The following is a 60,948-nucleotide window of genomic DNA, read 5'->3' as shown; positions in this document are numbered from 1 at the left end:
AAAATCAAATGAAGCATTACCTTTTCTATAAGTAAATTGATTTGTTAAGATACCATATGATCAGGATCTTTCAAGTCTTAAATGATATGTTAAGAATATGATCATATTTTCTCTATCTTCGCATTTTCATATATACTATTTTTTTTTTCTTTACATGCGTTACATGTTAATTTAATATTTATTTAATAAAAGATAAAATAACTAAGAAAATATGAATTAGTATCTAGATATTTATAATACTCCTAACTATTTGTTAATTATAAATTTCATTTAGATATAACTTCCTAATCTCATAAAAAATATATTTAATAAGTTTCTTTTATATACCACTGGAAGGCCCACCAGTCTTGGTGGAAAGACTTCAAAAAAGTTATCATTCAAGACTAGAAATACCACCAATTCTAAAACTCTTAGAAAATGAAACTTTAGAAAAGAATAAAAAAATTAAAAATTTATCTACTACCAAAAGAAATTGAGATTAAAATACCATCTAAGGAGACAAATTAAAATTAATTATTTTCAATTTGTTTCTATTTTTCTAATATATCACGATTTAAAAAAAATTATTACTTCGTTATAAAATCAATTTTCGAAATAATTTTATGGACCACTTTCGAAAATTTATATGTTATAATTGATAAATCTATAAACAATACTTAATAATTTTGTTGCTTGTACCTATATTTAACAATGAATTTACTAATAAATTTGCAGTTATATATATATATATACATATATATATAAATCTATTGATGAATTTACAGTTCACAAATTATAAATTTATATTTTATATTTGTTATAGTAATGTTTAATAATATTGTTGTTTCTATCTATATTTAATAGTAAATTTTTAATGAATTTACATCGTACTACAAATGAATTTATAATGTACGTTTAATGAACTTACAATTTATCATATAAAATATATGACAACAAAAATTCAATATCGTATAAAAAATAAATACAATATCTTATAAAATATAAAATTATCTTTAAAAGCCATTTTACAAAATTAACCATAAAAAATATTTTTAAATAATTAAATAATTAACTTAAAAATAAATATTAAATTTTTAAATTTTTTAAATTTAATATTTAATAAAATTATTAAGTTATCAAATATCAAATATAAATAATATATCATAAAATTTAATCAACTTAGTGAAGCATCACAATTTCGTATCCAAAAAACTAAAAAAAATGAATAAAGAAAATTAAAAACAGTCAAGATAGCAACCAAGATAAAAGAAAAAAGTATCCAAAAGACAAATTATATAAATGAACCAGTTGCATGGTGCCCTTTCCTTCTGGGTTTCAGAATTTGATATTCCAACTACTTTATTTTTGGAAATTAGCCAAAGGTCATCTAATGTTCCATCGCTTGCCAATTTGATAACTGCACATCACCTTCTTCTCTACTCTTTTAATTTCTTATGGACACTAGTCAATTCATTTCATTTCCTTCTACCATAGTGTATATTTCAAAGCAATCCAATTCATCATCCATAGTCTTCCTTCTCTAAATTTTCACTTCCAAATGGCTACTGTTTTGATGTTGCTTATTTTCTCTCTGATTAAATCTCCTTCAGTTTCTTCTTCAACATTTCATAGTACTTTAATGGAAGGCTCCTCTATCTCTGTAGAGAACCCAGACCATGTTTTGGTTTCCCCTGATGCCACTTTTGCTGCTGGCTTTTACCCAGTTGGCGATAATGCTTTTTCCTTTGCTATATGGTTCAATGATCCTTCTTGTTTTAATAGTTGCACGGTAGTATGGATGGCGAACCGGGATGTACCTGTCAATGGAAGAAGCTCGAAACTATCTCTGCATAGAAATGGGAATCTTATACTGACTGATGCTTGCCAACCCGATATTATTTGGTCTACCAAAACTTTCCCGCTCTCTCCATCTTTTTTGCAGCTTCATGATAGTGGTAATCTTCGTCTGATTACTACAAGAGGGGGCACCATTTTATGGCAAAGCTTTGATTCACCTACAGATACCCTTCTTCCTCATCAACCACTTACAAGAGACTCACTTCTTGTTTCTTCAAGAAGCTTGACAAACTTTTTTTCTGGTTTTTATAAGTTGTCTTTCGATGATGATAATGTTCTCCGTCTTGTTTATGATGGTGTTAAAGTTTCAAGTTCCTTCTGGCCAGATCATTGGCTTCTCAGCCGAGAAGCTGGGAGAACCTCGTACAATAGCAGTAGAACTGCTGTACTTGATTCATTTGGAAACTTTACTTCATCAGATAATTTCACTCTTTTCTCTGCTGATCATGGACCGCCACTTCAGCGAAGATTAACTCTTGATTTTGATGGTAATTTGCGATTGTACAGCCGCAAAGATGAGAGAGCGCCTTGGATAATTTCAGGGCAAGTTATTTCTCAACCATGCAAGATTCATGGAACTTGTGGTCCTAATAGTCTTTGTGATTATGTTCCTAGCTTTGGAAGAAAATGTTCTTGCCTTCCAGGATATAAAATGAAAGATCATGCTGATTGGTCTTTAGGCTGCAAACTAGAAGTTGACAGTTCTTATGCTGAAAATGAAGCAACTTTCCTTCGATTCCCTCAAGTTGAAATGTATGGCTATGATTTTGGCTTCTACATCAATTACACTCTCGATATGTGCAAGAAAGTTTGCCTGGAAAGATATGATTGCAAAGGGTTTGAACACAAATTCATCTTCCAGAATCACCCTGAAAATATTCCTTATTGCTTTCCCAAGACGCAATTGCTAAATGGCTATCGTTCTCCAAATTTTCGAGGAGAGCTGTATTTGAAAGTACCAAAAACCAGTCATTCGAAGAACTTGTCAGCTAAAGACTTCGATCTAGATTGTCCTGCTGGAGCTGTAAAGCAAATTGACAGAAGGTACGATAAATCTCATGGAATCTGGTCACAGAAGTTCTTGCTTTGGTTTGTTACTGCAGTCGGAACAACTGAGATTCTTGCCATTGTTTTTGTGTGGCTTTTCTTGATTAGAAACCAGCAGAAAACAGACGCAGCTGCCCAAGATTACCTTCTTACTACTACTGATTTTAAAAGATTTACCTACACTGAGCTAAAGAAAGCAACAAGAAATTTCAATGAAGAAATCGGACGAGGAGGAGCTGGAGTAGTGTATAAGGGCTTACTAGATGACCAACGACTTGCAGCTATCAAAAGACTAAATGATGCTACTAGCCAAGGAGAAGCTGAATTTCTAGCAGAAGTTAGCACTGTTGGGAAGCTTAATCACATGAACTTGATAGAGATGTTGGGATACTGTGCAGAAGGTAAGCACAGGCTTTTAGTCTACGAGTATATGGAGAAGGGATCACTAGCTGAAAATCTCTCTTCCAAGGAACTGGATTGGGATAAGAGGTTTAAAATTGCAGTTGGCACTGCTAAGGGTCTAGCTTACTTGCACGAAGAATGCTTAGAGTGGGTTCTGCACTGCGATGTAAAGCCAGAAAACATACTCTTGGATGGTGATTACCAGCCAAAAGTTTCAGATTTCGGACTCTCCCGGCTAATAAGCAGAGGCGAACTTCACAATTCAAGCTTCTCAAGAGTAAGAGGAACAAGAGGGTATATGGCTCCTGAGTGGATACTCAATCAGCCCATTACCTCGAAGGTAGATGTCTACAGCTATGGAATGGTTGTGTTGGAAATGCTGACTGGAAAGGGCTCAAAGGAGAATAAAAGATTGGCCCAATGGGTGGAGAAGAATTGGAATGGAGCTTCTGCAAGCACATGTTGGGTTAAAGAGAGAACTGATGCAATCATGGGAATGGACATAGATGAAAAGAAAATCGAGACACTCATTGAAGTGGCATTGAAGTGCGTGGAGGAATGCAAAGACGATAGACCCTCCATGAGCCAAGTGGTTAAGATGATTCTACAGTATGAAGATGATTATTAGTAAGTAACTGTGTTTATAGGTGTAATTATAGGTGTAATAATTATTTTATATTTATAATTTTATACTAGTTAAATAATTATTTTATTGTGGAGCATATGCCATTTTCCATTGCTGGATTTTAGCTATAATGACAGTTGTTGTTTGTTGGTAGAAGCATTTGGTTTTAGTGAATATATGGATTTTGTTTGTTGCTAAAAGCATTTGTTTTTAGTGAGTAGATATTTTTTTGCACTTAAGAGTTTGTAATTCCTATTGACGAAATTTATGGTTTATTTTTTTTACATGTAAAATACTCACTCAACTAATATATATCATTAATAATAACATTAACTTTCAATAATAAAATTATTTTTTAAATAGTTTGCTATCTTACTAACTATACTTTTAAAAATATTGTAAGTTTTCCTATCAATTATTTATTTTAATTTTCATTATAAATATTTTTAAACTTAATATAAAATTATAAAAATATTAATAATATTAGTTATATAAAATATAAAATGTAAAAAAAAATCAAGAGAAAGAAAAAAAAAGTACAAAATTTTAAGTGAAAAGTGAATGCTGATATTTTATTTCCAGTGTCAGTCTTTTACACGTCATCTCAGCTTGAAATTTGATCATCATTACAACTTTAATGTTGTTGTTCAACCTTGTTTCCCAGGGCATTCATTGATCAACAATTGCCAACTATCTCTGGTGTCTTAAGGCTCAACTGTATTGCATTTACATAAAATTCCAAGGTTGGCAACAATTTTAGACCAGAAGAAACAAAACAAAACAAATAAATAAAAATACAAGAATTGAAATCACTATTTTGGTCGGACTTTAGCATCCTAGTAAAGCATCAAGGTCAACGATTTCGGCCCCTCTATGGTCCCAAGTGGGGCTTGGTGCTAATCCCCTTCTAGTGCACTTGGAAGAAAAGGGCAGCTTGGTTTACAGGGTAGCTTTGCTTAGGGAATAAATCTATCTTTCTTCCGTCACAGTAAGCGGGTTCTTTCTAGGACCGATAGTTCATTGCAAGCTTATCATATATTAAGTTTATTGTAAGGCCAACGCCTCTTTATCAGTAGAGGCCGAAGGAAAAACTGGAAAGTGGTCAATCTTTTAAGTAAGTCAGTGTTGCAAGTTTTATGATTCGAACAGAGTACAACATGATATGATCCATATGGAGTGACAATGAAAAAGAAAGCAAAAGAACATACAAATGAAAACAAAAAATGTAAAATTGCAATAAACAAAGAAACAGGGTAAGATTATAATAGTTTCAAAAAAATGGGATATAGAGCGTGATTTCCTCAATAAATATACATTCCATTAATTATTAAATAAAGATACAACAATAAATAGGCTTTCTACGCATAGCATTTTTTTTGCTCCATTGTCTTTTTAGAGCTACTTTAGATTTGTTTGTTAGGCCCCGGTTTTAAATGATTGCAACCATGGCAAAAGTTACAGGCAGAGTACTGATCAAAAGGGCTGCTGGGAAACAACTAAGGAAATGTTATTTAAGCAGTGAACCCTATTTTTTATCCTAATCATATCCTATTATTTTTGTTTACTTCTAGTTCCAATATCAAAAAATTACCTACTCAATTTTTCTTTTTTATCTTTTCATTTTACATCTGAGATAAAATTAAAACTGTATCAAAATTCAAACATCACTAATCCTAAAAAAAATAAATGAAAAAAAAAAATTACCTGGCACTTTCAATCCAACCAGAAAATGGCCTTTGTAAGTACTTATTATCATGGTTGGTCATATAATAACTAGGCCGAGATTTGGATATAGCACTCGAATATGGTGAAGTAGAGAGAGCTATTCTCAAAGATAAGAATGAGGATATATGAGTTGCGAATGGAACAATTAGAAAAATGAGTTGTAGATGTAAAATGGAAAAAGAAGAGAAAAGAAACAAAAATTGAGTAGGTAATTTTTAGGATTAGGGTTGGAAGTTAAAAAAAAGATAGTAAAGGGAGAGGAGATAATGCTTATACGTAGATATATATATATATATATATATATATATAATATACTACTTACAGTACAACACTCGGTGCGCTTGATGACTCCGGATTATCTAATTATAAATATACAAATTAGAGTTTACAAATTCTATATTTTACCCATCCTACAAACATGGTAAACACATTAATTCTTATCTGACTATATCACAAATAATTCAATTCAAAAAACAAACAAAAAAGCCATTCAAAAAATTTAAAGTAATCCATCATAGTCAATAAGCATCATTTGAAATAACCCAAAGCTTTTACTCACTCCGTCATGTAATTTAATAAAATTAAAAATTAGCTACCCAATCATAAAATTATTTAGAGATGAGATACATGTACTAACCTTAGAAATAGAAAATTAAGTTACTCAAAGAAAATAAGAAAATTAAGAAGTCATAATTACTCGAAGAATCACCCTAAAACTACTTAACTCTTCAAGTTACTAGGTTCAAAGTCATCAGCAGTTCTTAAATTGAAACTCTAAACAAAGAGCACTTGTTCTGACCCAAACCTTATATTCTTCAAGCTTCAAGCTTCAATCTTCAGCATGAACCATGTCTAACAAGCTTATACTTCCAATCAAGTCATAATAGCCAATCAACAAAATGTTTGTATCTTAAGCAAGCTTAAAAAGTGGCAAGGAGAGCAATGAAATGGATTTGATCAAAGAAGCCTTTCTCATAGATATGCAGAGAGAAAACTTGAAGAAGATATTGGTGATTAGTAAAAAGAGTAAATTACTACAAACCCCCTGAGGTTATATGAAATACACAAGTCGACCTCTCATTTTCTAATAATACATTATGACCTCCTTAAGGTTTACTTTAGTATACTTTTTCACCATTCCGTCAAAATTTCAAAGAATATTTTGTTAATCAAAGCATAATAGTTTTTAATATTCCAAAAATGCCCTCAAAATATATTACTATTTTTCCCTCAGTTATGATACAATACACTAATAAGTCCTTAAATTTTGAAATTGAAGTTCCTTTTTTTATTTTTTATCAACTAGTGAAATGTATTAAAATAACAAATTTAACTATAGTAAAAATCTATTATAAAATTTAAGTTTCTTGTAAATAACTATAATAAGAACTTCAATAAAATAGATTCTGATAATAAATTTTTTGACAATTAATTGTAAATTATAAAAATTAAGGCGAGCGTGATAAGTTTGTTATGGCATATATTTCAAAATCAAATTAAATGATTTTAAATAAATTCTTTGTAATTTACTAAGTTACTAAAAAATTAGTAAATTTAGTTTCATAATTACAATATAATCAATAATGTCATAAGTTTCTATTTATAAATTATATATACAATATAAAGTATTAGCTTTCTTTAAATTTATAAATATATATTTTTAGTGAAATAAAATTTTAATAATAAAAATATAATCGCAGATGCTTTGTTAAGTTTTATAAATAATATTATCTAACAAATTATCATGTTAATTCTCAAGTCCAAAAAAGAAATTAAATTAAAGGCTTAACTTATCTAAAATATTTTAACCTACTAAAATTAAACTCGAGTCATTTAATAATTTTTTCGTAAAAGAATCATTTAAAATAACTATCAACAAAAGAATTCAAACATCACGAAATTATTAAATAATAAAATTTAAATTATTATAAATTTCTCCTATGAGTAAATCCTAGACGCATGAGTACTCCTAACACCACATTATTTAAGAGCTCTTTAAGTATCCACACAACTATAATACATAGTAATTATTATTATAAACCTCCTTAATCAATCAGATACATTTCACTTGTAAGCAATCATATAATTACGCACTCGCAACCACCATACAGTTTACTACGATGTCTCGAGCGCCAACTAACTCTTGTTCGAACGTCATCGTAACAAAGAACTTTGATCCATTGAGTCTTGTTTCGAATCGTTCAATATACTTTAAAAATTCTTAATAAAATATTTCTTAAAGTCTCATCAATCTCATTCGCATTTATAGGTATCCTTAATGCAAAGGGGAGAGCAGATAATGCATATACATATATAAATAATATACTACTCACGGTACGATGCTCCAAAACTAAGCTTCATGCAGACTTTGGGTTATCTAATCAGAAATAGACAATGAGAGTTTACGAAGTCTTGAGTTCTAATCCTATTACCCATCCCCGCATGTGGTACACACAATATTTCTCATCATACTGTCACAAGCAACAATTCAATCATAAAAAAAAAACAAAGCATTGAAAGAAAAAAAAAATTATCCAACATAGTCAATAATCATCATTTCAAGTAACCCAAAGCTCTTACTCACTTCATCATGAAACTTAATAAAATTAAAGATTAGCTACTAACCTAATCATGGAGTTATTTAGAGATGATGTAAAGGTACTAATCTTAGAAATGGAGTTGGATTGGATCAAAGAGGACTTTACCATAGACATGCAAAGAGATAACTAGAGGTAGAGGATGGTAAATAGTAAAAGTTGTAGAGAATATTCAGAGAGAAAAATAATTACCATAAAAATGGTTACTTGAGATATTAAATTTAAAAATAAAAGAAAATCTAAATTGGTATATTCTAACTTACTCAGGCAAGAGGACATGTAAATGTAACCAAAACATCAATCAAATGACTAGATCTGCGCAGTGCTAAAGCATTGCAAAAGATACAGAATGCAGAGTGCAGGTTCATCTAGGCATTTTCTGCAACTTCTTCTCTACAATACACAAAACACCAAAACATTGAAGGAACAATGAAGTAAAATATGCCTTGAGGTAGTTCCCTGCTTATGGCAGGTTTACTGAATTTGGATATTTGCAGCCGGTCTAAAAAACTCACAACAGTATACTTAAAGGTTAGAAACAAAATCTAGTAGAGAAACTAGGTATTAGGCACTTAGAAGTTCATTCAAGAAGTAGATCAGTCAATCCCTAGCCAGCTTGGCTCTAAGGTCATAAAACTTACATGTATTGCCAAATTCTACTATCAACTTCAAGCACCAATCTTATGCAAGGGCCTTTGGATTTATTTAAAAACATTTACAACTGATTTATAAAAATTTGTAGCATAATTGATTTGCAGGTTAATATCATTGGAGTAATACTTTGCCCAAAGTCCTTTTTGTCTGTTTTTTTCATTTATTTCCTTAGAGAGAGGTGGAGGGAGTGGGATGGACCAGGAGAAAACAATGACTAATAGGAGTTCCAGCAAAAACAGAACGAACAAGAAACTTGCATTATATTTTGCACTCACTGAAAAAACATTGTCCTAACCTAGTAATATGTCATAAAAGTTATTCAACTGAAAATTCAGAAACAAGATGTCATGCATACCTGACTGGCTGCATTCAGGGCCCTCGTCGCCTCATAGAGATTGGCATATTTTTTGCAGCAACAGCACCAAGAATAGCAGCACCCAATACAACAGGCTTGCTTTCTCGTGGTAGTGCAATAGGGCAACCTGCACCAGTCATGAACAAGTAAGCATTAAGTTTGTTAACATGCACACAACACTGGAAAAAATAACAAAACACTATTATTCTCAAATGTAGTCAGAGCAAGCTATCAGTCTTAAAAAACTATTATTAAAATAACTTAATTTGAAGCTTTTCACCAATTCTTAGTTTTGAAATAAATAGACTAAATTAACCGTTTTATTATTTAGTTAATCTTATTTATTATTCTTTTAATTTTAATTTAAAATAACTTAATTTGAATTTTTTTTTACAAATAAATAACAGTTTAAATTATTTCTTATATCCCTTAAAAATACTAATTTAATATTAAAATAAAATATTTGTTATTTCTTTTAATAAAATTCTTTTAGAAGAATAATAAATGCTACACTTTAATAAAAAGGAGAAAAGACAATTAAATTGATGGCTACGTCATTAAACATATAAAGAGCACCGACTAAATAATTTTATCAAACACAATTATCAATAAGCTATCAGCTGCCGACTACCAGCTGCCAGCAACAGCTTAGCCAAACAGGCCCTAACCATCATTCAATGCTTTGAACAATAGGGAGCCACTATGCCTTTTTGCTTTCCCTTTTCTTTTTTCCCTAAACTTCTTTTTCTTGTTATATATTTTTTGTTTACATTGATAGTTTCTTTTCTCTTTATGTAGTTTATTAAAATATTGTGCAAATTGCATATATCAGGTAACATCTCTCTGCCTCCATTTAATTCACGCCATAAAGACATGAGATTGTTCAAAACTTTCTGGTCAAAGACCTTGAGACTTTAAGTGTGAAGCCATTCCAATGGTGGAATCAATAATGAGTTGACAAGAAAATTAAAAATCAGAAGCATCATTTATTTTCAAAGCTCTGAACTGTTGTAAAATCTCTAGGTTATGTACCTGGTGAAAATGCCAATTAACTTTACAAAGATTTTTTTCTGAGATTTTATCAAACTTCTACGATCCTGCATAAGTTTACACAACTCCTGAGAAGCAGCAGGACCTATTCCAAAGCTTTAGCAATTAATGCATGTTGAGATAGTTGCTGCTCATAAATTTCTCGGATACTCGGTATTTGGCATCATGATACTGCTTCAACTTTGAGTCTTTTGATGGATGAATGACCTGGAAAAAGTTCAGGTTAATTACATTGAATCAAGTGGATATTAATAAAAAAAATATATAACGACAGAGTAGAACAGTTTGCACAAGTCTTAATCCAAGATTAGCAGCTACTTAGATTTTACAATATTGGTTTAATATTTAATCAAGTGAAGCAAGCTGCTTAAACCACCCCTACAATCCTCTCAGTTTGCACCCTATTTTATTTTATACAGTAACATACAACTCTCTATTGATTTTGAAATTAATGGGAGTCAATCCATGTAACGTTGACAGCAAAATAGCAAGTTGTTACTAATCAAACATAACAGATAACTATTCAAAACATATTGACTAGTAAAGGCAGTGCTTAGTAGAAAAACGTATTAATGTAGTTTAAGGCTATACAGAGGTGGTTTATTAATGTAATCAAACCTTCAACCAAATGACTAGACCCAGGCAAGGGTAAAGTATGGCATAAGAAACAAAATGCAAGTGAAAATTCATTTAGGCAGTTTCTGCAACTTATTCTCTATAATACACAGAACACCAAAACTTTGAAGGAGCAATGGGGTAAAGTCTGCCATGGGTTGCCGAATTCTACCATCAACTTCAAGCCCCGATCTTAAGCAAGGACCTTTAGATTTATTAATTCACAACTGATCTATAAAATTCCGTAGCATAATTGAGGTCAACTTCATTGAAATAATACTTCCTTCAAAGTCCTTGTCTGTTTTCTCATTTTTTTTTCTTAGAGAGGTGGAGGGAATGGGATGAACCAAGAGAAAACAATGACTAATAGGAATTCCAGCAAAAACAGAACACACAAGAAAAGCTGCATTATGTTTTGCATTCATTTAAAACCTCTTCCCTAATCATTTATTGTCTTGTACCTAGTTATGTCATAAAAGTTATGAATTGAAGATTTAGAAACAAGAGCTCATGCATCCCTGACCGACTGCATTCAGGGCCATCATGGCCTCAATGAGACCAGCATATTTTGCGGCAACAGCACCTAATACTCGTGGTAGTACAATAGGGCAACCTGCACCAGTCATGAACAAATAAGCATTAAGTTTGTTAACATGCACACAACACTGAAGAATAATAGAAAAACTATTATTCTCAAAAGTAGTCAGAGCAAGCTATCATAGTCTTACAATACTGAATTTAGTGCATGTTTCTTTAATTGTATACATGTTCTAAAAAAAATTTGTTTGCAATCCCAACCTGCACAGTTCTCCAAACTCTGAAACTCACTATGAACCTGATATCAAGAAAAATAAAATTCAAAGAATCACGAGATTTAGTGTTTTGGTCTAATTTTTATAATTTCAACACCCAAAGGGTATTTCCATAATTTCTAGCTTTGCAAGGGGAATTTCTGTAAATTTATTTGAAAAGTCTTCATTTTATTTTAAGTGCGAATTAGAAGTTTAACTTAATTTAGTAGTGGTAGGATTAGTTTAGTCTATAAATATCTAGGCTTGTAATAATTATTATTGAGAGTTTTCTGAGTTTATTAACAAAGATTTCCTGCAAATTGTTGGTCTAGAATTGTGTGTTTTAATTTTCTTTAGGTGTGACTCCTAAACCTTCTAAGTCTTGACTCTTAGAAGTTTTCTTGTCTTTTCTTTTCTATTCCTCTATTTCATATCAGAATTTCTGCTAAATCATATATGAAATTCAATCTTAACCTTTATTTTTTCAAGATATCAACATAGAACAGATTTCCTAAATCCGTCCTACATCAAAACCTTATTGGTATGAAAATATACAAGGTTCAGTTTAAGGTTTCATGAACTATTCAAGCCACCAATTCAAGATTGAAGGACTTTCCTAGCAATGTATATTCATAATAATTAATAACTAGTGAACATTGAGACTTCACCATACATTATATCAAACTGGGAGAAGAATAATGAGAAAAAATTGCAGTAGCAGAAATGAAACTTTACAAAGGCTATCCATTGATCAGAAGAATGCACTATCATTTTAAAATCAGTGGGAAAAATTTTAAGATGTGAACAGTATAAAGAGATTATGAAGATAAGTACCAATAATATCTGCATGTTCTTGAACAGACACAGTTTCTTGAAAGGCCACTACATGCAAGCAGCATGTCAATCTGCAAGGGAAGAAGATATACAAGAAAGAACAGGAAGTGTTAAAACAAATTACATCTAGAGGTATGGCCATCATTCCACTGACTAAGAAACACATAGCTGAAAATATAAACAACTATATTAGAAAACAATCTCATGATAACACGAATCAACTGAAAGTATGAGATGCAGTTATATATTTAAACATAATATAAAACATGCCATTACAGAAAAATAAATGCTCCACAATATAGTGTGTATTGTATGCAATACCCTGCATGGCAGCAAGGTATGAAAGAGCCAATTGTCTATCACTTATACAAAGGGTCATGCGACAAAATAATTCCCTTTACCTTTGGATATGCAACAGGAGACTTGTAGCATAAAGAATTTAACAGCTCAATGATTAATAAAAAAAATTGGGCACTATAACCTGAAAAGGCCTTATCTTCACTAATCGTTTACCTGTTTTGAAAGTCGGGAAGGACATATACATCTTATGTTAAAGCAGCAAATGCAGCCTTTAGGTCATCCATTATAGTCCTCAAAATATTGTTCAATAGTTCGAACAACGAAATGTCTGGAAGACAAGGATAAGTAATATAGGATCAAACATAGTTATTAAAGACGCATACTTAGGTGTATGCTTGAGAGATGTGACGTGCAAAAGAGAAGAAAATAAAAGAATAAAACTTCTGAAAGATTTTTAGACAGATTTATATATATTTACATAATCAATTGTTCATAAGAAATTTTGACAAAAACCAAGTAAATAAAACTTAATGCAAAGAGCATGGCAGAATTAATAATTTAACTTGGCATAATAATTATGGTAGAATCAATAATTTAACATGGCATAACTAACAATTAACATGAAAGAAAAATATATTTCTTGTTGTATAAATAGGTGGTGAAGTTTCTAGAAAAGTAGAGAAGAAATGAAAGAAAAAAAAAGGTTGTGCAGAGAGGATGGAGAACTGAGGGCAGCAAAGGCAGCATCAGAATGTCAAGAGCATTTGATTCAGCTAGTAAAAGATGTAATAAATGAAAGGAAGAAGAGGAGGACCTATCTGGTTGAAAGAGAAAATAAAGGTAAAATTGGAGTGAAGAAGGATAGAGAAGATGGAGATAAAGAAAACAGATAAAAAATTAGGAGAGAGAGATAGAGAAGAGACCTAGTTGTGTGATGTAGAATAATTATAGCAGTAATGTCTTATCCCCCTCATGTAGACAATTTGTGTCTTATCTAAAGCAACATGGGCTTCTTTCTTTCTTGTAATTGTTTCATTTTAATTTGGTATGCTTAAGACCTTCATAGATAAGGAAACAGTTAAAGAAAAGGGAAAAAACAGTTTTAAACTAAAATGTTACAGACGCGAGCCTACATCACCCACCTTTTAGCGTTTGAGGTGCTAGGGCTTGTGCTTCGTGCACCTTGTACCCCAGGTGTGCCTTTAACAACTTCGCGAATCACTTAAGCTGCAATACTGCGTAAAAATATAATTAATTAAAACCGTATATGCCGGAAACTGATATCCTACTTTAAGAAGCAGCACGGTTTGCGAGGCGAGGAGAAGCAAGATGGTTTTCTAAGATGTAATCTAATAATGCACCAGTAGCACTTTGCCCACCCTCTGTGGGGTCATTGCTGCATAAATCAAAAGAATATAAGGCCTTTAGATTAAGTTCAGCAATATATTGTTGTGGACAGATAAAAGCCGACTTTTGATAGTGTGACAGTATGTCTGTATGTGTGCTCATTTGGCTGTTAAAGATCATTTAATTATAACAAGTTCATTGGTATTCCAAAGTGATAGCCTGCCACAGAATTGCACATGCTGTTTTTCAGTAAGCAAGATGATATTAAAAATTACAGATGTTACCTGACCAAAATGGTCCCCAAACTCCAGGAACGAACAGCTTGCTCTGTAATACAGCCATATGACGAGTAGAAGTACCACAGACTAAAGCTATACAACGACATATTGCTTCCTTATTATACTCTGTGAAGACACAGTTTATAAGAAAGGAAATATCTTTTCTTTGTCATAGGACGTAACACAAAATAAAGGTAAGGGATCCATGTCTCATTTCAAATGACATAATACCTTTAACATCAGAATCTACATCAAGAAGTGGAACACTCTCCATGATCCCCACATCACCAGCATGAGCATCAATCGGTGAAGTCCTGACAGGAGTTCCAGCTTCAGGACCTGGTTCCTAAACATATAGGCAAATACTTGAAATAAACAATATAGAAATGTCCCATAGGTCTATGGTTGATAATAATAGATCCACTCTGCAAAGCCTAGATAAAGGTTATGTGCCAAAATTTTAGCATCTAATCAAATGCGACTTGATCAATGGACCCCAACGAAGCACCATCTGAAATCAATGTGAATTCTTCAGTACAAAATTCCTTGCCTTCGCAGCTGCAAGAGTCAAACCAGAATCCAGAGGATGACCAGGGAAAGCTACACTTCATCCCATTTGATGTCAGGTTACAAAAAGAAGAGTAAAATATCGGTAAATGCAGAACTAAAATGATATGTTAAAAACCAACAACATTATGCTTTGCTTTTTTTTTGTTATATAGATGCAGAACTATATTTCAAATTGTATAACAAATAAACTTTATCAATGTGCATCATAAAAGAAGAAAGTGTTATAATCGGATAAATCATGGAGGGGAGGGTGTACTCTATTTCTATATTCATTCACCATAAGAATCTATGCGTGACACAACTTGGATATCAGTCTTAACATAAAAAGTTCTAAAAAACACTTTCCTTTATGTTGATGGCAAGTTTTAAATTAAGTATCATGAAATTGATATCAAAACCAGTGCAATAATAAAAGATCTAATCAGATTATATCAGATTGAATCAGGCACCACTTTCAACTTAAACTAAGGGCTAAATCCCATAAATTCTTGTATCGAAGCCTCTCAGATATTCATTGAATTAAGGGGTAATTGCAATTTCCAAGCTAGAAAGCAATCCAAAGAAACAAGGAAGATCCCTAATTCTAGTTTAGAAAATTCTCTCCAGGTATTCCCTAAAAAACGGCCATAAGTCAAGATCATGCCGTTGGACTAAAGTGCCCTTTTATACACATAAACTACATAGACGGGGAAACAACATGCACAAAAATCAACCATTCATGTGTCATAGAATTTGGTGTATGAATTTTCAATTTTGACTGTCAAGAAAAGACTTAGAACAAAATTCAGGACTTAGCAAACAAAAATTAAATCAACCCTTAATTACCAAACCATAGCTCCCACCAGCAATGTATCAATAAATATATCACCTATTAATCACATGGCATCAAAAATATAGATTTTCTCAAGCAATTAATAATCTAAAAATACTATTTACACATAATCAACAAACTATCATCTATAACAGATTTATGAGGCTCTACTTAAAATTGTCACAAAAAATTCTAGGAAGCTTTATTAGTACCATCTTTTCCAGATCATAAGGGCATTAAGTCTACCTTCATTTCCAATTGGTCTTGTGAACAAGGAGGACTAAATAAAACAATGTAGATAGGTCAATCTGTCAGGTCAGATTGACCATAAAAATCTAATACTCAATTTGCAGAATTAGGACTTCCACAAAATAAATAGTTTTAGAGGACGGATCAAAGTTTCTATAGGTTCAGATTTTGCCTCATTTGGAGTTCTGGAACTTTAGATAATGCTCAAACAGGTGGACTGTCACACAGGGGACAGAAATCCAAAATTCCAATCAAGTTCGCACTAAAAAAGGACCAACCTAAGATTCACATAATTTGGCATAGCACCAATCTAACATCTCATGCCACAATACAACAATTAAGCCATAAACACAAATCAAGCACGGTCAATAATCATCATTTAAAGTAACCCAAAGCCCTTACTCACTTCATGCAACTAAATAAAATTAAAGAATAGTTATTGAATTATGCAGAGATGAGGTTGAAGTGCTAACCTTAGAAATAGAAATGGAGATAGTGAACAAAATAAGAAAATAAGAAAGTTAAAGTTAGCCCAAGAATCATCCTCAAACAATGTAATTCTTAGAGTTGATAGCTTCAAACTCATCATCAGTTCTCCAATTTAAACTCTAAACAACCTTCAACATCGCTTGTGCCAACCCAATCCTTATGGACTTCAAGTTTAATCTTCAAACATTGATCAAATCTAACAAGCATCAATTTCCAATCCAGTCATAATATCACATGCCCAAAATTACTAAACCCAACTCAGGCCTGTCAACAAGAAATTAGTATCTTAAGCAAGCTTAAAGAATAGCCAGGAGAGCTATGGAGTTGGATTTAATCAAAGAAGCTTTTACCATAGACATACAAAGAGATAATCAAAGGAAGAGTATAGTGAATAGTAAAAATTATAAAGAATATACAAGTTTTAAAACATTTTCAAATGAGAAACTCGACTCAAAATCATATCAACATGTTGTCAGAATAAACATGAAGCATCCACTCAACTGTGATACACAATGATAATTATTATTTAAAACCTCACTGAGCAATCACATACATTTCACGAAAAGCAATCATATCATTATGCACTTGCAAGCACCACGACTGAATCTTTACAGTTTATTGTGACATCTCGAGTGCAATCTAACTCTTGTTCGAATGTCATCCATATAGAGAACTTTGGTGCATTGTGAATCTTGTTCAAACCATTCAAATTTTTTGATAATTCTTAGTAAAATCTATTTTAGTATACTTTTTCATTTTCTCTTTATTTTAAACTTGCATCATTCTGTTTGAGACCGACAACCAATATGCTACTTAATGTATTTGACATGTGAATTGATGATGCATGAGTGAACACGTGCGACTCGATACATATGCAGACTATTGAAAGACCATTGAACACAAGGCTCAAGTTCGAAACTTAGAAAAATGACAACACCATTTTAAAAATAGTTTCAATCATCTTTTCAATGCTTACAATATTTTCAAAGCAATATAGATACATACTTTATTTATAGGTTCATTTCAAACTCTAATGGACCATAATTCTCTAAATATCAAGAATCTGATCCTCTTGGACGCCGAGACGTCCCCACTTTCGCTATCCAATTAGCCTTTTTGGATAGTGGCGACATTCTTTTTGATGATTAATTAGCATCAGAATGATACAAGCACAAACAATCACATCAAAATCAATAAACAGGAAGCAACAATTGTTTAGAATAACGAAGCACTTCTAGACTAAAAGCAAGCAATTCATTATTATCACAAGCAGTTGATATAACATTTGAACAACTTATGAGGAAAATGAAATCATAGTACTTATCATTTTAAATATATAATCTCTCCCTCTATATATACAAAGACACACATTTATTCAAACACAATGGCCAATAAAAATATGTTAAAGAATAAATAAACAATAAAAATGCAACCTAAAACCTTGTTTTCCTTTTTCCAATATTTAATTTAAATAAAAGCAGCGCTTCCTCTAGAAAAGAAGCTGAAATCTAAAATATATAAAATTAAAATTAAAATAAAGTCAAACAAATTTTAATGCAATTGAATTGGCAGAATTTTTGATATCACCTTAGGCATTGAATAAACAATTAGCATAAAGATACACAAGTTTCAAGCATTGGCAGGAGGGAAAATGCAGATCTTTATCTTCAACCGGGGCAGCCTGAGCCGCAGCCATTGCAGAACATAAGAGCAAGGCTTCATCTAGAAAAGAAGCTGAAATCTGAAAAATCAAAATAAAAAAATCAACAAATTTAGTTGCAATTGAATTGACAGAGTAATAATAAAAGATAATTTTGGATATCACCTTAGACATGAGTTGTGTGATTAAATTGCACTTCTCCTTCATGTCGACATTGCCGCATGGTTTTATTTGTTAAATGAAGAAAGAGAAAACTCAGATATTAATTTTAAATTTAGGAACTTTAGGACCGAGAAAAAATTGTACCATGAGAAGGATTACAGATGCGAGGAAGCGTTAGAGTCGTCATTATCAAATGAAGAAACGACGTCGCTGAACTGCATTAACATCAACAGTTCTCCAGCTTCATCAGCTCTTATCATGGCGCTTTTGAACTACAATTTCTTCTTAATATTTATTTTTTCACGAAATTGAATCAAACAAAAGAAGAGTGCATGTATCTTTTTTCAAGAATAACAAATGAAAAGCTCTAACAATTAGAAAAACAAACAAAAGGACAAAAATATATAATTTTATCTTGCCAATAGAAAGCCGAAATTAAAGAAATTGATCGCACATTAAACCCATTGAAGAATAAGCACTAAGAACTACGAAACGAGATGCTAGATTTAGAAAGCCTAGAGTTACTCTTTTCTTCTCTTCGTTCTATGACTGCTACAGCAATGTCAAATGCTTGAGAATAAACCCATTTCCCCAGTAAGAACTATATTTTCATTTCAATCTACAGAAGAAACAGAAATCAAATAGCATCACAGAAACAAGGAACGGAAGAGAGGCATTTTGATTAATACTGAAATTGAGGATTTCAGCCCTAGGAGAATCGCAGGATTCTGATGCAGTGGGTTTCACAGTTGGGTGAAAGGAAAAGGGAAATGAAGGTTTTGGATGCTCTTCTGAAAATGGACACTTAATATTACTCGTTCAACGGTAAAATCTTTTCTAATCAGGAATAATTAGGGAAGTCTTTTTTTCCTAATTAGGTTGCAGTGTATTTGTATTTATATTTTTATAAGTAATTTCGAAATTGTAAAAAGATTTCTATATTAGTCAATGAAAAATCATCCCCACCTAAAGTGAGATTGCAAATAAAAATAAATAAAAAATACTTTTTATTTATTTGGTAGGCATTTGGATGACATTCAACTCGAAAAGTTATTTTTCACATAAAAATATCATTTTATCAGGATAACAAAATTATCACCGGACATTATAATTAATTATAATAATTTTCTGATTTTTTACAATAAAGAAAATAACTTTTTAGTTTATCTTTAAATTATCTTTTTATATTAAAAAATAGTTATTATTTATTTTATTAATTTTATATTATTCTTTTAAAGTATTTTAGTTATTTCTATTTTTATATTATTTTTCGATATAATTCATAATATGAAATAATATTTATTATTAATTTTTAAAAATAAAATTATTATTTTTCTTTATTTTAATAAAAATTATTTAAAAATTTATTTTTATATTTTGATAATAGCTATATTTAAAAATATTTAGAAATTATTAAAACGACTAATAAATAAGAATTTTGAAAAAGGTAATAGAAAATTAAAGAGGAAAGCTTAATATAATTAAAATTAAATTAAATTTGAAAAATATTTTATATAGTGTTTGATTGATTTTATATGACTTGCTGACTTGTTTTTATGAGTAAAATAGTATTTTAAATCTAAATATTTTTATTTTTATTTGATCTTAACAAAATAGAGTATGTAATAACATCAATAATGGCAACTATGGCAAAAGTTGCAACAGAGTATTGTTCAGAGAGGCTTCTAGCATTCAGTCTCCTTTATTCACTCCTTTAATATAAATTTTAGACTCTATGATCATTAATCATCCATAATTAAAAGTAAAAAATTCTTAGGAGTAGTGTATGTGTCAATCCTCTTACGGTATGTTTTCGATTACATTTAATAATCTTTTACACTATTTATATTTTTCATATCTTTTAAAAGTTTTATTAGATATTTATCGAATATTGACTATATTCATGGGTTTATAATTAATTATTTTATTTGAAAATATTTTATTTTAATTAATTTTTTTTTAGTTGAGCTACATTTTTTTACCTGAAATTTTAATTTTAATCATTTTTTTCAATTTATATATGACTTATCTTTTTGTTCAAAGTTATAATTGCCTTTTATCAATCCAAACAATAATCTTTATTTATTTAATTTGAAAAATTCTATAAATTGAGTCGATAATAAAGTTTATTATGAAAATTGACTTATGTAGCATGAATTTTGATGTATATGACAAATAGGGCTCTTGCTACAATGATAGCAAGAAGAATGGTGTTAGGTCTAATGCGAATAATATGTAGATAAAGTAATTATAGATTTGACTAGAGAGCAAAAAAGAAAAGAAAAATTAAGAATGATTTGTCGATGTATTCACCACAAATCGTGTAGTTGTTGTTTTTAAATGTTCATCCAAAACATATAATTTGGTGCAAATTTTTTAGAGTTGCATGTAATTTATTTTCATAAGAATGTGCACTCGTCTTAAAGAGATTTGAGATTGATTATTTTGATTATATTAATATTTTGATAGCATTTATTTGAAATTTGAATTAATGCTCACTTAGATTTAATTTTACATAATATTTAAATTTCTTCATTAGATTTTCTTGTCGGCCAATTATGACAGCCTGGCCTAAAAAACGGTCCGATGAGGGCGAAAAGTGGACTTCGGTGTAAGGATATGGTGCTTGGACAATGAGCAGTTTCTGACAAGTTTCTAGGATGACAATACTCTAAGATATAGGATAAATGAATGAATCGAATTGCACATCAAAACAAGGCGGGGAATGGTTGATGACATATATGTAAAGAGTTGAAACCAATCACATGAGGCGTTTTTCAGTTGTTTGGCTGTGTAGTTATAAAAACTCTAAGTTAAACGTGCTTAGTTCGGGGAAATTTCATGATGGGTAACCTCTTAGAAAGTTCTTGAACCCCCCAAGGGTACAAAACCATGAGGCCAGTGAGGCCAAAGCGGATAATATCTCATATGATCTAGTTCCGGATCATTATAAATGGTAGCAGGGCATGACCCCTTTAATAGATGTGTAGTTCGAGGACACATCTAAAAAAATTATATTATTTTCTTTTGCAAATTTATTGGTATTTTAAAAAAGATGTTTTACAAATAAAAATTATATTCTGCAAACTCATTTAGTTTAAATATAAAAATGTTATTGAGACCTTAAAAATGAGAATTTTGTAAATAATAATAAAAAATATTCTTTTCTTTTGCAAATTTATTGGTATTTTAAAAAAAGATATTTTTACAAATAAAAATTGTATTACGCAAACTAATTTAGTTTAAATATAAAAATGTTATTGAGACCTTAAAAATGAGGATTTTTGTAAATTATCAAAAAAAATTAAAGAGAGAATTCATTAGTGGGTATCCATATCCAATCTAACACAACCTATATAAATAAATAATATAATATATTTAAAAGTCAGTTTCTCTCTTTTTAAATTTAAGGAGAGATAATTGAACTCTTAAATTATTTTATAGAAAGAAAATAAAATAGAAAGTCTCTTTAAAAATTAAGATCTTATTATTCACCAAAGGATCAAGTTGATCCTTGAAATTGGATCCAATGAATAATTCACCTCAATATAATTTTCGGCCAATTTGAGGCAACTTGTTAAGATATCAATACGCTCCAATTAAAGTATTTCATTCATAAAAAAGAAGTTAATTTAATCCTTAAACTACACTAAATTTCAAATTCTGAAATTAGTCTTAAATTGAGTTAGAGCACGATTATTTAATTTTACATAATTTAATTTTAATATTTAATTAAAATTAATAATTAACAGTCATGTTAATTAATAATTAATAATTATAAATTGTGCTAATTTATTATATTTATAAAATTTGATTATCATTATATAAATTATAAAAATAATAATATTTTTTAATAATTATAATAAAAATATGTCAAATAAGTTTTGGAATATTAATTAGAATAATTTAAAAATATTAAGGCATTTATGCATATCAGTTTGAACCAATAGCATCCTTACTCGATTAAGATTTGAGTCAAGCTTAAATTTTTTTTCAGTTTATTAAGTTATTATTTTTATTGAAAATAAAGATTCAATATTGGTAATACATAAAATTTTATTTTAATTCTATAAAAGCTTAATTTTATTTTGATAATATTATTTAACTACATCTAATGCAAAATATATGCAATCATTTTTGTTAAATATTAGGATTAAGTTATGTTGAAATATAAATAAATTTCACTCTAATTCAATAATATTTATTTTTATAAAATTTGACATTTAATGTAAAATTCAAAAACCTATTAAATTTCTTATGATTTAACTTTATTAGGTGAATCAGCTATTTTTAACAACTTACCGGATAAAATTGATTAAAAGATTAAAATATGAGCTTATTACCTATTGGCACCAAAATTAAAATCTATGATATTCTAACAATTTTTTTCTCTTTTCAAAAATGAAGGGAATTTTATCTGCATTGTTTTCTTTCAAAAAATATTTTTAAAACTTAAATATTAATATTATACTTAGAATAAGGATTAATTATTTTAACATTCTTGAATTATGTCAAATTATATTATTAGATTTTTATATTTTTAATAATTATTTTCACATTTCTATTATTAAATTAAAAATAGAAATTAAACGGGGATAGAAAGTCTAATATATCTTTAATAGATTAAATACTTTAACACATTTCAGTTTCATTAAATTGTATTACTAGATCCCTCTGTTTTTATAACTAACGTTAACATTTCTCTAATTTTATTACATTAAATTACTATATCATTTTATTAAAAATAAAATTTAAATAAAACTAAAATACCATTTATCTTCACTAATATTACTGTATTAATATTGTCCGTGATGACTCTAAGCTTTATATACACAGTACTAAAATTTATTTATATTTTAAAAGAATATTATTAGATTGTAATTTTTTTAACTTAATAATAGTTAGCTTAATTAATTATAAAAATATTATCTTATAAATTTCTTATTTAATTTTATATATGGTTTTCTTTAGTTAAAGTATCTTAGTACAAATCCTGTTTTTTTCTTAAATTCTTTTAGTGGTTTATAACTTTAACTTTTGAATATTGAAGGATCTAAATTTTAAATATAAAAGTATTAGTATGATAAAAGTTAAATATTCTTATTTAAAATTATTATATCCATTAATTTAGATTAATTTTTTAATATTTATGAGAAGGATGGTAGAATTAATTATTAGAAATAGAAAAATTTATTAGTATAATTTGATAAAATTCAAGAATGTTAAGGCTTTTTTACTTTAAAGTTAAAGTTGGTGTTTTAAATAAAATAATATTTGACTAAGTGAAAAATTTTAACAGAATGATATAAATAGTTAATTTTATGAAATAAAAAAATATTAAAATTAATTATTAAAAATAAAAAGACCCATTTGACATAATGATTATACTGACCTGATGATTACAAAAAGGCGCCTATAGCTTAGTGGATAGATGGTCTATTTCCTAAGCAGAAAGTTGCGCATTTTACTAATTTTCTTTTCTTCCCCATTTTTAGTATATTTCAATTAAGCTCTCATGTTCTCTTTTAAAGTTTCATTTGTTTCAGTTTAATGTGACAAATTTTGGATCTTTCTGAACAAATTATTAACCTAAGCTCATATATATATACTAATTATTTGTAAATAAAATAAGATAAAGATAATAAGATAATCAATGGCGTAACTAGAAATTTTAGTCAATTTGAGCTGGATTATAAATATATTCTTATAATAACAATTGTTAAAATTACCTTAGGCTAAAATTGTATATTTTAATTACAATTTTCTTAAATTATCTTAAAATTATAGTAAGTTGACGGATTTAAAAATAAATAATTTTTTTCTCTAAATTACCTTGGGCTATGGCTCACTCTAACCCACCATCCTCGACGGTATGAAGATATTACTATTGTTTTAAACACATTAATTCTTTTAATATATTTTATTTCTACTCTCAATTTGTAAAGAGAATATTTAAATTTCTCATATTAAATTCAAAGTTGTTATGATCCATCGAGTTTCAACATATGAGAACTCCAAACTCTTGTAAATTGGTTCTTATTAATTATGCTCTTACCTTTCTTTGAATAAAATGAATCTATTTTAATATGTAGAAGCCATTTGGGCTACAAGTCTAATGTTGAATGTTAATTCAATATAACACAAAAAGCAAATAAATGTTGTATCACATCCTATATTGATCGAGAGTTAAAAGAACTCAAGTCTTATGAAATTAAATATTATTTCTTCTTTTGAGAATTTTTTTATAATAAATATAAAATTGCAAAAAATAAAAATAAAAGCCTATTATCATATTGGTCTATCATGTGGGAAATAACAATATTAGACTCTATATAGATCAAAGAAGAATTGAAATTCTGAAAGCTAAAATTTCTCATATTATAACTTGCTGAATATATTTACATTATATTATAATAATCATATTTTACACTTTGTGAAAGAAAACATATAAGTACACATGAAACTAGAGAACTAGAGAAGTATATGCATGGTGATTGCCAGTTTATACATACACATACATACATAAATACATACATATATATGCTCTATGATGAGTGATAACATTCTGGAGGGAAGCCATGGGAAAATCGCTTAGTGTCAGTGCAGTAATTGTAAATCATGTAATTTTTCTGCACCCATTTGAGCCTTCTTAGACTAGTTGCATCCAATTGTTGTCTTAGCCAAGCATAATTTGGAGAACAAAAATGCTTGCCAAAAGACCAAGTGCAAGCCTCAGCTTTGAAGTTCCTATAGGAGGCAGTGAATGGAGCTTGAGTCCAATCAGTCTTTATAAGACCACCCCTTGTCGCCCACTCTTCTGCATTCCATAGGCTTGAGTATATCCTCATTGCCTGCCTTTTTGGGAAGGGAACACCAATTGACTCCATGTTCTTAAATTCTCTTATGGGCGTACCATCTATTGAGAATCTGGATAATATATTTTTATTCAATTTAAGATAATTCAATGTATCTAGGAAACAAAAATTGAAATTCTTTCTTTTCAAAATGGAAGAATCTCAAGCTGCAAATTTATAAGCAACCTTGCAATTTTCAATAACTTAAGAACTTGGCTCATCCTTATTTAAGAAAAACTTGAATGAATTACCCATAAATGGTACTTACACAATGCAGTGTGGATTCCAGAGAATGGAGTAAGTGTGAAAATCTGTAGTAGGGTTGAACCATAGGCGAAACTGTTGCTCCCTGTCACCCTTGCCATTGCTATACACATTTGTATGAACGGTGTAAGGATCACCACTCAAGTTCCCCAAGAATTCGAAGTCTATCTCATCCCATGTGTATCCAGATGACTTCATCTGAAATACACACATATATCAATTAGAGCAATTTGATATTATTATTGTTATTATTAATAAGAGAAATACACTCATATTTAAGAAATTAAATTTTTATATTTTAGCTCCGCTTATCGCTCTAAAACAACTAAAAAGTCTATTTTAATTTTAAAATTACTGCAGTAAAAAATTTTATATATATATATATATATATATATATAAAGAAAAAAACTTTAGATGTCAGTTGGAGCTGCTGCCCCACTGACCCCAAAATTATATTTTAATACTCTAATTTTTTATAAAAAAAATAGTTTAATTTTCATTTGTAATTTTTACTGATTTTTATAATTATTCTCAGTTCTCGAAATTTTTTAAACTTATCTTTGATCTCTATTAATTTCTTTATTTTTACTTTTTAATATCTATTAATTTATCTTATTTTATTTATACTGACAAATATTTTTAATTCTTATTAATTTCCATATCTTTCCTTAGTTTGTATTAGTTTTTTCACTCTTTTACTAATTAAATGTTTTAAATTTGCCCTAGAATGATCTATTAAATATTTATATAATAAATATTGAATTGGTAGTATGTTCACGTAAGAATTTCTTTAATTATTTAATAAAGCTTTTAAAACATGATAATTAAAATTATTCACACTTTATCAGTTTTGGTATATAATTTTGTTCTGCTGTATATTTACCGATAACTTTAACTTAATAATATATGTATACGTATATTTAATTTAAATAAAATTTGACATCAAATTCCTCTCACATACTTATAAGAAAGAAATTCCACTGCTTAATATAAGTAACCAATCACACATATATAAGTAAATATACTTTTAACGTTAAACGGGCAGCACATACTCAATTATTTAATTGTTTATCAGTTGGTTATAGTAGGCAAAGAATTTTAGATAATAATAAATAGTAGTAATAATACAGTCACGTACATAATAAGCGGTGACAGTGCCGGCGGAGTTGCCAGGAACAAGCTTGAGCTGCATATCAATCTTCCCAAACAGATACTCCTTCTTCGATTGAAAGCCTGAGCCTGAAGCTTTATCAAGAGCAAGAGTAAGAAGCTGACCATTTTCAAGTACCTTCCCTCGACCATTTCCCCAAGTGACATCAAACTCCTGGAGGAAGTTTCCAGCAGAAGCCGAACCAAAACAGCCCATCCCCAGAATGAAGATTACTAGAATCATAACTCTAATTGTTAGGTAAAAGGAAGAAGAAGCCATTGATTGAAACTTGGAAGGAAGAGTTGAATCTTGGGTTATCTGGTTCTGATATTATGATACTTTTCAACAAAATGCAGTGTCAAGTGGGGGGGGTATATATATATAGGAGCAGGAATGGATATAAAGGGGACGAAAAGTTGTGTGTCTCTCCCTGTGAAGTTAGTGATCTTAACACGTATGAATTGTCCATTTCTAGCTGAACGGAGAAGATAGAATTAATTAATATAATAGAAGAAAATTGATGGCTGATGATTTACCTGATTATTAATCGCTTTAATTAGTAGTGGATTATCAGGATTTCAGTTTCTCATAGTCTTCCCTTATGATTAAAAAAAAAAATAAAAGAATAAGAGACAACTTTTGCCATAAAATGCACTTTTGCTTTACCCTTTTGCATTAGACTGTCACACATGTGTGACATATATCAACTTTTTTTTATAAAGACAATAACTTCTTAATGCGGAATAAGAAATTGAATTTAACTTTTATTTTTATAAATTATCGATATTATCATATAAAATATACTAAAATATTATTAAATATATCGATTAATTATATAAAGTACATTAAATTTTTTTTAAATTAATATCAATAATTAATAAATTCCAACATTTAATAGAATTCTCTTAAAATAACTGTATTTTATGGCATAATCTAATATTTTTACTTTTTAATAATTAATAAAATATTGTAACATATTATTTTTTACAGAAGGGGTATACCTAAATAAATTAATATCTTATCATATTCTTTAAATTTAATTTTTAGTTGAAGATTAGAGATATATATAGTAACATATAAATAATAAATATTTAAAACTAAACTAGGATGAAAAAGTTCTTACAAATATATAATGATAACAGATATGAATTTTTTTAGTTATACAGAATTAATTACTTCTGCTAAGTAGTAGATAATAATTACTACTAATTAAACACTTTCATGTATCTAACAGTTTAATGGCTCTTATTTTAAAGATTAAATATATATTTGTACCTTTAAATTTATTTATTTTGTCACTTTAATATTATAATTTTTTGGGAGCTTCCTTGGCATCTGGGTACTTGGTGAGAAGCTGGGAACAGCTGGAAACATTGCCAAAAACGGATGAGATGGTCCAAGCTTCTGATGATTCTTTATTTTATATTTTGTTATTATATATTTTAATTGTATATTATATTAAACACATTCTTGAATAGGTTAAGTGCTTGCCGCTTAAGAGACTCTGATGATGGCTGTCCATTTTCTATACTAAGAGGAATTCAGGCAACTTTAGAAACAAAATTAAGAAAAAAGAAAAGAGAGAAAAAGGAAATTCAGGCAGCAGGACCCTGGAAAAGGCTTCTATTGCCACCTCAACTTAGTAATGCCACCTTCCTGCTGGATTTCCTCATTACTAAATTCTACTGAAATTTTTGGTTTTTGGGTGTAACTTGGACCATGTTGTCTTATTAGGCGACTAATTCTGGTAGATAATTTTACCCTTTTTTCTTTTTTCTTTGTCTTCATTTGTGATATTCTGATACATATATTATAGTTCAACTGTCTCTTTTCTTGTTTTCTTTCCCGAAAGAATTTGATAACTTTTATTTATATGAAAAGAGAAACGATGTTGTAGATTTTAAGCCAATAAGCATCAATATCAAAACTATTCAGGATCATTTAATTTATAATTTCCCTTTCTTTTACTTTTTGAAATTAGTTAATTCATAAAATTTGTGGTCATTAATCTTTAGTGTTAATCGATCCAGTCATAAAACTTGATTAGTAAAAGAGAATTCAATTAGATTCTTAAACTAGTTATGGCATAAGGTTAATTGGATTAGCATTCATGCCGATGATAATATATTATAGACAAAAGCATCATAGGCAGTTGTTAAAATGCAAAAGGGTTCTTTTGATCACGGACTCAACTACTACATGGTAGTGGATATATTAGTTATAGCATTAGATTAATTGTATTAAACATTCATATTGATGATATTTGTTTCCTTTTTCTGGTTGTATGATATTTATTCATAGCATGGCAGCAAAATCTGTCACATGAAAAACCCTTTTCCCTCAGCTCCACTACTATCTCCCAAAGTTTTCTTTCAGCTTACATGCATCTCATCTTCACTCACAAGTTATCTGTCAATACCTCTATTTTGTTGACAACTACCCTTTTTTTACAACCCTTTCTAATTTTCTTTGTTTATCCTATGAGTTCAGCCTTTTACACTACAAAAACACAGCAGTTTAGAGACTACCAGTTGTGCTCTCTAAGTGGTTGTTAAAGCCAAATAGCAACCACTTAGAGACAATAGATGATGGTCACTAAAAATCTTCGTCGCTAATGAAAATAGCAATCACACAAAGTAGTCTTTAATCAGCTACCCGAAAAGCAGTTTCTACCTGATCTCCTGTTGCTTGCTAATGCACTGACGGGGATACCACTCGGAGACCAACTAACTTCCATTTAGCGACCATGTGTAGTGGCAGCTATCTAGAGACCACTTATGTGTGGTCACTAAAGTGGTTGCTACTTAGAAACCATATAGTATTGGTTGCTAACATGCTGGTCTCTAACTTTAGCTACCAAATAATTGTAGTCTCTAAGTGGTCTACATTTAGTTAGCTAATTTATATTGAAATTCTTAATATTAATTTCAATTTGATAATTTTAATATATTTGGTTTTTTTAATATTGTATTGCATGTTGTTTAAGTTATATATATTATAATTATGTACAGTTATGGATAAAATTTTAAATTATGAAATAATCAAATAAAAAAGAAATGCAATTGAAATTTAGATTTTTATAAAATATAAAATATTAATAAGTGCAATTATCAAATAACAAAAAATAAACAAACCCCAAAATCCCAAGTGACAAAACTGATGTAAAGTCAGAGAGTTATAGAAATAGAAATGATAAGTACTAATAAACTCACGACTCGCCAAAAGATGAATGTTATTGCGAGTCGTCGCTAGGGGGTTGGGTAGACGGGCCAGGGACATGTTGCTGAATGCTTTAGGTCATCTCCTGAACCAATTGGCGCATGGTATTCTCCAACATTTGAATCCGCTCGTCTATGTCCTGCAACGGACTGGCCAACTGAATGATAGTGTCTTCAAGCTATTGAAAGCGCTGCTCATCAATCCCACTAGTGGCAGCTGTGGAGGTCGAGGCATCAGACTGATATGAAGACGTTTTATTCTTCTCTGCCCCATATACGTATTTTCTATGTGAGGAAGTCTGAACTGCTTCTAAGAAAATTCTCCTCTCCTAGGATAGTGGTACCAGATTACCCTCTTCATCGTGAGACGCTAGTGCTAGGTGCTCCTCAAAGCTTTCCTACACATCATTCAACGTAATATAATAGATAAAATATTTAAATTAAATAAATTGGAGCTACTAAATTAATTAATTAAATTAAAAAAATAAAATAAAATAAAGTGTCTATATCTGGACAAATATTATGTTCATAAAGTGAGATTAAAATACTAAGTTGACATATTCCAAAATATCCTTAGAAACCCTCTCAAACTGGTCAGATCTAATCTACCAACAATAATTAATTATTGATCCTTGCAAGTTCAAAATAAAAAGGTTACTTTCCTAATAAAGGAACAACAAACAGGAAAAAATTAGACAAGATTCGCCTTTCATGCTTCGCTGTGATTTATGACTAATGATTTTGAAATTATACTATTGACCATAATCTTGCCAAAGTGTTTTTCATTTTATTAAAGCTCTCACTTGGGACCAATTTTTTACATTGGGAGCTTCTGGTTCGACAATGGCAATAAGACCCCTCATGCCATTTTTTTGTAGAAAAAGGAAAGAAAAAAATTAAAAGATAAAAACAAATACAAAATTTTCATTTAACCATAATAGAAAATGGAGTTAAAAAATAAAAAGAAGTCCAAATATACAAATCCTGAAGTTCCTCTAATCATAATAGTTAGAATCCAATAGTCTAGATCAATTCTTACAAAAAGAGAAAAAGCCTCACATGCAAAAATATAAAACAAAGCAAAACAGAACAGTTGCTAAACTTAAACCCAAAATCACATTTCTATTTTGTCATAGCAAAACAACCACAAAATTGTCAATCCAAAAGGCAATCAAAAACATTTTAACCGAAAAAGAGGAGTCGTTAACCGGAGGACAACGATGGAATGTGGCGAAGTCTCTATGCAACTGGCTGAAATGTCACACTTCGATTTGAAATTTGGGACTTAGGGATTTAAGGTGGTGTAGCTGTCATAAAAAATTGAAAAAAGAAAAAGGCTAAGTGGTCTATAAAATAAATAAAACAACCATAGCTCTTGTATTTTATTTGCAACTACAGAAAGGGGTCGTTAAAAGGTTGCCATATTAGATTAAAACGATTCCAACTGTTGCGTCTCACTTAAAACAATATTAATATAATTATAAAATATATATATATATATATATTTTATATAAATAATTATAAAATTTAAAAAATAGAAATAAAAAATTGATAAATATAAATAAATATAATTGATAAATAAAAAGTTTATTAACAAAATAAATAATATAATACAAAATAAATACAATATAATAATATTATAATTAACATAAATAATATGATCATAATTTAATTTAATTATTCTTATTAAATTTTATTATTTATTATATTAATATAATTAAATTATTATTTTATTATTATTTTCAATTTAATTAATCTGTGTAGTGGCTAAAGGCTTAACGACCAGACATTGTGGTCTCTAACTTAGAGACCGCAATAGTGTGGTCTCTAAAGTAGTCGTTAGTTTTTCCGTTATTGATTGACATTCAGATTAGGAACCACAACACGTAATCTCTAAAGTGGTCGCTATCTTTCTGCTATTGCTTGGCGTCTATATTAGAGAGTATACTCCATGGTTTCTAGTTTAGAGACCACATATGTGGTCTCTCAAGTGGTCGCTATTATTTCTACCATTTTTTGCAGGAAGTTAGAGACCATTTAGATACCACATCCGGTGGTCGCTAGCTGCATGGTCGCTAAATAGTAACCACTTTAGTGTGGTAGCTAAAAATGGTATCTAAATTATTGTTTTTTGTAGTGTTATACAATTGTTTAAAAAATTTCGTGATAACTGGTAAAAAAATAGTTAGCTATAAATAACGAGTATCTCGTTGACTTGAGCTCTTGAATTCCTACAAAAGTGTTAACAAAGTACAAAACAGTATTGTTTGGCTACTCACTCAAATAACTAAATTAGTAAAAAAAACTTAAAAGTGTTGTCTGGATTGAGCAATTTCAAACAAAATTTTTTATAAAATTTATGAATTTAATTTAAATCAATTGCCTTAGCAAATAAAAAATGGCATAAATTTCTTTTAAAAAAAGTGGTCCAAATCTATACATTTTAAGAATCATTTATTCTACAAAATCTCTTATATTGAGAATTTTAATTTCTCAATTAGGAGGTGAAAAATTCTAAAGTTCACCATTTTAAAAGAATGATAGATCGTTATAATAATTTTTTTATTTTAATACTATCTTTAATAAATTTATATCCAAATATAATTTTAAACAAAATATATCGTTTTTAGATTTAATTCAAACGATGAAACTTTAAAAATTTATAAATTTTAAATTTATAAATTCTAAATTTATAAATTTTGACTAAATTTATGGATTCTCATATCCCTAAACCCAAACGATACCTAATCGTATAAAAGAATTTCTTTTCAAACATGTAATATCATTGATGAAAACATAGAATAGAGTTTAGTAAAAGACCAAATTGATATATCTCACTAATCATAAGGCTATTTTTATAAATTTATATATCTCCTTCTTTCATATATATATATATATATATATATATATATTTCAACCATTTCCCCAGCTTCCACTCTATTGTCCACTTCTAATAAATGTGATTAATTTTGCGAGATGCGATTCTATTGTAATAGGCTCTATCTATTCTATTATGGCCGGCCCTGTGGGGCAACCAGCCAGCAAAGGATAGGGCTAAGGATTCCACTTATCGATCCCGGCCCGGAAAAGTTACCGTCCAGGGCCCTATTGATGAATGAAAGAAAGGGAGAGCAGGCTGCCTCAAAAAAACGGTCGGGCAGATATATATATATATAAATTTTTTTTTCTTATCACAATGAATATTAAAAAAATATGAAATTTATAAATTTTATTGTAACGGATATTCAAAAGTATATAATATATATTAAATTTTTTTCGATTATACAAAATATTTTAATGAGTAATTTATAGATATATTATGAATATATTTCAAATATATTATATACTTAACAATATATAGTATAAAGTAGTAATGCGTGCAAAAGTAAATAAAAAATATCAAAAGGCGTACAAAAATAAGAAAAATGTAAAGAAAGTATAAAAGTAAAAAATGTCAAAAAAATATAAAAGTAAAAAAAATATGAAACATATATAAAGGTAGACAAAAATCTAAAAAGTATAAGTAAAAAAATTCAAAAAGAATAAAAAGAAAATTAGATTAATCAAAAAATTCAAAATGCGAAATGTGAAAAATAAAAGTAAACAATTTTTTGAAAAAATAGATAATATAATCTCAATAAAATTAAAGAAAAGGCCCAACCCAAATGTACAATTGAAGCAAGTATAAGCCTTATAAAAATAACATCTAACACATATATTTCTATAGTTTAATGATCCCCAGTTTTATGATTTTATCCGTTCCTCGTCTAAATAGAAAATTAATTTTCTCCCTTCAATTGAATTTTTCTTTTTTTCTGACAACCCCTTTAATTGAAGTTAAGCAGCAAGAAAAGATGAGAAATTTTAAATTGCTTTGATAGAGTAACTTCTTATTATAAAATTAATATTTAAGATTTTATTTAAAAATCGAGATATATATTTATTATATTAATTCTTATTTTTTATCTTTAAGAAAATATTAGATTTTAAAAATAGATTATTATCAAAATTGTTCTTTGGTGGCTCTTTTTTTCATAACATCCAAGTTTTTTTTAAAAAAATAAAACTAAATACAACCAAAATTACAAGAGCAATCCAAATAGGACAATTATTAAAAGAGAAGAAATTATGTACATGCATGACAGTAAACCATAATTGTTTTTGAAATTAAAAAGAAAAATCGATTCTTCATGAACACACAAACGAAACCTTTTCATTATTGAAATTTATTTATATACAAAATTTCAGCAAAAATAAATTCATTGCCTTCCGTTATTGGCACGACCATGTTAGATAAAGAATCCAGAAAAGGAAAGAAAAAACCTTCAACCCCATGACTATTAGGGACAATTTGCATACTCATCACCTAGAACTCCTAATTCTTGCTGGTGACAATGCATTCTAAAGGAAGTCCTTGAGGAAATCTCTTGGTATCTATGCAATAATTATAAACCATATAGTTCTTCTGCACCCATTTAAGCTGCTTTTGATTTGTACGATCTAGCTCCTGAGAGTACCACTTATCATGATTATTAGTACTATTAGAGTTGGTGCAGGAAGATTTTCCATTAGACCAAATACAGGCATTAGCTTGGAAGTTTCTGAAAGCAGCAGTAAATGGTGCTTGTGTCCAGTCTGTCTTCACTAGTCCTCCTCTTGTAGCCCAATCATCTGCATTCCATATGCTTGCATAAATCCTCATTGCTTGGCCTTTTGGGTACGGAGCTCCAATTGATTCCAAGTTCTTGAATTCTCTAATTGGTCGACCATCAACATAGAATCTGTAAACAAAGATAATAAAAAAGAAGTCAGCACCGTAATTTTATAGTAAACTCTTGGCAACGTGACATGCACTGTAAGGAACTTATATACACAAACTTACACAATATGCCCTGGATTCCAGAGGACTGAATAGGTGTGAAAGTCAGCTGTTGGATCAAACCATAGGTAGAATTGCTGCTCCCTGTTTCCTTTTCCTTCAGTGTAAACATTAGTATGAACAAGATAAGGGTCTCCACTAAGATTGCCTAGGAACTCAAAATCTATTTCGTCCCATGATGTCCCTCTGGAGTGGAACTGCAATTTGCATATTTTCCATGTTTTAGTATTATGTTTTCTTGGAGCCAATAAATATATCTTAAAACTAAAGAATATATTGTTCCAGAGTGTAGGGAGAGTGTTAATGGTACTTACATAGAATGTGGTAACCGTGCCAGCAGAGTTGCCAGGTACAAGCTTGAGTTGCATATCGAACTTGCCAAAAAGATACTCATTCTTGGACTGGAAGCCTGAGCCAGAGGCTTTGTCCAGGGAAAGTGTGACAACATTGCCATTGTTGAGCATTTTACCACGCTCGTCTCCCCATGTGATGTCAACATCTTGGTAAAAGTTTCCGGCAACAACCATCAAAGAACCCACCATAACAAGGGATGTTATTAACAAGAGTGTTAAAGAATTTGGTTGACAAGGATAGGCAGCCATGTGAGTATATTCTTGAAGCTTGATAGTGTTTAGGCAAGGCAGTAGTAGTGCATATATTTTTGAGATATGGTACTATTTTTTTCAATTTGGTGACTATTTATAGGAACCAAGGAGTGGCAGACTAGGAATGTTTATTGCACTAAAGAGAATTTGGGTTGTTGTAAAGAATTGAGAAGCAGCCAGCTGGATGACATAAACTAGAGCACATTGAAAATGGGTTTCCTTGTCACCATCACAGGCAGTCCAATTAACTACATGCAGCTTCTAGCAGGCACCAATTTATTGGTGGGATGCTTCCTAGGTTTCTGAATATCCACCAACCCAATAAACAAATTCTCCCATTACTACTGTGTTATGTACTGACACATCGGCAAAAGATTAAGTGAGATCTCTAGTAGCTTCTTTCAGGCACCCATGGATGGGGTAGGTTATAACTCCAGAAAGATCCTAACAACTTTCTTTACTAGTCATCTTATGGAGTTTTAACATATTAAAATACCATTCACAGCCCATATTATTCAAGAAAGCTAATTTGAACAGCACACCGCAAATCCAAATGGAAAGCCTCTAAAAGACCCAAGAAAAAGATGTGGACAAAAATTGAAAAATGGAAAATTGCTCAGTGATGTCATTAGTCGGATGTGCCTTTAACTTGATCATGCAAAGTAGTGACAATAGCGAAAAGATAATACTGGTTGGGAGTACAAGAGGACTATTCTGACGATCAATTAAGTAAAGATTAAAAAAAAAAAAGTTTTAAAGTTAAATTTTTTTTTTATCATTAGATATATATATGAAATAGAAATAAAATCTTAAGAAATTTTTATTTTCATTGATCTATTTCCTTCCTTTCTCTTTATTGGCCGTATCTTTTAGTATCATAGTTTTCTTATTGATTGCTGGTATTGTTGTGTTCAGGTGTAGGTGTGGATATCTGCATTATTCAGAATTAATGAGGGATTCATTAAATTTTGAGTCATGTCTCTCTAAAAGTGATTTTTTGAGTTCTCACTAACGGTGACACGTGTAATTTAATAGGTCCACTTGGTCTCTTAATCTTTCAGCTCGGTACAGGATGGCGGTTGGCATCGGTCTCCTAGGAGACTCACTGGACTGTCCTATAAAGATCTATCATCACTTAATTACAGTGTAAAAATATTTTCTGATTAGACCTGTGTTTGGATGTTCTCTTAAGCTTTAAGGATAGCTAAATTTACAAGGTTATTGAGATAGTTTTATAGATAATGGGGTGACCGGGTGAGATGTACTTCTTTACTCTTGATACTTTAGAAAATTTAATGGAATAGAAAGAAGTTAGTGTTAAAGGATATTTCTATATAAAATGGTAATTTAATCACGTTGACTGTTTGTAAGTTTAATTTTCTTTTTAAATAAACCAAACTCCAACTCCAACTCCAACTCACTATCATGTGAAAAAGCTCAAATCGAGGCTCAGAGCTCCCTGTTTCATACTACCAAATCAAACACAAATTTCGCTTACCATTTACTATGTATTTGAAATTGCGCTTAGGTGTACAAGAAATAGATTTGAATTTTTTTCATTTAATATATTAATTATTTTAATTTTTATATACTACTTCTTTTTTCAAAACTGTTTATAAGAAAAATATATATTTATCTGCTTTTTGTAAAAATAATTTTTAAAATTTAAAATTATTTAAAAAAAAAATTAAAATTGCTCAATCTCTCAAATTCACCCTTGACAATTAAGTACTAATAATAGAAGTTTGAAACAACTTTTAAGATCCCGAAAAAATTGTAAATAAAATATAACTTTTCAAATTGATTCGTTGAAAAATTAGTTATAAGGCATCACTGAATAAATTCTTAATGACTTAAAAATTAGTTAAAATTAATATTCAACATAGAAATGGCATCTACGAAACTGATATGTAATTGTTAATATTTTATTTTCTACCTTAAATTCTTATAAATATCATTTATATTCACATTAATCAGGAGAAAAACCAGCAAATCAAAACAAATGACAAAATGAAATATAAAAGAAATAATTATTTCTGCCAATGGTTTCATTTGCAGTATTAGTATAGAATCTCTTAGGATGGAACTAGAACTTCAGATATGGGCTTGGAATAACTTCTTTTTAGAATATAAAGTCAAAATAGCTATGATGATAAAAATGAATAAAATTATTATTAAAAAAATGGCATTTTTTAAGATTAATTTAACATGTTTCTCATTTTTTATTAATCAAATGGTAAAAAAAATCTAAATTATGCTATTTTTAATAATCGTGATTAATACTATAATATTGATAAAAATTATTCAAATTATAATGTTGTTCTTTTGCTAATTTTAAATTATAGACAAAATTAGATAAGTGAAGTAGCAACGAGGCTTCACTTTCCTGTGCTACTTTATATGTCATTGTGATTTGATTTTAACCAATATCAGAAATTAGTTAAGATTGTAAATGATTCTGTAAGTTGTGCCATTTTATCAAATTTAAAATGATTGGTAAGAATTGTAAAGGTAAAAAATAATTAAAGATTGTGAAAAAACTTGGATGTTCTCTTATACAAATTGCACCTCCAATTCAATTTTGATTTTTAATATAATATTATGATAAGATTGACCTGATTTCATTCGGTAAATCTAGCATTTTATTTCATAAATTATCAGATTAAATTTTAAACAACCAGTTTTAAAATCAAATTTATCTAAATAAAATATTAGAAAATATATAAATAATGAGAATCAACCGCCTAACTTATTAGTTGTAATTGTCTTAATTTTAATTACACCCAAATCTAATAAAGTTAGCCCAATTTTATAACCTAAACTTTAAAATATTAAAATACAATTTTATAAAAAATGTTATATACCATTAAATATTAAAATAAATATATTTAAAATTTTCAGCATTGCTTATAGCTCTTAATTGCAAATCAATTACCAAGTCCATGATTCAGTCAGTAACATTTTATCATTCACAAGACAACGTGTAATCTAAACAAGGTCAGGCTTTGTCACTTGTGTGACATGCACATCTCTCACCTTCACCACTGTATTTTTGCACTGCCATCTGTAGCCAATTGCCCATCTCCTGCTCTCACCCCTACAACTTGCCACAGTCCTTGCCTCTCCCCTCTACATTCTTTCTCAAACTTTTCACTTTACATAAATAATTAGAACCAACATATATACCGGAGAAATATATGTATATATATATATATATATGTATAAGAGTTCTCCCATTGCTAGCATTTCCTATTCATATTTCGGAAGGCTAAAAGGACTAGCAGTTATATATATATATATATAATATTTTCTTGAGCTAGCCCCAGAAGTTTCCAGTCCGTATGGCCAGCACTCTATTATTACTGGTGCTACTTGTATCTATGATTACGATGGTGGTCATCTCTGCATTTGGTGGAAAGTTCTACCAAGGTTTGGACATCATATGGGGAAGTGGAAATGCCAAGATACTCAACAATGGGGAGTTAATTACACTGTCCCTTGATAGGATTTCTGGGTCAGGTTTTCAGTCTAAAAATGAATATCTATTTGGGGAGATCAATATGCAACTGAAGCTTGTTCCTGGCGACTCTGCTGGCACTGTCACTTCCTACTACGTAAATATATACACACACTATCTTGTGCTTGATTGCTATTAATTACTACCATTGCTTTGTGACTGCATGGTAATATTTTTATGACTCTGAGATGCTTGTGTCTTGTGTTGTGTTACGTCGCTGTCCTCAAAGGGGCCTTCATGGGATGAGATAGATTTTAAATTTCTGGGAAATTTGAGTGGCGATCACTAATGTAATTGTTCAAGGCAAAGGTGACAGAGAGCAACAATTTCATCTTTAGTTCGATCCAACTCTGATTTCCATAACTATTCCATCATCTGGAATCTCCTCCCCTCCCTGTTATCTGTTGTGGAAGTGTTTAAGGATATACAATATTTTTTAATAAAAGATATTCACAATCTTTATTAATTAAAATATTTACCAACCGTCAATATTGAAATGTAAGATATCTAAATCTTTTTTGTTTTACTAAAATCCATCTTGAAAATTATCAAAACCTTATCAATCACGACCTTTTGTATATTGATCCAATAGTGTACAATCCATATTTAACACATTTAACAATTTATTTTTTTCTTGTCTTTTGTACAATTTTCAGGCTCTCTATCGATGACCAATAAAACAATTCAAGAACTTGAACTCCAGTGGCATTCCATTACCAAAGAATCAACCAATGAGGTTGCACTCAAGTATATAGAATGGTGATGACTGGATTACAAGAGATGGGCTCATCAAAATAGACCGGACAAGAGCTCCATTCACTTCTTTCTTCAGCAACTTCAATGTGAGAGCCTGTGTGTGGTCTTCCAGTGGATCTTCTTGCGATGTAAAGTCCCCATCTGCAAGACCCATAGATTATAAATGGCTGAAAAAGGGGCTTCATGTGACAAGTCTTGAAAGGCTAAAGTGGGTGCAGAAAAATTACATGATATATAACTACTGCACAGATATCAAGCGTTTTCCTCGGGGTCTGCCCCCAGAATGTGCAGTCACTGCTACCACTTAGAGATGGCTACCATCACAATTAACATTATAATAATATATAATAATATCCCTTATATACCTCTACTATATTCTTATATGTCAAAGAAAAATTGTTATCAGGGGTGTGAGCCAGAAGAAATTATTTGTCGGAGGCCAAAGATAAGTTTAAGTTAAGAAGGGTTGAATGGAAAAAGAAATTAAAAGTAAGGATTTAAATATTTCAAAATTGGGGGCCAAATAAGAGGAAAAGAAATCTAAAATATTTAATGAATTTTTATACATATATACATAAATTGGCTATTTTTATGGTTCAAATTCTTTTTTTTATTTAAATGTCTTAAGCTTTCAATTTTTTTTAATCTAAAATATTTAATAAATTTTTATACATATATACAGAAATTGGCTATTTTTCGTGATTCAAATTCTTTCTTTTATTTAAATGTCTCAAGCTCTCATTTTTTTTAAATCCATAGTTTTTAACTGAGATTGTATAATAACGAAGAGGTATAGGAAATGAGTTAAAAAAACTATATATATATGGAAAATGGAATATAAAATTTGATTTTTATATTTTACGGTTTGATTTTTTATTTATATAGTTTCAAAAAATTTAATATATAATTTAAAATATAATTTTTTTTATTTATACAGTTTCAATTTCTTTAATAAAATTAAAACAATATAATTTCTATTCTTCATTCCCTTGGACTATAGCACGTTATAGCTATTGTATTTCTCGGCAGATAATTCTTTTTTTAATATTTAATTTTGTTTTTATATATTTTTACTGTATTTTGATATATTGTTAATATAAATTTATATATTCTTTAAATATATTACCTATTATATATAAAAAATATTTTTTAATTATGAATGCTAAATAAAAAATAAAAAATAAAATCTAAATTAGCTGATTTATTAATGATATATTATTTTAAAAATTTAAGAAAAGGATATTTTTTAGTATTTTTGATATATATCATTAATATTTTTTTTAGCTATTTAAGATGCTAGCCATATAGATAAAAGAAAGAGACAGTATCATCATTATTTTAAGAAAAATATTACTTTATATTAAAAAAACTATTTCTTTTATTTTAATTGAGTTTGAGTTGGGATGAATGTTTTATTTTTGTGGGTCCATATATTATTATTTTTCTCTATTGAAAAACCACAAAATTAATACTTACTATGATATCAAAGTTATAGTTTTAAGAATTTAATTTATTATATATTAGTCATAGGAGTATAAATTAATATACAATAATTTGAGTTTGATTTATTTTTCAATTTTTTTAAATATATGCAAAGATTATATATTCGAATTTAATATCTTGCATAAGCTTCTTAAAATTTGAGTTGAATTTAAAAAAAATAAAAGTAGTCGAATTCAAAAAGATAAATGTACTCTCTAACTGAATATGACATAAGCTTTTAAATTTGTTATAAAATAAAATATATATAATATTTTAGAATAATTCTTATATATAATTAACAAACATTACTAATTTTTTTTTTATGTTTAAAAATATAATAACTTCCAACTTTTTTCAATTGAAGATTGAAATATTTTATTTAATTTTCACTAGAATGAATACTTTTAGCTAATTTCTTAGTATAATTTTTTTTAACTTTAAACTTGCTATTTTTATTTTTGTAATTTTTCTAAATTAATTACATTATTTATAAATTTATTTACTTTTACTTATTCTTATTTAAATAACAAAGGTAAAAATAAAAAGAATAAAATTCTTATATTACATGTTCGAACGAATGCTTTTATTTTCCCCATTCCCTGAATTAACCAAGTTAATATTATAATCTTCTAAAACCTATGGCTATATAATCCAAATTTTCATAATTTTGTTCATAAAAGTTAGATTGTTAGAATTGAACATAACATATTGAAAGTGTCACCGACAGAGGTGGTGGTGGGTTTAATTGAAGCAAAGAAAGTAGAAAAAAAAGTGGCAAAGTAATAGACCCACACACCAACCTCCATTTTTTGTGAAGGAAGCTGTGTCCTACTGCAGGGCCTCTCTCTCTCTCTGTTTTCATTATAAATCTAAACTCAAACCGCATCTGATAGTTGCATCGTGTTGTTCGCCATTGATTATATCCACTTTTCGACAATCTAAAGCCAACTGGCCACAGCTTCTGACATGGAATCTTCCCGTGTAATTTACTCTCTTTTCCCGTTTCATTTCTTATCCCTCCAAGGAACAATTGTACTATAAATACAAACCTTAAGAACCTTGCCAATCCATCACTTCACTTCTACATAAAGGAAAATAACTTCTCCTTCAGTACAGAACAAGCCCAATGGCTTCTTTTCTTGCTTGCACCAGACGTTCAGCACTCTCATTGATCATCTCTCTTACAATTAGCTCATTGATTGTTGCATTTGCTGGTGACTTCAACCAAGACTTTGATATCACTTGGGGAGATGGTCGTGCTAAGATACTCAACAATGGCCAGCTTCTTACCCTTAACCGTGACAAAACTTCAGGCTCTGGATTTCAGTCGAAGAATGAGTATCTTTTTGGAAAGATTGATATGCAGCTCAAGCTTGTCCCTGACAACTCTGCTGGCACTGTCACTGCCTACTATGTAAGTTCTTAGCTTCCTCCTGATATATGCAGCTACTGTATGGCTTCAGTTTAGAAGTTTGTGTTCATTTGACTAATGAAATGTTTGAATTTGCAGTTATCCTCGAAAGGGTCCACATGGGATGAGATAGACTTTGAGTTCTAGGGAAATCTAAGTGGTGATCCTTATATTATTCACACTAATGTGTTTAGCCAAGGCAAAGGTAACAGAGAGCAACAATTCTGTCTGTGGTTTGATGCAAATGCAGATTTCCACACCTATTTCATCCTTTGGAATCCTCAGCGTATCATGTAAGCAACTAAAGCAAACCCATCATTCCAAAATCTTGTAGTCTCATTTAGCATATTTATATAATGTATATTGAAGTTATTTTGTACTGTGTTTCAGCTTTTATGTTGATGGGACTCCTATTAGAGAGTTCAAGAACATGGAGAGCATTGGTGTTCCATTCCCAAAGAATCAACCAATGAGAATTCACTCTAGTCTATGGAATGCTGATGAATGGGCCACAAGAGGTGGACTTGTCAAGACAGATTGGAGCCAAGCTCCATTCACTGCTTCCTATAGGAACTTCAATGCCAACGCTTGTATCTGGTATAATGGAGCATCTTCTTGTGGTAGAAATTCATCATCATCTGCAACTAAAACACATTCATGGCTTTCAGAGGAGCTTGATTCAATAAGTCAAGAGAAGTTGCAATGGGTGCAGAAGAATTATATGATATATAATTACTGCACTAATACTAAGAGGTTCCCCCAAGGACTCCCTCCAGAATGCAGCATGTCCTAGTTCAAACTTCACTTGTTAGAAGCTGTATTCTTTATTCGTTTTTTGATTTATCATGTAATTGTGTCGACAAATTATATCAATATTCTGTTAGTATATATTGAGAATTTTCGGAGGAGCAAGAAATTAAATTATTTTGTTTCTATGTGAGAAATAAGCATTATCGACTGCTCTTTTATTGATAAGCTGCATGATTAGGAATTTCAGAAAAGAAAGAAATAAACTTTTCAAAAAGTAAATTCTTTTTCTTTTATAGTAAATATAGTTAATGTATTAATTTATTAAAATTTTATTTCTCTTAATTTAATTAAGATCTCGAATTTGATCATTAGATATGTATCTAGAGTAAAGTTAAAACTTTTGAAGTAATGTTTTACCATCTGCTAGTATCACGCCGGACACGCTTCAAAACTTTTAAGGTCATGTTTTATCATCTGCTGGTATTATACTCAATACGCTTTATATTATTTTGGATTACTAAATTAAAAAAAGAATGTAAAGGTTTTGAATTCAAAAAATAATCCCCACACTAAATAACTAACCACTAGTACAAACCACGATAGTTCTCATAGCTATTTATTCGAAAATATTTATTGTCGTCCGTGACAAACAAACAGTAAAATCAATGGAATATTATAGAAGAATTTTTGCGCCACACAACATTTTGAAAAGAAAAGTTTTATGATTAAAAAATATTAAAAAAATAAGATTTTTATGCTTTTTCAAAAAAAAAATTATGCAGCATTCTTTTTCTAAAATTTCGTAAGAAAAAATTACCAAAAGTATACTTATAAAACATCCGAAAGATTTTCTTTTAAAATTTTATATTATTATGACTTCAGTTTTTATTTTATATCTTTTCTTATTTTTTTTTAATTTTATTAGGAAAAAAATACTAAAAATATATCTACAAAATATTAAAAAATAAAAAATACTAAAAGTATACTTATAAGATACTGGAAGGATATTATTTTTAGTTTGTATTATTATTTGGTGAACGTATATTTTTTCTTATTTTAGATTCTTTTAATTTAATTTATGTAGATTTCACTTAGTTGAATATTTAATTATGAATCAAAAAGTAGTGAGTTGACTTAATTCAATATTTTGAGTCTCATAAAAATTAATATTAATCTAACTAGTTAATATTTTTTTTTAAAAATTAAGATAATGTGTTTTAAGTTAATTTATTAAAATTATACAACTAATTTAACATTTTATCAATTTTATTATCTAATCAATCATAGTTAAAAATAAATTAAAAATAAGTGATACGTTGATTATAAACTTTTGAATTTATTAATAAAAAAACTCATTATATATTTATTATAGTGCTTCGTAAAGTTATTTATTACTTTTTATTCAATAAATAATAAATACTTAAATCTTTTATCTTTAAATAATTAGAAAATAATATATTTTAAATTCCACAATCATTTTAAACGTGTCACTAATCCAACAATAGGGCATAATACACCTTGAACAGCCAACAAAAATCTATTTGTTTTTCCAGTTTTGGAAGTTAAATGAGTTAAATTAAGGGCCTCATCTTTATATTTTGCATGCCATAATGATCAGCTTATGTTTTCATGTTTCGGGTGTATTATAACATTAAAAGCGGTCCATGTAGATATAAATGTGTATCAAATGTTGACAAATATGTGTTAAACGCTGATGAGCGTCAGAATATTGATGTGCATTTGAAAAAATTATATTCATTAAATTTGTACTAAATACTTATTAACTTATGTTCGTTAAGCATGTGCCGAATATTTATTATTTAAATGTTAAATGTTTATTATTTGTTAACTTAATTTTATTGAAAAAATATATACACTACAATATAAAAATTTATTATATAACTTTAGCTTGTCATTTATTTATTTACTAATTATAATGGTGATTTAAGTTATATTTATGTTATATATGCATGTTTGAATGAATTAACGAATATAATTTTCATTAACGATGAATATCCATCAATAAACTAATGAATATAATGTTTATAAATGATGTATATTTATATCAATCACAAAACAATTTCAATATATATCTAAAAATTAATGAAAACTTTCATAATTGATATACATTACATATACAAACAATAAACAATGAAATACCAGATAATGAACATTAATTAATATTAACATTGATGAATAATACATGAAACAAAATGAATATGAATATTAATCGAATATTAAGTTCATGGATAATGAATATTTAAATATAAAAAAATTAATTATCATAAAATATTACATTTAATGAATATTATACATATAGAAAATGAACATTCTAGTATATGTACAAAAAAATATTAATATGTACTTAGTTTAATAAAAACTTTTAATATGTGTTACTATATTCTGACTCATAGGATTTTCATTTTGACACATATATTCATTATTAACACTTAAAATTTAAATTTATGTATAATTAGTCATTTACCTATACATTGTAAGATAGTTATTATTATTTTGATTATAAAATCAAGTTGATAGATACATTTTAATAAAAATTTCAATATTCAATATTAATTTATAAATTTTTTAAAATAATAGCAAACTAACTATTTTAAAATAACCTTAATTTTTTAAAATTTTAAAATTATGTTAATGCAATAATATAAAAATATTTATTACATAATTGATATTACTATTTTTAAAATTAAAAATTTATTATATAATTAAAAAATTAGTTATTATTGAATATAATATTAAAAATATTATTTACGATGCTATTTTCTAGAATTAAAATTATTATCTAATTGTAAAATTAATTTATTAATTAATATAATATTAAAATATAATTATTATCCTATTTCTTAGGATAGAATTAGTAATATTATTTGATTAAAAACCTGTTTATTAGTTGATATAATATTAAAATATAATTAATATGCTATTTCTTAGAATTAGAGTCAGTGTTTAATTAGGAATATAATTTATGAATCAATAAATTGATAGAAAAATTATAAAATTACATATAAGCTTAAATCCTATATGTCAAAAGTAAATATACGTGTCAAAATAAAAATTTTATGTGTCAAAAATTAAGCATACATATAGTAGTCTTAAAAGCTTTGTTGTTCTTCGTTACCACCATAAACTCCTCATCCTCTTTATCTGAATCATTCAACAAGCTAGCTTCACTATCACTTTCATCTTCAAACTCAATATATGGATCCAATTGCACTTCAATAACACCCTTACCACCTTCATTTAATATGCACTGCAGGAGATTCATCAATATATACTTCAACAGGTTGCTTACTATCTATATTATTACTACATCCATCATTTGTCTCCTCATAACAAGTATCAAACTCTTCCATACAAGTTTCTATAAATACTTTTAAGAAACCAAAATCGGCCCCATCTTCCCACATTATTTTCAGTTTTGCATTATTCTTTACTAATGCTTGAAACTCCCAAGTAGAAGTTCTACACTTAAAATATCCAATTTTCTTAACTGTCCTAAACTCCAATTGCTTTACCCTGGCCACAACATCTACCCATTTCATATTCCCATAATCCCTCCAACCACTAGATATAGTATGACCTCCTATGTACTTAGTTACATGACCATCACTAAACTTACCTTCCACCCACACCTCAACAGAAAACCTACATACATAGTCACAATGCTAAATACGTACTGCCAATTCCAAAATCATAATTAAAAATTTTCCTAATTATACGTTAGATACTTCAATTAACCCAAGTATGCAATAAGTTAAAAAGAGCATGTTTTCCAATAATAACCATTTTTAAATTAAATTCCTAACCCTAAATTCCAATTTTAAATTTTATAACTTAAACACTTACATAATAGCAAAAATAGCACCAACAGTAAATAATATACTAACCTTTTTTTTTTTCTTTTTTTGATTTTTACCCATCACGTTTATGCCTTTTTTTCTGTAGTTTTGGACCACTGACAACTTCTGACTTTTTTGTTCTTTTGTAAAACGACGAGCTTCACTTGATTCCTCTAAATAAAATTATCCTCCAGCAATATTATTGATGATTTCAATATATAGAGAGAGTATAGAAATAGAGAAATTAAATTAGGTTTATATTGAATGAGAAAACATTGATAGATAGCAGCAAGATTTTTAAACAATACGACATCTAGGATTTTTTACATTAGATATTCTAACATCAGTTATTACCATTTCTCCATTCACCTAAGGTTAAAAGACTAACTCAAGTTGGTTAGTCTTTTACATGAAGTGGCATCAAATAATAAATAAACTAAATATATAATATCATGTTAGTTACCAAGTCAGTTTAATTTTGACCAGAAGAGGAGGTAGGCTAAAATTGCACTCGGTGTTGTAAATTGGGCCTATTTTGACAATTTTAAAAGTTGGGGCCAAAACCACATTAACACATAAAGGTTTGGATTTTAATTATGACTAGGCCTAAAATGTATAAAAACTTATAATATATTAATTACAATAAGAATAAATAACGAATTTAACTCTCCAATTATAAAGAGTCAAATTTACTTTATTTTTTATTTTAAAAAATAAAGAGTCTTCATAAAAAAATAAAGAGTCAAATCTCCAAAGACTCTCAATATAAGATAAACTCTTTATTATAAAGAGTTATTCAACAAAATAAGACTCCAACACACTCTCTATTTTTTAATTATAAAAGTAGAGATTGTATTTGGCTCTATACATTTGGAGAGCCAAATTCGCTCTTTATCTTTATTGTAATTAATACATCATAAGTTCCTATACATTTCCTTTCAAAAAAAAAGTTCCTATACACTTTATTAATTAATATCTATTATTCTTTTTATTTTTTTAATTATTCTTTTCTTTTCTAAGAAAAAAAAAATCTAAAACATTAATACTTGTTTGATAAAGCAAAATAAAGATAAAAATAAAGAGAGCATTGAACTAAAAAAAAATAATTTCTACTCTTTATAAGTAAAAATATTTTTTATTATCTTTAAAATAAAGAGCACCATTAAACATAGTTTCTATAATAAAAAGTATCTTAAGAAATATTCAAATATAAAGAGAAATACCTTATTTAAGTCCAATACACTCTTTATATTTTTCTTCTTTATCTTACTTTTTATTTTCATAAATATTAATAGTTTTAATTTATCATTCTTTTTTTATTTTTTACTAATAGAAAAATAAGAATTACAAGTATTAATTAAATCAAATGCATAGAAATTTATAGTGCATTTATTAAATATAGAGTACAGAATGAAGTTTGGCTCTCCATATGTAGACAGTCGAATTAACTCTCTAATTTATATTTAAATAATAAATAGTATATTATAATATTATTTTATAATATGACTCTTTAAAATAAAGAGTTTGACATATATAGAGTGTATTGAAGATGCTCATGTATGGCGCTTGACAAAAGAGAATTTCATTAATGTTCTAGTCACACTAAAAATAAAATCAAAAATTAGGGATTCCAAATTCATTTCTAAACTCAAACTGACAATCAAAGGAGAAATACTATTTCCACTACTGTTATGTAAATCAATTACATTATAAATAAAAGAATGAACAAATCGTGTTTAAATTATAAGCAATGCAAATCATCATGCGTGGCCTAGGATAAGTTGCATTCTGTAGGCAAGCCTTGAGCAAATCTCTTAGCATCAGTGCAATAATTGTAAATCATGTAGTTCTTCTGCACCCACTGAAGTCTCTCTTGGCTTGTTGAATCTAGTTCCTGTGATAGCCAAGAATTAGAAGTGGAGGTAGAAGGTGATGAATTTGTACCACAAGAAGATGCCCCATTAGACGAAACACAAGCATTTGCATTGAAGTTTCTGTAAGAAGCAGTGAATGGAGCTTGAGACCAATCTGTCTTCACAAGGCCACCTCTTGTAGCCCAGTCATCAGCATTCCACAAACTAGAGTAAATTCTCATTGGTTGATTCCTTGGGAATGGAACTCCATTGCTCTCCATGTTCTTGAACTCTCTAATTGGAGTTTCATCGACAGAGAAGCTGAAACAGAGTCATTTATTAATGTCAATTGACCCAATATTACATAAGATGATCACTAAAAAACAATCAAATTACTTTGGAATGATGGGGTTGCTTTAATTAATTGCTTACATGATGCGCTGAGGATTCCAAAGGATGGAATAGGTGTGGAAATCTGCAGTTGGGTCAAACCATAGATAGAATTGTTGCTCCCTGTTGCCTTTGCCTTGGCTAAACACATTAGTATGAAGAATGTAAGGATCACCGCTCAAATTCCCCAGGAACTCAAAGTCTATCTCATCCCATGTAGACCCTTTTGAGGATAACTGCAACTTCAAACATTCCATTGGTCAAATGAACACAAACGTCAAGAATTAGGCAAAACCATAACTAGTAGGATGTAAAAGAACTTACATAATAGGCAGTGACAGTGCCAGCAGAGTTTCCAGGAACAAGTTTGATTTGCATATCAATCTTTCCAAAAAGATACTCATTCTTGGACTGAAATCCTGAGCCAGAAGCTTTATCAAGGGTGAGAGTAAGAAGTTCACCATCGTTGAGTATCTTAGCACGACCATCTCCCCATGTAATATCAAAATCATTATAGAAATTGCTGGCAGAAGCAACCATCAAAGAGGCCAGAAGAAGGAGTATATAATTTGAAGAAGCCATTCAATATATGTCGTGTTTCAGTTAGCTTGTTGTGAAGATAAGAAATGGATGTTCGTGTGAGTGTTTAGGCGGAAGGATGGAGTTGCAGGTATATATAGTCGGGCAAAAAGGGAAAGGAAAATGCAGGGGAAGATGCAGAGAGCTTAGCTGTGCACAGGTGTTTGGATTTTGGGAATAAATAACTTACACCATAGCTGGAAATTAGCAGTAACAAACACGAACCAACTAAACAAAAGTAGACTGTTTATTTATTGAAAATGAGACTACGCGTTTCTCCATTTTGGTAATTGATTTCTTACATTGTGCAATTAAACAAGCATTTCCTCTTTCTCTTTATTTATTTATTTTCATTTTTCTAGGGCTTACCTAAAAAGACAATACAACCAACCAAGAGCCCATAGCAAGTTGGGGACCACGAGACGCGGCTTTGCATCAGCGTTGTTGTTGTTGGGGAAAATTGTAGAATTGCGCCACCTACTGACTGCTTTATGCCAGTCGTTACACCTCCGCCAGGAACCAAACTTTTACTTGCATAGCAAAATTTGCAAAATAAATAAGTAAATAAGTCTTGAAAAGATAGAAACGGAAAAGAAAAGGGTAGAAACTGAAAATGAAGGGAAAAAAATGGAAACCGAAAAGATAATATTTTGTTCCATTTTCATCAAATAAGTCTTGAAATCTTTTATAAATAGTTTCCAGCATGCACTTAATATGGAGTCGTTTTATGAATAAGTAGACTAATATTTAGGAGGTTATATATTCCTAGACTCGTTAGAAGAAATAAATTAATTTGGATATATCTAAAATTTGGAAAAAAATTTAGATAAACTAGTTTATTATATTATTGGTATGTAAAATTAATTGCAATAATTTATGAGATTATCTATTAGATATAATATTTATATCAATAATTTAATTAAAAATTTATAAGTTAACGGATGACTATTGACTTTCTATTTAAAGCACATATAATCATTTTTTCCCTAATGCAATTTTTATTTAATATATTTTGCTAAAAAAGTAATATCAACCTTTAAACATTTTATGATATTATTATAGTTTTAACTATATAAATATATATTTATATGCGTATTATAATATTGCATTAAAAGTTGATAATACAATGTCTATTTTGGAACATGCTAGATCAATATAATATTTATATTCGAAATATAAAAATAATATTTAACATATATGCCATTAATAATTATTCAATTTATATTAAAAATTATAATAATTTAAATAAAAATCGGCTAATATAAATATTATCATTTATTATATAAAATACAATAATTTAGATGTCTGATATAAATATAAAGTTAATTTATAAAAATGACATATATAATATCCTGCTAAAAAGATATTTAATCAAATTTGGCACGAATATTGGACTACTTAGGGTATTTTTGTGTACAATTTTAATTAAGATAAGCTGTAAATTATGATTTTTCTTTTTATATATAAATACTTAAACTGCAGCTTCGAATTTCAAACAAAATCAATATTGAGATATGTAATCGCAAAACAGAGGAAACGCGTAGCTTTAATTTTTCAATAAAAATTTACAGCTTTATTATATTTTATTCCCAAAATCCAAACACCTGTGCACAGCTAAGCACTCTGCATCTTTCCCAGCACTTTCCTTTCCCTTTTTGCCCTATTATATATGCCTACAATTCCATCCTTCCCTAAACACACACAAACATCCATTTCTCAGCTTTCGAAAAGTAACTGACATACAACAAATATCGAATGGCTTCTTCAAATTATGTACTACTTCTTCTGGCCTCTTTGATGGCTGCTTCTGCCAGCAATTTTTATAATGATTTTGATATTACATGGGGAGATGGTCGTGCTAAGATACTCAACAATGGTGAACTTCTTACTCTCACCCTTGATAAAGCTTCAGGCTCAGGATTTCAGTCCAAGAATGAGTATCTTTTTGGAAAGATTGATATGCAAATCAAACTTGTTCCTGGAAACTCTGCTGGCACTGTCACTGCCTATTATGTAAGTTCTTTTACATCCTACTAGTTATGGTTCTGCATAATTCTTGACGTTTTTGTTCATCTGACTAATGAAATGTTTGAATTTGCGGTTATCCTCAAAAGGGTCTGCATGGGATGAGATAGACTTTGAGTTTCTGGGGAATTTGAGCGGTGATCCTTACATTCTTCATACTAATGTGTTTAGCCAAGGCAAAGGCAACAGAGAGCAACAATTCTATCTATGGTTTGACCCAACTGCAGATTTTTACACCTATTCCATCCTTTGGAATCCTCATCGCATCATGTAAGCAATTGTTTAAAACAAACCCATCATTCCAAAATAATTTGATTGTTTTTTAGTGATCATCCTATGTATATTGGGTCAATTGACATTAATAAATGATTCTGTTAGTTTGTAGGTCGCGCATGGAATGAAATTTCCGGTGAAGTTTATTCCACGTGGATGCCGGCGCTCTGGTAACCTAAACACGTAGATACGGTGCATTTACATAGATACGGTGCGTTTTAAAGCAAAAGCAGAAATGTTGCGTTTTGCCTTATAGAAACGGTGCGTTTTTCACATATTAAATTGAAGATCCTTGTTCCCAAATGTATCGTGCTTCATATGCCCCAAATCCCTAATTTCCAACTCAGTTGCAATCTGTAACCCTAGTTTTTCTTATTCTCGTGGTTGACATTTGTCTGCTAGTTTGTAGGTCGCGCATGGAAGAGGTAATGGTGTTGTATTAGGTTGATTGAAAGATTCATTTGAAACTTTTGATCCTGTAATGCTTAAATTGCGAGCTGGATCAGTAGTTCGATGGCTTCACCTTGACATATGAATGTCTTCCTTATACGAAAGAGGTAATGAATCATTTGAAGGCTGAAAGGACGCATTAGAAGAGATAATGAAAGTGAAGATGGTAATGGAGTCAACTATTGCGGAAAACTTGATGACTGCAGAAAGCTTGATGACTGCAGAAAACTTGATAAATGCAGAAAACTTGATTACTGCAGAAAGCTTAATTCTGAGAAGAAAATGCTACAAAGAGAGTGTCCTGATGTGGTTTGAGAAAGTTTTGTATTGTATTACTCATTGGTATTGGTATTGTAATGCCAATGAGTTTAGCTTAACTGTTGGATAAATGTTTATTTTGTAATTTGAACAGAAATATTGAATAAATGACAATGTTAATTTATGATTATTGAGCATTTTGACATAGGCCATATAACTTGAAGTTGGATGCCTTTTACATATATGGTACTAGTATTAATCATAAATGGAGAATACAAGTGTTTAAGAAGAGTATGAATTGATGAAAATAAAGGCATTATCTGCCTTCAAAACATTCTATTAATATGTGTGGGTATAGAGGCAGTATTTGACTACAAATAATTAGTGCAAAGGCTGCTACAAAGAAAGGCACAAGTCTGCAAACAAGGTAACAAACACAATATTTGCCTAAAAAATGAAATGTCATGCTCTACATTTAATCACAATTGCATTGTAGTACTCAATTTGCTTGACTCTCTTGGGTTCCAACAGGTGCAGCACCTCTCCCACCATTTTTAGCTCCTCTGCCACGACCTCTGCTAGGTCTACAAGTACAAGTGTGCGCATTGATATCAACCACAAACTGATCCTCTCCTATGTTTACTTGGAACTTGCCACCAACAGCAGATTTGGAAGTACATAATCTGCTATTGTACTTGATTTCTTCAAGCTTAGTTCTAATTCTAGGTGTGATGGAGTCAGTTAAACCAGTAGCATGCATCAACTTACTGTGCATTCTTTCCATTAATGCACATCTAATCTCTTCTAGCATGTCTATAATGATCATACTCCTAAATTTCACAATGTAACCATTGAAGGTTTTACTGACATTGTTATCAATCATCTCACACTTAGGAAGCTCAGAAATAAATGACTTATAAAATTTAGATGGATCCCTCTGTAATAAATTATTATAGGCAGCTTCATTCTCTACTTTAATTTGATCAATGGCTTCCTTATAAGCAGCTTCATAAGTACTTCTAGCTGCACTCCAAAACATGTTTTTTAAAACTTGCCCCTTAAACTCCTTCTTCCAATTACAATAAACATGCCTAGCACAATTCCTATGTTCAGCAAAAGGTGCTAGGTTCTTTATAGCATTAGTAAGACCCTGTGCGATAGAGCAAATATAATTATTCAGCAAATACAAATATAAAGTAAACAATAATTAAAACAGTCAAGAAAAATCACCTTTTGTTGGTCTGATATAAAGGTTCACCCTAAACCATCTGTAATTTGCAGCTCCTCTAAAATAATGGTTAAAAACCAAGTCCAAAAGTACTCATTTTCACATTCAACTACCGCCCAAAAGATGGGGAATATTTGATTGTTCCCATCTTTAGCAACTGCACATAATAGTGTCCCTCCTAAAAGAGTTTTCAAAAAATACCCATCAAATCCAATAATGGGTCTGCAACCCTTCAAAAACCCTTTCCTCAAGGAACTAAAGCCTATGAAGAACCCTTTAAAAGTGTTGTCTTCATCAAGGAGGAAATCAAATCTGCCTTCCTTATCCATCCTAAGCAATTCAGCTTTATAGCATCTTAACTTAGCATAATGTTCCTGTAGCATATTAAGTGCTTTCCATTTTGCCATATAGCACTTTGTTCTTGACACTCGAACACAGAACTTCTCAAGTAAGTCTTCCTCCAAGTCCTTCACACTCCAATTGCCATTTCTTCTGAATCTATGTATATATTCCTTAACTATCCATTTAGAGGTAGCTTGCCTATTTTTCATCTCTCTAGGACACCTATGCTCACCAACATATGTCTTAATAGCAAAGATATGCTCTCTTTTAATCATGCTTCCATACAATCTCCATGGGCATTCCTTGTCACATCTCATTTGAAGTTGGTACTTACTGCTTCTTATCACCTGCACATTGTGACCATTAATAATTGCCCATTTACAAACTGCAGCTTTACACTGATGTGCATCTTCAAATCGCATTCCAAGAACCAGCTGTAAATACTTATGATCACATCTGAGATCATATACAACCCTCTTAATCCTCTTTCTTGAAGCCTCTTCAATGCCATCCTCATCAATATTGTCTGAATTCACATTCCCATCAGAGTCCTCGTATTCACTTACAAAGCCAGATGCTTCATGTCCAGCATTTTCTATCCCAGTAGTGCCATTAGTAGATGATCTTTTGAACTGCAAACCAGTGTTGCCATGTAATCTGTTAGCAAGCTCATCAACAGGCACATAATTCTTATACTTTGCTGTCCTTTTCCTTGCTTCCACATACTCATCATCATCTGACAGTTTATTATCATTTAGTCCATCATCTGTGTCACTCTCATCAACTGGTAAGTACTCAGGATCCTCTTCTGATTTCACTTGCTGCTGCAATTGCTCACTATGTTCAACACTGACATCAAACACAGTTTCATCTAAAGGTGCTAAATTGTCACTCTCATCCTCAGTTTCATCTAAATCATCAGTCTCACTCTCACTCTCATCAACTGGTAAGTAGTCAGGATCCTCTTATGATTCTACTTCCTGCTGCAATTGCTCACTATGTTCCTCAGTTTCATGTATACCTTCTGGATTTTCACTAATACAGTTAATACCACTAGGCAATGGTACTTGTCCTTTCTCTCCTTCGACATAGACTTGTAATACTCCATTGCCTTCATCTATATACTTAATCATTTCCATTAACCTTCTATCATCCACCATTTCCCTTAACCCATCATTCAAACTCATTCCTGGAATCTTATAAGAAATCTTTGGCCCATAATACCCTAGTTTTTCTGCTTCATCAAGTATGTCCAAATATCCTATCCTATCTGGGTCTAATCCATGTTTAGGCAAAATATCTCCACCTACATAAACCACATTCCCACAAACAAATGCAAAACGCCAACCATAGTTTATATATACAGAAAAGCTGTCAGACATTCTGTTGAAAGAGTGCATGAGTTAATATTTCAACAAGACAAACATAATACATATATGAATAAGACCCTACAGACCATGAAAAACTCAAATAAATAAATACGAAAATCACAGTAAACTCAAATACATTTTGAGAAACTCGAAAGTGCAGTAATAAAAAATTGATTGATGCCCTACCCCACACATATCGCACTCATCTCGTTAATGTAAAAGTTTCTTAGAAAAGCAATTAACAATGTAATAACTTACTTCTCGTTAATGTAAAAGTTTCTTAGAAAAGCAATTAACAATGTAATAACTTACTTGTCTTTTTCGGGTGGTCGGTACTTCAAGGGACCACAATGTTCGATGGCTGCTGCTGTCTTTGCTGGTTAAAGGGACCACAACGTGTTTTTAAAAATTCAAAAACCTAAATTAAAACTGAACTACTGAGATATGTTTGCAAGTGAGCTAACTGTCTCTTCAACCGAAAGAGTGGGCCTGTCGTCTTGATAGAGATGATTTTTTACCTCGTCAGGTTCAGAAAAACCGAGATTCGTGCTAAGCTCTAATATCTTCATTCATTAAGACTCCAACACGTAATAAAAAAATTAAAAATAGAATGTATTATTACTAGTTTTTCACTGACATACAATTTTTTAATAAATTATTATTTTTTGTTTACTTAATTAAAAAAAAAGCTAAAATATTTTGCATATATACTAATTTCCTTAGTAAATTAAAACTTAGATAATATATAATATCTATAACACGTCCTTAATTTTTGTATAATTATAGTTTTTTTTAAATATTAATTTTTAATCCCATAAAAAAATACTTTCAATAGATTTCACCGGAATTATTCTTATAAATGCAATCATTTCTTCGTAGTTTTTACTTTGTTTTATTCGGTTATTTTTCTTTATTTGATTAGATGTTGATATTTGACTTTTTGTATTATTATTAATTTATTTTTTTAAAAGATGTAATATATTTTTAAAAGAATATTTGGTTACACCATATTTTTTACATATTGGATTTATTTATTTTTATTTAATGTTTTTATATAAATTTATCCAGTGTTATTTTTAGAGAATTTATTATTTTATTACTTGACAGATTTTTTATATATGACTAATTTATAATTATATCAAAATAATTTTTTTAATAAATGTAGTTTGTTATTTTTCCTTAACAGGTTGGGGTATTTATTTATTCTTCTTTTACTATTAGAAATACAAATAAATAACCTGAGTTTTTTATGGTTGAAACTCTTTTATTGTTATCTATCACAAACTCTATATATATATATATATATATAGACATAAAATATTTTTGACATTTGTTTACTATTTTTGACAAATAAATTTTTTATTTTAATATATATATTTATTTTTAATAGATAGAGTTCAAATTATATGCATTTTTATAGTTTGCCTATTAATTTATTAATCAATAAATTATATTCATAATTAAACAATATATAAGTCTGATCCTAAAAAATATCTAACAAATTGGTTTCCTCAATACAGAATGGTTCCTAATTAATTAACAAATTGATTTCGATCCTAATGATTCTAAAAAAAACAATAAAATGTCATATTTCACATTTATTAACCTAATCTATATAGTTATTTTTCTAATCTAAAAATATCATTTATTTATTTATATAGAATTTCAACTTTATCGTAACTTCTTTCTAAGGCTGAATTTTATTAAAATTTAAATCTTTAAGTTAATAGACTATATATTTTAACTACCAAAACGACATACATATATGCGTACCTATAATACATACATATAAAAACTTGAAAATTATTCATGTTTGTTAATTATCACTTATTTACTCGTACTAAATCATATGCATAGCCATTAATTTGAATAATAGTCGAATTTGTAAAAAAAAATTTATTATTTCAAGTTTAAATTTTAATGTAAAAATTAAATATTTTAAATATTTCCAAAAACACTTAATTCTATTAATTTAAATACTTGAATTATGAATAATAAATTGAAACTAGCTTTGAACTTTCACCATAAGAAAATAGTGTTTGGCGATGGACAAAGTCGTCACTAAACAATTTAACGATAAACAATTTCTATTGCTAAAAGTGGCGTCATTACAACTTTATCGACGGCATATACATTTTTTCAGTAAAAGTGGCGATGACAAATGTCGTCGCTATTGGTTGATAGGTTCATATAATACATATATATATTATAATAGCGACGACATTTGTCATTGCCACTTTTACTGACAGAAATGTATATGCCGTCGACAAAGTTGTAATGATGCCACTTTTAGCAATAGAAATTGTTTATTGCTACGTTGTCGCAAAACTATTTAGCGATGCAATCCACATATTTAGTGAGTATTTCAGTACTTTTATATACATAATATATGTAAAATATATATTTTTACCTCGGTTTAGTTTCATTGTCCAATTTCAGGTATCATTAGCCAAAAAGAAAAAATATGAAGCAAAATACTTACAAATAGGCTTTAGTAGGATTGCTGCTGCAAAGATCTAGAATTAAGATGCGTAGACTGCTATTCTAAAGGTCTGTAAAAAATTATAAGGCCCAAAAGAAGGATTAATTAGTCTTTGTAATTATGGATCATTATTAGTTATTTATTTTACTTAGGATAATCAAGAGTTGTTAGAAGACTTAAAAGTTTTGTATTTAGAGGACTCTATAAAAGAAATTTCTACAGACCAGATGAGTATTGGAGAAAAGATATACAATCGACACAATCTGCATTATTCCATTATTTCTTTCTTTGCAATTTTCTCTATAGTTCATCTTCTCTAAACACTTTAGTTTTAGTTTTATTCTTCTTTTAAAATCTAAGAAGATTTTCAAGAAGAAGAGTGAGGATCAATCACCTTCCTACCTTAAAGAATTTTGGATCTAGAGGGAGCCTTTATTTTCAGTCTTTTTTTTTATGTCTTTCTATTTAATTACCATAATCATTGGGTTAAATATGTTAGGCTAGTTCTTAAGTATTTAGTTTAGCATTTTTACTTTGTATGAACCTAGTTATCTTTTTATTTGATAAATTATTCTTTTACCTTCATATCTTTATTAATTGCTTTATTATTATTGGTTGACCATCATAATAATTCAATAATAATAATTTGTTATAAAAATATTTAGGTTGAATGTATTAGAAACATCATCTTCACTTCAATTTATGTTGGTAAAAGAAACTTTAGTTGCATCATTAGCTTAAGTAATTAAATGAAAAAGAATATCAGCATATCATTCATGCATATTCAAGAATTAGTCTTTCCTTGGCAATAACCTCAGTTAATTAGTTTCCATACTCTGTCCAAAAAGGAGATCTTAAAGAGAATGAAAGTTTATTATACTTCCTTGTAAACATCTTCTTGGTGTGCACATCATCTAAGTCTAAGTAAGATTCTTCAATGACACTGTAATTGATCCAAGTCAAATACCCCTCACAACAGAAAACTTGTAAAGGTATTTAGACTAGATTGAAAAAAAACCCTTAATTTCACTCAAGAATTTATAAATTGAAATTTTGCACCAACAATCCAAGACCAACTCAAGACTATTGGAACACTAGGTAAGAACATAAGACTCACTCAATGTTCTACCAAAATCTTATCACTCAAGACAAACTCAAAGTAACAAGAAATACTCTTTGATTGAGACAAACTCAAAAAAAATAGAGAGTACACGTTTTTCTTTGATAATCAACTGTCCCCTTTTCTCATTCCATAACTTATATATATAAGAAACTTACAAATAAGAAAAGAATACAAAAAGTTGGCTTTAAACAGCCTTAAACCAATAATGAAAACGTTTGCACACCATAACCCCCACTATTTGAAAAGTTTCCTTAATTAAATCAGCCTTTTAATTCTTCCATTTAAAGCTTACCGTTTTAGAAACTCTTTCACCTATTCACACACCTCACTCTTAATACTTTTATTTATAAGTTACAAACAAACTAAAACAAAAGTATTAAAATGCATACTAAAACAAAAGTATAAAATTCAAACTAAAACAAAGCATAATAAAACAACATAATAAAATTTGGCCTTGATGTGTCCCCTCCTTTTTTGCTGCATACCACATGCTTCATGGGCTTAGGTAAACTCCCAAGTAAGACAAGTAAAAATTTCGGGCTTATGAGCAAATGGAGAAAACCCAAGAGTTTCTAAGACTAGAGCAGCCGGTTCATGAGTAATGTTGCTTGACTTTGGATCATTCTCCCCTTCTTTAAAGAAGTTTGCCCTCAAACTTTCATCATCTAGGTAAGGAAACAAGTCACCGATATTGAAGGTTGCATGGCCACCATCCAATTCATCGAGAAGTTCAATCCTATAAGCACTCTCATTGATCCTCTTAAGTACTTTGAAAGGACCTTCGGAGTGAGGCATAAGCTTATTCTTTCTAAACTTAGGGGACCTTTCTTTTCTCAAGTGTAGCCATACCAAATCCCTGGGATGGAAGGTAGGTTGTGATCTTTTGTTTGTTGGCTCTCTCTTAGTATTTCTTATTCATCTCCTCAATTTTCTTTTTTACTTCCTCACATGTCTTTTGAAAGGACTTCATACGTTTCTTTGCATCTTGCCCCACCATTTCCTTTTCCTCCAAAGGAATGAGATCAATAGGAAGATAAGGATTCACTCCATAAACCACTTCAAATGGTGATTTAGAAGTAGTCAATGAATGAGACTTATTGTAAGCAAACTCTGCATGGGCTAGTTTGATGTCCCAATCTTTTTGCGTTTTGCTCACAAGGCCTCTTAATAAGGTACCCAAAGTTCTATTAGTCACCTCGGTTTGCCTATCGGTTTGAGGGTGATGGGAGGTACTAAATAGCAACTTGGTACCAACAAGCTTCCATAGGATCCTCCAAAAATAACTTAGGAACTTGGAGTCCCTATCGGAGACTATACTTCGAGGAATGCCATGAAGCTTGACAATTTCCTTGAAGTACAGCTCGACAACTCTTACTGCATCATCTGTTTTATTACAAGCTACAAAGTGTACCATTTTAGAGAATCTATCTACTAC

General features: G+C 29.5%; 6 protein-coding genes, 1 long non-coding RNA gene and 1 pseudogene across 23 annotated transcripts; 4 read left to right on the top strand and 4 right to left on the bottom strand.

Annotated features, from left to right (window-relative positions):
* Positions 1–1,057: 1,057 nt before the first annotated feature.
* On the top strand, positions 1,058–4,007 carry LOC8277899 (putative receptor protein kinase ZmPK1). Its single transcript, XM_048371595.1, has 2 exons — positions 1,058–2,880; positions 2,992–4,007. The coding sequence occupies exons 1-2, from the start codon at positions 1,538–1,540 to the stop codon at positions 3,911–3,913; spliced, it is 2,265 nt and encodes a 754-aa protein (XP_048227552.1). The 5' UTR covers positions 1,058–1,537; the 3' UTR covers positions 3,914–4,007.
* Positions 3,945–19,271, bottom strand: LOC107261813. Of its 13 annotated transcripts, none has more exons than XR_007215003.1 (11): positions 18,401–19,269; positions 14,688–18,316; positions 14,463–14,582; positions 13,974–14,066; positions 13,755–13,889; positions 13,045–13,159; positions 12,532–12,602; positions 11,368–11,519; positions 10,274–10,498; positions 9,242–9,368; positions 3,945–4,625 (listed from the first exon to the last, which is right to left on the bottom strand). It is a non-coding gene; the product is annotated as an uncharacterized LOC107261813 (long non-coding RNA). The 13 variants fall into 13 exon arrangements; XR_007215004.1 differs by lacking the exon at positions 3,945–4,625 and adding an exon at positions 5,148–6,501; XR_007215005.1 differs by lacking the exon at positions 3,945–4,625 and adding an exon at positions 8,462–8,625.
* A 5,487-nt stretch (positions 19,272–24,758) lies between these two features.
* On the bottom strand, positions 24,759–27,313 carry LOC8277900 (xyloglucan endotransglucosylase/hydrolase protein 24). Its single transcript, XM_048371546.1, has 3 exons — positions 26,654–27,313; positions 25,520–25,713; positions 24,759–25,324 (listed from the first exon to the last, which is right to left on the bottom strand). Exons 1-3 carry the CDS (start codon positions 26,942–26,944, stop codon positions 24,943–24,945), a joined length of 867 nt encoding a protein of 288 aa, XP_048227503.1. The 5' UTR covers positions 26,945–27,313; the 3' UTR covers positions 24,759–24,942.
* Positions 27,314–34,067: 6,754 nt separating this feature from the next.
* On the bottom strand, positions 34,068–35,450 carry LOC8277901 (xyloglucan endotransglucosylase/hydrolase protein 22). Its single transcript, XM_002526178.4, has 3 exons — positions 35,077–35,450; positions 34,766–34,959; positions 34,068–34,664 (listed from the first exon to the last, which is right to left on the bottom strand). Exons 1-3 carry the CDS (start codon positions 35,362–35,364, stop codon positions 34,259–34,261), a joined length of 888 nt encoding a protein of 295 aa, XP_002526224.1. The 5' UTR covers positions 35,365–35,450; the 3' UTR covers positions 34,068–34,258.
* A 3,111-nt stretch (positions 35,451–38,561) lies between these two features.
* LOC8277902 (probable xyloglucan endotransglucosylase/hydrolase protein 25) lies at positions 38,562–40,060 on the top strand. The gene is given in 5 exon segments (XM_048372092.1): positions 38,562–38,981; positions 39,102–39,166; positions 39,168–39,232; positions 39,235–39,296; positions 39,541–40,060. Coding segments are annotated over 5 exon segments (873 nt in total). The 5' UTR covers positions 38,562–38,708; the 3' UTR covers positions 39,949–40,060.
* A 1,890-nt stretch (positions 40,061–41,950) lies between these two features.
* LOC8277904 lies at positions 41,951–43,495 on the top strand (annotated as a pseudogene).
* Positions 43,496–48,749: 5,254 nt separating this feature from the next.
* LOC8277905 (probable xyloglucan endotransglucosylase/hydrolase protein 23) lies at positions 48,750–50,167 on the bottom strand. 2 transcript variants are annotated; one of them, XM_015723602.3, is made up of 3 exons: positions 49,708–50,167; positions 49,426–49,625; positions 48,750–49,314 (listed from the first exon to the last, which is right to left on the bottom strand). In XM_015723602.3, the coding sequence occupies exons 1-3, from the start codon at positions 49,963–49,965 to the stop codon at positions 48,912–48,914; spliced, it is 861 nt and encodes a 286-aa protein (XP_015579088.1). In that variant the 5' UTR covers positions 49,966–50,167; the 3' UTR covers positions 48,750–48,911. The 2 variants fall into 2 exon arrangements, with proteins under 2 accessions (XP_015579088.1, XP_002526228.1); XM_002526182.4 differs by having other exon boundaries at positions 49,426–49,619; positions 49,708–50,154.
* Positions 50,168–51,639: 1,472 nt separating this feature from the next.
* LOC8277908 (probable xyloglucan endotransglucosylase/hydrolase protein 23) lies at positions 51,640–53,152 on the top strand. 4 transcript variants are annotated; one of them, XR_007215200.1, is made up of 4 exons: positions 51,640–51,975; positions 52,064–52,257; positions 52,373–52,521; positions 52,670–53,152. XR_007215200.1 is itself a non-coding variant. In XM_015723597.3 (3 exons), exons 1-3 carry the CDS (start codon positions 51,718–51,720, stop codon positions 52,386–52,388), a joined length of 468 nt encoding a protein of 155 aa, XP_015579083.2. In that variant the 5' UTR covers positions 51,640–51,717; the 3' UTR covers positions 52,389–53,152. The 4 variants fall into 4 exon arrangements, 2 of the variants coding, with proteins under 2 accessions (XP_015579083.2, XP_015579084.2); XR_007215201.1 differs by having other exon boundaries at positions 52,663–53,152; XM_015723597.3 differs by having other exon boundaries at positions 52,373–53,152.
* The last annotated feature ends 7,796 nt before the right edge of the window (positions 53,153–60,948 follow it).

Source organism: Ricinus communis, chromosome 3 (genome assembly GCF_019578655.1).
Source record: "Ricinus communis isolate WT05 ecotype wild-type chromosome 3, ASM1957865v1, whole genome shotgun sequence".
Classification (NCBI taxonomy): domain Eukaryota; kingdom Viridiplantae; phylum Streptophyta; class Magnoliopsida; order Malpighiales; family Euphorbiaceae; genus Ricinus; species Ricinus communis.
This window is presented reverse-complemented; position numbering and strand designations above follow the sequence as displayed.

Coding starts and splice junctions, on each gene's coding strand:
- LOC8277908 (XM_015723597.3), top strand. CDS start 51,718: ATGGCTTCTTCAAATTATGTACTACTTCTTCTGGCCTCTTTGATGGCT. Junction 51,976..52,063: donor GCACTGTCACTGCCTATTAT/GTAAGTTCTTTT, acceptor TTGAATTTGCGG/TTATCCTCAAAAGGGTCTGC.
- LOC8277905 (XM_015723602.3), bottom strand. CDS start 49,965: ATGGCTTCTTCAAATTATATACTCCTTCTTCTGGCCTCTTTGATGGTT. Junction 49,626..49,707: donor GCACTGTCACTGCCTATTAT/GTAAGTTCTTTT, acceptor GAATGTTTGAAG/TTGCAGTTATCCTCAAAAGG. Junction 49,315..49,425: donor TGGAATCCTCAGCGCATCAT/GTAAGCAATTAA, acceptor ACTCTGTTTCAG/CTTCTCTGTCGATGAAACTC.
- LOC8277901 (XM_002526178.4), bottom strand. CDS start 35,364: ATGGCTGCCTATCCTTGTCAACCAAATTCTTTAACACTCTTGTTAATA. Junction 34,960..35,076: donor GCACGGTTACCACATTCTAT/GTAAGTACCATT, acceptor TGCAAATTGCAG/TTCCACTCCAGAGGGACATC. Junction 34,665..34,765: donor TGGAATCCAGGGCATATTGT/GTAAGTTTGTGT, acceptor CTTTGTTTACAG/ATTCTATGTTGATGGTCGAC.
- LOC8277900 (XM_048371546.1), bottom strand. CDS start 26,944: ATGGCTTCTTCTTCCTTTTACCTAACAATTAGAGTTATGATTCTAGTA. Junction 25,714..26,653: donor GCACTGTCACCGCTTATTAT/GTACGTGACTGT, acceptor TGTGTATTTCAG/ATGAAGTCATCTGGATACAC. Junction 25,325..25,519: donor TGGAATCCACACTGCATTGT/GTAAGTACCATT, acceptor TATATTATCCAG/ATTCTCAATAGATGGTACGC.
- LOC8277899 (XM_048371595.1), top strand. CDS start 1,538: ATGGCTACTGTTTTGATGTTGCTTATTTTCTCTCTGATTAAATCTCCT. Junction 2,881..2,991: donor GTAAAGCAAATTGACAGAAG/GTACGATAAATC, acceptor TTTCTTGATTAG/AAACCAGCAGAAAACAGACG.